Below are 72,089 nucleotides of genomic sequence, written 5' to 3'. Positions count from 1 at the left end.
ATAAGGAAATAGGGGAAGGAAGAAGAAAGGACAATGAAGAGGGAAGGAAAAAGAAGGGAAGGAAGGAAGGAAGGAAGGAAGGAAGGAAGGAAGGAAGGAAGGAACGAAGGAAGGAAGGAAGGAAGGAAGGAAGGAAGGAAGGAAGGAAAGAAGGAAAGAAGGAAGGAAGGAAGGAAGGAAGGAAGGAAGGAAGGAAGGAAGGAAGGAAGGAAGGAAGGAAGGAAGGAAGGAGATTATAATGAGAGGGAGGTAGGGTGTTAGGGAAATCTTGCCTTAGCATTTGGCCACCACAGGTGCCCCGACACAAGTCCCATGTCATGCCCACCATGGCCACACCCCCGGCCACACACCACACACACACCACACCACCCAGTCCTCCATGGTCAAACACAACCCTGATGCGGCTCTCAATGAAATTGAGTTTCACACCCCTGGTATAGGATCTTTTGTTTTGAGCAGGGGGCTGGAGGAAAAGACCTCCAAAGTCCTTTTCAGTTCTATTCTGGTACTGATTTTAAAGACCTGTGTATGTGTGCAGATTAACTTGGATAGATGACAGCAATTTCCAGGCTTTAATACTAATGCTACATTCATATCTCATTTATAATGCATCTGTTTCCACTCATGACAAATTAGCATATCATGCTTCAACCCCTGGCCACACAGATCACAGAAATACCAAGCAATGGCAGGGAATAGTTTAACTTCAAACTGCAAATTAATATCACACTGAATTGTAAAAGCTAAAAATAAGCCAGCAGACAAACAAATCCTGACTGAGATTCAAAGGACAGAGAACAAGAATTAAATAAAATCTAAGGATGATCATGTGCAAGATAGAGAAAAAAAATATCTTATTAAAATGCAAATATTATTCAGACCAGAGCATTAATTTGAACCTGGGCCACAGAATGAAAAAAGGTAAGATGTCCAGGCATCTGCAATTAGGCTCCATATTTCAAAAATAATTCATCTAAAAAGAAAAGCACGCTCATTCAAAAACTGATAATGTGAATGATTAAAATTGTTTTTTCTTGAAAACAAATCAGTCTAGTCAGCGACTAGCAGCTATTGTTTACAGATTACAGATTAACAGAGTTGGAAGGGACCTTGTAGGTCATCTAGTCCAACACCCCACCCAAGCAGGAGACCCTATCCCATGTCTGACAAATGGCAGTCCAGTCTCTTCTTGAATGCCTCCAGTGATGAGGCTTCCACAACTTCTGAAGGCAGGCTGTTCCGTTGATTGATTGTTCTTACTGTCTGAAAATTTCTCCTTATTCCTAGGTTGAATCTCTCCTAAGAAATGTTATCCACTAAGCAATTTTATGATAGGGGTGAGAAGAAGTATCAGCTGCCTCTGCACAGATTCAAAATCAAGAGCAGCAAACAAAGCCAAGGGTTCACAGTCACATATGTTGCCCAAGTAAGGCAGGAGTCAAGACTCAGGAGATAGAAATCAGGCAAAAGGAAAAGGAATATAAGCTGCAGAATTCTTTCTTAGGTTGAGAAGCAGGTTCTAAAACTAACAATGTTAAGTCTGCTGTAAATACAGGTTGGTCTTTTCATGTCCAGGACCAAAATTCTGGAAATTTTACTATCATCCTGAAATCAAAAGGGGAATTCCCTGCAGAACTTCACAGACTTCTGAGATGACAAAATTTGAGATAGCTTTCTAGACAGGGTGGAATTGACCACAATGTAAAGATTCTGTCTTGACTGACCATGCTGGGTAGGCTTCCTTTAAGAGGACTCTAGAGCCAGCCTTATGAGGTAGACCAGGCAGGAAACATTAGCAGATGAGCTAATTCTACTTTATTGTAAAGCTACATTAAGAAAGCTTGCAAGAATGAAAGTACATCTTTCTATCACTCCCTGCCCGAAGTCTCATTTACATCCTCCAAAACTAGAGAGTTCTGGGCCTCTTGCCTTGTCCACATTCTTGCTATGGGCTCAGTTGCCTTTTATCTAATTATTACCTTGGTTGCATCTCTTTGCTATCTCTCCCAAGGTCATTCCCACATACCATTACATCTAACTTGAGATTTTTCCTTATCACAAAGTATTTTACATTGTAGGAGATAAAATCTTATTCATTCTCTACATTGTAATACAGGAGCCCGCAACATCCATCCCTGTGGATACTTCTGGATCAGAGCTTTCAGGCATCCTATGCAATAATTCTAATGGTGAGAGATGCTGGAAGTTGAAATTCAGCAACATCTAAAAGGTCACATGCAGTACCCCTTCTGCTCTTGCTGGTGTGGAAAACAATGTTCCTCCAAGTTTCTGTGGCTCACAGAGTTTTAGTTATACCAAAATTTGTCATTTTGATTCCCACATTACACAAGCTTCCAGTATGCTTCCAGGTGCAATTCAAGGTCCTGGTTATCACCTTTTAAGCTGCAGATGTCACAGGGCTAGGTGGCTTGCAGAACCATCTATTTCCAAGAGTCTCTTCCAAGTCCACCAGATCCAACAGGGTCAGCATATTCAAGGTCTCCTCTATCAAACAGTATCATCTTGTGGGACTTAAGAGATACACCTTCCCGTTGTACCATCTGCCCCATTAAAGATTTGGACAGGTCAATCCTTTTGGCTTTCTTCCCAGATATTAGGACCAGGTGACTACAGGAACTGAATATACATGCGTTTGTGCTATGAATTTCTTATGTGTGATGCCTTGCTTTTTGTATTGGTTTATTTTGTATTGGTTTATGTTTAACTTCATTTTTGTGGGGTCTTGTTTATATATTGCTTCTTGACTTGCTAGCTGAACTGAGTTGTTTTAATATAGATAGCCTTACAAATCTTCTGAATAAACAAACAGATGTAAACAGTTGTACAATAATCAAGTTTGAACTTACACTTTGCATGACCACTGTTCTCAATAGTATAATGTTTAAATTGGCATGCAGGATTTATTACTAAAGTAAAGAATGCCACGCTTTTTGACCTAGCACCATGTAATGTTGGCAACACTTAAGTAAGAAATTATGGATAAAGACAGCATGGAATGAATGTTGGGTCTTAAGGCATGCTTGAGGTAAATTGTCTCTGCAAGCATTAGCGTTTCTTGTGCTATCTTCACTCAGACTGAGCATCACTCGCATTAACCTGCAAAGAGCTGACAATGCATGTTTTAATCCAGCTGGACACAAGTGTGAAAAATGCAATGGCCGTGGTCCATGGATATTTGTGAATAATCCATCATCACCTATAATGTGCATCTAGATGAAATCTGCATCCCTTCCAAATATAAGAAATGAAAGTGTCCAGCTAGTTCAGTCAGGTCTGGGTGTATATTGTAATGTGATGCACAACTAAATTTTCATCAGTTCTATGTCCAGAACTGAACAACATGCTGACGATATAAACCCTGCCTCCAAGAATAATTTTTAAACCAACTAGAGAAGAAAGGCAATGTGTCCATGGCTCCATCCATTCTTTCTAACATCTGTTCTCACAATGACTTCCTGGAGTTTTAAAAGAAAGAATTGCATTTTTCTAGAAGAAAAGATACCAGCTTGGTCTGGGCAGGTGAAAGTTCTCCTGCCTCCCCCACGTGTTCTCTGAGCATAAATGGTTTTATAATTTGTATTTATATTTTCTCCTCACCAGTAATTCAGTTGCAGAGGCTATATGCATAAGGCTAATAAAATTATCACACCGAGTATATTTAAAAGCCTTTCAAATGACCCATTATCATACTGTATAAGCTTCTGTCAGAATAAATGGGTAGTGATGATGAACTGGGCCTCGCTTCTGGCTTGGGTGGGTGGGAGAGAGAGAGAAAAGCAAAGCAACAGCAGCAGACTTTTCTCATTTTACCAAAGGCAGAGCTGATGAAATGCCTCTCTGTACCTGCCCATGAAAGGCTTCCAGTCCAAATATCATTCCATTCGTTTTCATTACTGAGATGGCTGGGCCTACAAAACCAATCGTACCAATTGAAATGCAGCAGTAAATCCAGTTAGACAGGAGAGCTAGATTCTGCTTCCTCTTTGCTAGGCAACCTTAAAGGTGGCGTAATAGAACTCAAAGTAGTTATTCCAGATTTACAACCGAGCTAAGCAGGGTCAGCATTTTGAAGAGTGATAGCCATACACAATGCTTTATAGGCACACTTGTTGCAATGATGCAGTGGAAAACCAGAATCAAGTCCAGGTCCTGTCGAGCAGGGCTCATGCTCATTTCCTGTTTAGTCCAACATAAGGAAGTCCCACCTACTGTTTCTGATAATATGAATGCACAGTGTCAACCCATCCTGTTCTCTCTTTTCTTGCTCTTCATCAAAACTAGTTTATTCCAACCCGTATTGCCCCAAGTTGTGTAATCTGTCACTCTTCACTTCATTGTAGCCAAAGCTTCCATGCCAATGTATGTTCTGTGGTGGATAAGTCCTTTCTTTTTTGGGCTCTGATTACTCCCTCCCCAGATCTTTTGTGGGCTGCTAGATAGTGAAATTTGAACCTTTTGTTTCTTGGTTTGTTGTTTTATCAACCCACTAGTTAACTGATGGAGTGGTGGCTCTTTTAATGTAAATGTAACCTATGTATATTTAATCTCGCTACATAAAAGCGAAATACCACTCACACACCATCACAAAATCTCCAGAACCGTAAAGCCTACAAACTTGAAATTTGTCACATATGTTCCTCTTGGCTTCTAGGTCCTCATTAAGAAAGGATTTTTCAAAATGACCACAAGAACATTAGTATTTCATATATTATTATTAACACGCTCTGATGCTAAGGAGTTCTACTCCCCCTCCCCCCTGAAAAGAAATCTGTTCCTGTTATGAACAAATAAAAACTATTTAATAAAGCTTGACCACCTTGCTAGAAAAGCAGGCTCGTAATCCTGCACTTTTGATTAGCCCATGAATAGCGAGCTGTGATTGGTCCTTAACGGAGCAACCTGATTGGCTATTAGCTGAACATCGCTCATTGGGTGTAATTCAAACATCTTAACGCAAGTCATTGGTTAACGGGTCAGCAGTCAACTCTATAAAAGAGCTGCTGCTGCCCAGGGTTTTTGCTCTGTTCCTGATCGTTAATAAAGAGTTGAAGTTCACTGTTCACTGCCTCGTCTCCGTTCCTTGCGCCCATGCTCAGAACATAACACTGGCGACGGGGATGGGATGCGGAGACATCAGAGCTGACTGAACACTTACAGAGCAACGAACAGAGCATGTGGCTGAAGAAGCACCTACAACGGCAAGATGTCCAGCGGTGCCGTACCACCCGCTCCATTTGACCCGGCTAACGAAGACTGGGACTCGTATATGGACAGGTTCCAGATGTTTCTGGAGACCAATAACGTAAAGGACGCTACGACCAGAAAAAAGCGAGCAGTATTCCTGACCCATTGCGGGCCTGCCGTCTTTAAGATGGCAAAATCACTTGCAAAACCGGCTGAGGTGAAAACGATGGATTGAGACACCCTCGCGCCCCTTCTACAGGCCCACTATGCACCCGCAGTACCAACGCTTGTCCGAAGACACGAGTTTTACCAGAGGGACCAACGGAAAAGCGAAAGTCTTGCAGACTTCATCGCTGACCTCCGGAACTTGGGTGGCCTCTGTGGGTTTTCAAACCTTGAAGAAGCCTTGCGAGACCGCATAGTTCTGGGACTAGATGACCACACGGTACAGAGCAAGATCATGGCCAAAGGGGACATCGATCTTGCAGATGCCATCGCAGATGCTACTGCAGCAGAAGCAACCAGGAAGTCGGCCGCTCGAATGCGCCACGCCAACGCACCGCTCCATCAACTCGCAAATGATACCTCGCCTTGCCCAGAGAGGCACTCAACAACAGCGCACCATGAGGACTTGGAGTCCCCATCAGAAAGTGATGAGGAAGAGGTCAACCGACTCCGGTCTGAACGAGACCAACGAAACCAACGATTCCCACGTCAATGCGCGGGTTGTGGGGCAAACCACCCACGATCTGATTGCAAATTCCTCGACGCACTCTGCCGTTCATGTGGAAAGAGGGGCCACATCGCAAAGGTCTGTAGAAGCAAGCAAGGTTCCAGCCCAAATCATAGGGAGAATAACTATCGCCAGCCTACAGGAAATCCTCCTGTGAATCGAGATCGCCAGAACCACCAATGGAACAACCACTCCTACAGAAATAAAGCACTTGCCACTTCAACTAGACGTGAAGACACACACCAAACTATTACCATCGGCCACGCATCATCCCTTGACACAAGAAAGATCCGAGTAAGGGTCGCCATTGAGAACCAACCTTGCATAATGGAAGTCGACTCAGGGTTGTCTCTCTCAATGGTATCCTGGAAGACCCTCCAACAACTGATCCCGGGCATCCGTCGTCAGGATCTCAGCCCCCAAAGGATCATACTCAAAGATTACCAGGGCAACAGAACCCCAGTCGTCGGTTCCAGCCAAGTCCAAGTCGCCTTCAAAAATCGTACCGCATCACTACCGCTGACTGTCGTCGATTGTGACCGGCCTAGCTTATTAGGCCTACAATGGTTCGCCCTGCTCGGGATCGAGGTAGCCGGCGTCCACCGAGCTGAGAGCAACGACTGGGAGGAGTCTCTCATCCAAGAATTCCAGGATGTTTTCTCAGAAGAGCTAGGCAAGTACAAGGGGACCCCAATATCGTTTAACCTTAATCCTGAAGTAGCTCCCATCCACCTTAAGCCTCGTCGGGTGCCTTTTGCACTCAAACCAAAGATTGACGAGCAACTCGATAAATTAATAGCCCAAGGTGTTTTAGAACCAACCGACCACGCCCGTTGGGAAACCCCAATTGTAACACCCATTAAACCGGATGGATCATTAAGGATTTGTGGGGATTATCGGGCCACCCTGAACCATGCACTTCAGCAGAGTGCTTACCTGGTGCCGGTGGTTCAACACCTTCTCCACTCCCTGGGTGGCAGGAAGATATTCGCAAAATTGGATTTAGCACGAGCGTACCAACAGTTACCCGTAGATGCGGAAACTGCGGAAGCACAAACTATCGTTACGCACAGAGGGGCTTTTAAGTGCAATAGACTCCAATTCGGAGTGAGCGTAGCTCCGGGAATTTTTCAAAGTTTGATGGAGAGACTTTTACAAGGCATAAAAGGGGTCGTGCCATATTTTGATGATGTTTTAATTATCTGCTGCAACATCGTCCGGGAAAAGCCATTCCCCACGCTGATGCTTTAAGCCATTCCCCACTTCCGGAAGCCGTCGACGACCCAGCTCCAACCCTCACGACGCTCCAAATTGAAACGCTGCACTCGCCGCCGCTAACAGCTAGAGACATCGCCATTGAGACAAAACGGGATCCTGTCCTGGCACGAGTTCTCAGCTGGGTCGAACGAGGGTGGCCAACCGACCAACTCCACAACGACTTCGCACCGTTCAAAACCGGCAAACAGAACTTTTCTCCCAAAAAGGTTGCGTTCTCTGGGGAGATAGAGTCGTCGTCCCAGAGAGGCTACAACAGACAGTTTTAAACGTATTGCACGATGGACATCCGGGCATCGTGCGCATGAAGGCGCTCGCTCGAAGCTACGCATGGTGGCCGGGCATTGACAAGCAGATCGAAGCCTGGGTAACCACGTGTCGGAAATGTCAAGACGTTAGCAACGCCCCATCGAGAGCGACGCCAACCGAGTGGGAAACCCCTCGGGGTCCGTGGTCCCGCATCCACATCGATTTTGCGGGACCCACCAAAGGACACACGTTTCTACTAACAGTGGATGCCTATTCCAACTGGCTAGAAATCCACAAGATGAAGAAAACCACAACGGAGTCAGTCATTAAGAAACTGAATAAATTATTCGCAACGCATGGGTTACCAGACATTTTAGTTTCTGATAACGGACCCCAGTTCACTGCCCTGGCATTTGAACAGTACCTAGCGGACCGGGGCATCCGCCATGCGCTAACCTCGCCGGCGGACCCTGCGGCCAACGGAAGGGCGGAACGAATGGTCCAATTCGTCAAAAAAAAACCTACAAAAAATGGATTATGGGGACATTGATGACAAGCTGAACCGAATACTCCTTCTTCAACACATCACCCCACACAGCATCACGAATAAGACTCCTGCCGAATTGTTGATGGGATGGAGACTTCGCTCCCACCTCGACCGCTTACACCCTTCCTACTCGCCAGAGAAACCTTTCGGATCTAGTGGGAAGTGCCGCGAATTCAAGGTAGGCGATTTGGTGTTTGCTAAAAACTTTTCCGGCGACCCTTTATGGGTCCCTGCTACCATTACCCAACCCACCGGCCCCAGATCCTACCGCCTACAGACTAATGACGGGAGAGCATGGAAACGCCATATCGATCAGCTTCGATCCAGATTGCCATCTAATTCCCGCGACTCCCCTAATTCACAAACTGAGGGGGGAGGGGATATCGAGGGGGCCGAAAACGAAATAGATGATGACGTAATCAGGGGAACCCAGCAACCAACCCAAAGAAACGCGCCAACTGAAGAAGAATCAGGAAGTGGGGTGGCCTCACCGCGAAGAAATACCACGAGGGAGGCAAGCCCGCAGGACCCGGAAATAAACCTAGGAGACTGGGATAACAACAACGACAGCCGCGCCGAGTCATCTCGCACAGAAACGGAACTAGCCACACCAGAAAACCTTGAAAGTGCTCCACCGGAATCGGATTGCAAACAGAAACCGGTGGAACAGCGCAAATCAAACAGGCAGGTAAAACGACCTGCATATCTACGCGAATATATCACCACACCCCTCAAACGGAACCTAGGGGGGAGGGGTGTTATGACCACCTTGCTAGAAAAGCAGGCTCGTAATCCTGCACTTTTGATTGGCCCATGAATAGCGAGCTGTGATTGGTCCTTAACGGAGCAATCTGATTGGCTATTAGCTGAACATCGCTCATTGGGTGTAATTCAAACATCTTAACGCAAGTCATTGGTTAACGGGTCAGCAGTCAACTCTATAAAAGAGCTGCTGCTGCCCAGGGTTTTTGCTCTGTTTCTGATCTCTCACACACTGACAGGGCGCTAGCCAGATGAATACCAATGGATGCTGGTAGGCAGAGGCAGAATTCCCCCCACCCTTATTTCCCCCAAAAACTGAGCCCGACCACACAGTTTCATAGTGAAGCACAGGTATCGAGCTAGTGTAAATATAATTTACGTATAATATTTCCACCAGTGAATTGGTAGACCTTTTCTTTTCCCTTTCCTTTTATACCAGTCCCACTGAAATTACCAGAGTCTCATAAAAAACAACCAGGGAAATAGCAGAGAGAAAGAGTTGAAGTTCACTGTTCACTGCCTCGTCTCCGTTCCTTGCGCCCATGCTCAGAACATAACAGTTCCAAATGCAAAACACAAGCAGAGGAGAGGACTTTCAGTTTCAGTTTCATAGCAGCAAACAGCTTTAGTACAGAACAGTTGACCTAAGCCATACCTAGACTCCTTGATGTTCTGCTCACACAGAAAATACTGTTTCAGCCCTCAACTCTCTCACACACTGACAGGACGCTAGCCAGATGAATACCAATGGATGCTGGTAGGCAGAGGCAGAATTCCCCCCACCCCTTATTTCCCCCCCAAAAAAACTGAGCCCGACCACACAGTTTCATAGTGAAGCACAGGTATCGAGCTAGTGTAAATATAATTTACGTATAATATTTCCACCAGTGAATTGGTAGACCTTTTCTTTTCCCTTTCCTTTTTATACCAGTCCCACTGAAATTACCAGAGTCTCATAAAAAAAAAACCCAGGGAAATAGCAGAGAGAAAGGAGCCTGGAAGTGGCTGAGAGAAGGGAAGAAAATGTTGTATCATGGAAAAAGGATGCAGGAAGGAAGTTCTTGTCCGTCTATCAATGAGCTCATGTTGTGAGCATAGCAAGAAAGCAAGCAAAGGCCTAACATGGGTCACTGGATAGAGAGAATACCTGGCAAACAGAATTGGACTCATCCAATAACATAAGTGTCTTCAGAGTTCTGTTTATCCCCAGATGTAGGTTATCTAGAAAAATAAAACCTTCTATTAATTTGTTTTTAAAATATCCTTAGCAAATGTGTTTTTCCCTTCTTTTTTTCAATCCTATTGCTATAACCAGACATTCTGGTTAACCAGGTTTCTGTATAAGATTGCTTTTTAAAGCAAGCTGTTTAATAAAAACTGTGGCGGTTTAACTATAAAGTTGGTTTTTCCCCATACTGCTTTTTCCCCTCCATATTTGTTTTGGTATTCATGATATTAATGTTCACTGCAGATTCCCTTTGCATAGTGTGAGGAATAGTGTGTACTTTGCTTTTTGGGCATGCCTTTTAGGTAGAATTAGTATGAATTTAGAATTTAATATTTCCAATACTATTTTCTCTTCAGTTCTATTGACTGTTTAAGAGCCGTGGTTAGAATGCAGTACTGCAGGCTTAATCACTGCTTACTCCAGGAGTTCAATTCCAAACAGCTCAAGGTTGACTCAGCCTTCCATACTTCCGAGATCAGTAAAATGAGGACCCAGGTTGTAAACTGCTTAGAGAGGGCTGTAAAGCACTATGAAGCGGTATAGAAGTCTGAGTGCTAGTGCCATTTCCCCATTGTGGCAATCCATGAGTTCAGCATTTTTTGATAGTTTTTGAATGTTTCTGATTGTTTTAATGTTTGTTTTTATTGGCTACAGCCCCATTGTGAAACTCCATAAGTGTTCTAATGCATGAATCTGGATTTTTTTTTTTTTCATGATCAGGAATATTGCCCTACTTAGGTTACATATTAACTGAATACAGTTAGTTATTCATATCAACCCTTCTTTTCAGTGCACTGAGTAGATCTTTCTACCTAAAAGATGAGATGATGTCTTCTTAAAAGAAATGATCCATTAGGTCATCAGAAATCCTGTTATTACATCAAATTACTGAATCAGTATGTGATATAAACCTAGCCCAAGAGAGAGAGAGAAAAAACTAAATGCTAATTTATCTTGAGTTCCTTAGTAGAGGTTGCGAACAGAGCAGTAACATACCAAATATATCTTTTGCCTATTTGCCAATAATGTTCTTGAATTTAATGAAAAAGTATTTTCAACATGTCTCTGAAAAGGCAAAGACAATGACAATGAAATCTCCATGACTAGACTGCATTGCTTTAGATATGAAATAGCTAAGGACTTGTCTTTTACCTAGAATAATCTCTTAACTGTCTGATTTCCTATACTAACTAGGGCAATTTATAGAAAGGCTGTGAAACTGTCTGATTTCCTATACTAACTAGGGCAATTTATAGAAAGGCTGTGAAAGTAACTACTTTTATCATCTTGCAACAATAAAGTAAACCCAGAAACAGCACTGAAAGATGTTCACCTTCAGAGCTATTGAAAGCATAAGATTTTTTTTTAAAGAAAAGTATTTTCTCGGGAGAGAAAGCTTTAGATAAGAGATATATTGACCTCTCTTAACATAGTCCAAATTAACCATTTTCAAAGAATGTTGCCTGATAATTGAGTTGAATAAATCAAGATCAGGATATAACAGCCCATAATTAGCCAATATTAACTGTCTTTGATGAACTATGATGAACTTGGTTTAAAATTATTCTTGGGTCCTGAGTCTATTTTGCTCCTGAATCAAATAATATTTTCTAAATTTTTAAATTTATGAATAAAAATAACAACAGAGTGCAGTTCTATTAACTTCTTTGTTTCTTATTTCTTATTCGATCATTATACTCAGGGTACATTCTAGGGTAAAAGCATAACTCAGTAGCAGAAGCAGTGATTTGCATATGCAGAAGATCCCAGTTCCAAACCTGGATGAAAATAATTCAGAACGTTGTTTGGAAAGAAATGCAGATACCTCCAAGTCAACCTTGATTCTTGTTAACTGCATCCATGGATCCATGTAGCACATCTTTATCATCAGTATGAAAGTAGTTTACCACTGCCTTTTGAATTCGTAATCTATTTCTCACCTGGCTTTATAGCAATAAAATGTTATAGGTCTCTAACCATTCTTAAACAACATAAATGATTGGTGAAATCTACTGCTTTAATTCCAAGTGTCTACGTCTACCCTTAAAAAGTGAAAAGAAAGCGTAAAAATAAAGAAAGGACTTTATATCATCTAAGGTGGACATTTGATAAAGCAGAAAAAATTTGGATATGATTCACACTCTAATACAGAAAATCCTGAAAATAGAGATAGAAAATGAAACCAGAATTTTTCCTTCTGGGACTAATGGAAAAAGAACTGGAGAAAAAAATTTGGAACTTAGTTACTATATATGTTGACAGCAGCAAGACTATTGTATGCACAAAAATGGAAGGACACTTCAATTCCTACCATGGAAGAATGGTGGCAGAAGTTGATAGAATTGGCTGAAATGGCAAAACTGACTCCTCTGATTAAAGAAAAGACTGTAAGTACTTTTGTTTCCATGTTTCTGAATTTCGTGCTTGATATGGAAAAGAATGTAACTTTGATTTGGGTTTTACAGATTAGATTGATAGATCTTTATAGAAATAACTTGTTCATATTAAAACAAAAAGCTGTGATTTGATGTGAATGCCTTATTCTACTACAACTATCTTTCCTCACTTCTCTTTCCCCTCCCTCCTCAATGCTCTTTCATGTACTTCTGTATTTTATAATACTTAATAACTTAATAAAATGTTTTTTTTAAGTGAAAAGTAAGTATTATAGGCTAGTGAAAATGTCAGGGAAGGGAGCAGAGGGAATCGCAGGTACTATCCTTGAAAATTAGTTTCTGGTAGTAGGTTATGCTGCTCCTGATACCCATGGTCTAAGTGAGTAACCTTTCCCATCAGTCATTTTACAGGAAAATGGCAAATACACTCTCTACATTCCTATTATGGTTCACACTCTCAAAGATTGGAGACTTCTAGTCAGTCAATTGTAGGCTGGATGAACAAATAGTCTGAGTTGGAACAAAGCAGCTTCCTGCCAAGAGGTGGAAAACCAATTGAAATGTCACTTTTGCAGCAATGTGAGTGAAGCTAGATGTGCGAATAAGGATGACAGATGTACATAATTGGCTTTCTACAACAGAAGAGCTCCCCGGAATGATTGTGTGAAGAATTCCTAAGGTAAGAGAGTTGGAAGCAAATGATAAGGCCAGGGAGAGGCATGTGAACAGCAGCTGCTGATGTAGACTATCAAAATCAGAAAACAAAGCCAAATACAATAACTGTATTCAATAGCAAGTCAAGCAAGGCTGGATCATTATGTGTTCAAGCAGTGGAAAAAAAAGGTGCTTCTGTAAAGGATCACGGTGTCCTTTATTTGACCTAATTTGGTTTTAGCATAACTGGATTTCTTTCCAGATGCCATTCATAGCTATTCATGGTGGCTGTTGCAGTCAGAGGCACACTAAGACTGCATTTAGAGGCACTCGTGGCAGCATGCCTCATTGATTCACAAGCAGTTGCCATTAGTCTCTTGCCAAAACTACAGCTCTTCAGTTACAAGACTTTTTAAAATACATATTAAAAAACAAACAAAGTTAAATCTCACCTTTCTTATTTCCCCTTGGCTTCAGTCTCATCTCCTTCAAACAATCTTTTCATGAGATGAAAACTTCAAACGGTGTTGGTGATACAAAAAAGAAGAAGAAGAAGAAAAAAGAGCAATTTTGGAGAAGTATGAAGAGAAGCACTGTTGCCAAAGTCATTTCAGCTGGCAGGAACATTGGCGTCTCCATTTCAATGTATTTCAACCCTCCCTGAAGATTTTCACTGACTGATCACCTACATCTGTCCACTATTCCACTGCCATTTTTCTGTGTATTTGAGGAGCAGACAGGTGGTAGCCTTGAGGCAAGCTTTAGCTGAATGAAAATTGGGTCTTTTTCCCTTTTTGAAATTCTGGACTGGATCCAACAATTTAAGTGAAACAAAGCCCTTGTATTTTACCTTTAGGGTTAGAAGACTAACAAAAAGCAAGCAAGTACACAAATATGCTGAAAGTCCTAATGGAGACAACAGATTGCAGCCACCCCCACCTCTTTCAAATCATAGATTAGCAGTCAGCATTCTAAATCTTGAATGACTTGAATCTGACTTAATAAATACAACTAATAAACCATGTATTAAGTTCGAACTTCTTTTTATTTTTTGCTTGCTTGTTTTGTTTAATTCTGCCAACTATTATAGATGTTCAAACTTCATTGTAATAGGCAAGTTACCAGTATATCACTAGTAAATCAACCTGATTCATTGGGGCTATGGCAGAGGTGTCAAACTCGATTTTGTTGAGGGCTGCATCAGGGTTGTGTTTGACCTCAGGGGCTGGGGTGGGCATTCCCAGAGTGGGCATGGCCAGGTCAATGTCACTCATGTCGGGAGTGCCTGTGGTGGACTTAGCCAGAAAAAATAGGCTCCCGAGCTCTGTTTCAGCTGCGACGGCCTCCTGCAACCCTCTGCCAGCAAAAATGGAGCCCTCCCGAGCTCCATTTTTGCTGGCAGAGGCACTGCGAGTTAGTCTTTCACTGTTTCCAGGGCAGCCCCATGAGTCAGATCTACGCATCCTGGGGGCTGTATCTGGCCCTTCTGGGCCTTGAGTTTGACACCCCCTGGGCTATGGGTTCAGAGCCTTCAACAGTGACTTTTGCTTCTACTACAAACTAAGCAGTATATCCATGCTGGAAGTTCAGTCATCATCTGGACATAAGAAGACTTGTACTAGATCACTGGCCTGCTACAGGGACTTCTGTACCTTCCCTGTCAATTTCAAGGAAATGTGGATCCTATAGATCCCGTTTTTCCTTCTCTCTCGACAGTTGCAATGCTTTCTGCATCGGGCTGCCCTTGAAAAGTATCCAGAAACTTCAATTAGTTCAAAACGCAGCAGCATGTGTTGTTTTGTGCAAGTTTAGATTTGCACATGTCATGTGGTGCATTGGCTGCCAATTTGCTTCTGGTTCCAATTCAAGGTGCTGGTTGACACCTTTAAAGCCCTATATGGCCTGGGACCAGATTGTTTGAAGGACTGTCTTTTCTCAGTTACATCTATCTGACCCACCAGATGCTATGGCTATAAGTAATTTGGGTGACCATATATATTAATCAATAAACAAACAAATGAATAAATAGTGCAAAACATAGAAAATGCCTGATTGTGATTCCAACCAACATCTCATCTTCTTCAGGGACCAATCTATGCTAAGATACATGTTGTTATGCCCTAACAACTAGAATTCAGAAGTCTGCTATCTGAAGGCAGCATGTCGTCTCTGTAAATAATCATTATTGAATAGACTAACACAAAGTTCATTTTCTTTTTTGCCTTCAATTTGTCTTAACTTCCTGCTGTGGATACATTATATTTTAGGTGACCCAGTTGTTTTAATGATGTAATTGATCTATAGCTCTTATCTTATTGTTTTCTTGTACTTTGTATTTTAAAACAAAATTTGGGAGTCTAAAGGACAATGAAATGCAGTAAATAAAACAAAGTATGTGAGTTAAGGGGATGTGTAGCTTATAATGGAAATAGTACATGTGCAGTTTAGGGAAAACAGAGTCTACATATACTAATTATAATTGTTTTACATATTACAAAAGGGATAGTTGGAAATGCTTCAGCTTGTGGCTCAGCCCCAAGCCTCAGTATCTGACTTCATTCAGCGCACAAAGCCAGAGTGGATAACCTGTTCTCCCCAAGGCTACATGGAGACCCCAAATGTCTTTTGTGTATAGCGCTTTGGTTCCATCTAAGCTACAATTTTCAAAAATTACCAAGATTCCAATAAAAGCTTCCTAACATTTCAAGGTGAGGAAGTAACAAAAACAATAAGTGTGAATATGAAAAGTGAAACTTCAACAATACGTCCCCATTCCCCGAAAGAAGAGGAAACTCCCTGAAAATGTTAACATGTGAAACTATGTAAGTAAGGATCTCACTACTTACTGTACCAAAAAAGCCCCCAAAAGTTTGGCTGTTTCTTAACTAACTTATCTCTGTCTCTGTCTCTGTCTCTTTTTGTCTGGAAATCCTAAGGAGACTGAGATTGCCCACTTAGAATGCCTAAGTGAGTCTGGTTCAATTTTGACTGGAAATTTTAACTTAAGCCTTTCCACTTCTAGATTAGTGTCCTAATCACTAATATTCTCTATGCAAAACTAGGAAAAACTCCCATCCCTCCCTTTTAAAAACTGTGTAGCCATTTTCTCCTGCCAAAGTTAATGTAAAAAGAAAGAAATACTTGCCAGGAATAAATTAGTTAACATTTGTTACTCTGGCAAGAAACTTGTATGTAAATTGATATTAGCTCATAGATCGCTTTTCTAACTGTGAAATATTTAAATGTTATCTATGTCACAAATGGGATCATACTGTACGTGTGTGCAAGATGCAACAAGCAAAGAAGATCTGGTATTTAGTATCCTGGGCTGCTATTGGTGGAGTCAGATGCTTTTAAGGGGGAGTGCAATCAGGAGTCGTCACTGCACACACACACACACACACACACACACACACACACATCAGGGGGGGTCTGTTTGTGCCCAGGTGTTTGCCTGGCTAGTGGTGTGGATCCCCCCTGATACCTCCAGCTCAAACACACCCCAACCAGGGACCCAGATGAAACCTAGCTTCCTAACAAATAATAGCCGTCCATTTACTTGGAGCCAAGCTGCACTAAAAGCCTCCAATACAGGAACACAATGTTGCCAGCCAATCAAGACACAAAAAAGCCACAAAACAGACAGAAGATATTAGAAACACCAATCAAGCAGAACACAGCAAACTCCAAGACCAGTAAACACAGACCAAGACTCCCAACCAATCAGGATGAAGAAAAAACCATTCTGGCACAGCAAAGATCCACATACAAATACCCGCGAAAACCTCAGAATGAATATATATATATATATATATATATATATATATATATATATATATATATATATATATATATATTTTCTTAAGTTTTCGCGGGTACTTACATGTATGGTGTTCGGCTTGGTTCGGGTATTTTCCCACGTCATTGTAGTTGTTCTTTTAAAGTTGTAGCAACGTTTCAGCAGAATCTCATCTGCCATCATCAGGCTTCTGTATTGTGTCTGTCTGTGAGTCAGACTTTTACAGTGGTTTCAGATTTGAATTTGGGGCAGCCTATTGCTGTGCCAGAATGGTTTTTTCTTCATCCTGATTGGTTGGGAGTCTTGGTCTGTGTTTATTGGTCTCGGAGTTTGCTGTGTTCTGCTTGATTGGTGTCTCTAATATCTTCTGTCTGTTTTTTGGCTCTTTTGTATCTTGATTGGCTGGCAGCATTGTGTTGCTTTAATGGAGGCCTTTAGTGCAGCTTGGCTTCGGGTAAATGGACGGCTATCATTAGTTAGGAAGCTGGGTTTCATCTGGGTGCCTGGTTGGGGTGTGTTTGAGCTGGAGGTATCAGGGGGGATCTGTTTGTGCCCAGGTGTTTGCCTGGCTTGTGGTGTGGAGATTTTTTTTGTTTGTGAGTGCAGGCTTCCAAATGATTGACAGCCTGGTGGAATCATCTCTTCTATTCATGCTTTCTGGTCTTTTTTCAATCTCTATGGCTTCTCTGATGATTCTGTGATTAGGGTTTTCTATAGTGGCCAGGGTTTATATATATATTTGGAAGTATCTTGGCAATGTTTCGATGAAATCTCATTCGTCATCTTCAGGCTTGTGTCTTCAGCTTTGTGCTTCTCAGAGTAATGTGAGCTTGCAGCTGCTTCTTCCTTTTAACTGCTAGTGGGGGTGTGACTTGATTGGTTGGGGGTTTGGCTGTGTTCTGATTGGCTGGGGGTGTGTTCTGTTCAGGTGGGGGCTTGGTTGTGCTCAGGTTAGTCTTAGTTGCCGGGGGATTTGAACTGGTGAGCTGTGATCCTGTTGTTTGGCTTCGTGTTCGTGGTCTTGCCACATCTTCATGGTGGGCGTCCGTTCGCTTCATGTATGGGTCGGAAGGGTTTGAAACGGATAGTGATGCAGCTGCGGTACGGCTTCTGGTCCATGGTCGTACTGCAGCTGCATCACTACCCGCTTCAAACCTCCCCTTCAAACCCCATGCTATGACCTGTGACTTTCATATGTTGGACTAGTGAGGAAGTGTGTTCAAGCTTTTTTACTGTATTCTTGTATTATTCAAGGAGGGTACTTATCCTTCTATTGATTTGTCCTATGTATGTGGCAGGGCATGATGCGCAGGGTACTTCATATATGCCTTGATTTTCTAGGTCAATTTTATCTTTGGGGTTTCTTAGGATGGCTGCTATTTTTTTGTCCCTTTTGAAGGCAGTCTTGACGTGATGCCTGTGTAGTATCTTGCTGACAACAGACAAAATCTCTCTCTCTCTCTCTCTCTCTCTCTCTCACACACACACACACACACACATTGTTTAAAATTTTTAAAAATGGCATCACTGATTGAAGAGCAGTGCAATCATAATATCAGGAAGAAGCAGAAGGGAGGATCACAGAAGGGAGAATCAGATAGAAAAGGGAATAAAAAGGGGAGGGAGAAGAAGAGAGGGAAAAGGGAAAGGAAAAGAAGCTACAAAGGACAGAAACAAGATATAAAGGTACAGGAAAAGCATATAAGAATTAAAGGTATAAACCTATTTAAAAGACACAGAGACAATGGTTAAAATTTAACTTAAGGAGAGGATTCTGCAAGGGTGCATGGGATAGCATTGTTATATTAGAAATAGAAAAGGGTTAGAAAATATGTTTAGATGATTAAAGTGATAGAAAAAAATTGTATTGATGTGTAATGGAATATTCGTTTGTAAAGAGAATAAGGCTCTCAATGATTTAAAAAGAAAGTTAAAAAACTGAAAAGAAACATGGAAGATTTTTATCAATTGACAAGATGAATTTGAATAAGAATAATAATTTTATGGACTACTGCTAATAACTATTGTTTTGTTTTTTATTTAAAAACAATAATAAGTAAAATATGAAATATAGATGATTAAAGTGAAAGACAACCGATATTACTAGGTAATTTGTTAAAAGAAATAGAAATGTAGAAGATTGTTATTAATATTAATGGTAGAACTGTACTTGAATAGAATAATTATTCCATTTACTATTGTTATCCATATATACACAGATATATATACATATATACTTTTTTCTTTTAAGAATTTAGTGTGTATTTTTAAGGGAATATACCAAGCAGAATTCGATTGAAAATAGGTATGTGTTATAAAATAGAGGTTAAAAAATGAATGTTATAACTGTAAAGGTGTAACTTAAATTTTTAAACAAGATTTGAAAAAAGATACAAAGGTATTACACTCCAGTCTAGTAATTACAGGGGAAAATTTGTTTTATGAGAAAAGATAATATGAAATTGTAAACAGGACAGACGAAAGTATAAAAACATTGATTAGAAAGATTTTAAAAAGTAGAAAAAGATATGTAATTGAATTAAGAAAGGAATGAGATAATTTAAAATAAGGCTATAGGAAGTAAAGAAAGGGAAAAGCTATTGAAAAAATTTGAAAATAGTTATAAGATATGGATTAGAATGTATAAGATAAATATGTATTGAGTTTATGTCTGTATGGAGAAGTAATAAGTCACGCTGTTCTCAAAAAAAGATATTTTATTTGCATTTATATGTTTTGTGAAAACTTAAATAAAATTTTTATATAAAAAAAAGATGGGATGGATCTCAAAGTGATGATGATTCTCAATCTGGGTTTCTTCTGAGACTCATAGAATGGCAATTTAGTGGTGCAGTGATGTAAAACAGGACCACAAGGCTGAAAACAAGGTCCTCTCATGGTTTTGTTTTGAGGGGCTTCAACAGTTCTTAAGGTCAATATGTGCATGTTACATGGAAGTTTTACTCACTTAATTTTCACCTTAAACATTGAGAAAAAAACTTTCCAATTTGCAGTGAAAATTTGACTGCAGCATTTTGAGGTTCTCAGGTCTATTTCCATATTCTTGTGTTAAAGCAATTGCACTTTTGAGGCAAAGGCATGCTTAGATGAATCTGCAAATGATCTTCCATGTCTTATCTGATAATAAAAGCTAACCAAATCTAATTTTCTATCATGCCATTCTTCTTTTTACATAGAGGAGTGTGAAGAGAAGGGAATGTCATATATGACATTTGCTTCCATGTTTTTTTTTCTTGATCAAAGCTTGTTGCTTTTGTAGCCAAACAGAACATTAATTCTGATCAAAAGGTTTCATAAAGCACTTGAGACTAAAAGCACTTTCCACTAAGAATGTTCGTGTTTCTTGTGTCTCATATGCATGTTTTTAATGATCTGAAAGACAAACTGCATTTTGCCAGATTTAAAAATAGAAAATAAAATGTTTACTTCCTCTTCTCTTCTATAATTGTATTTTGCAGTCATAGTCTAGCAGTTTATTCTAACTGATGTTCCTGGGAGTTTTGCCAAGCCACCATGGAATAAAAATCAATTTAACAACTGCGTGGTGTCAGATAGTAATCAAAATCCATTTTGTTTCATTAGAAAAAAAAGATGCCACTATTTTAAGACACTGTCATTTAAAATGCGATAACTTAAAATATCATCTTTGTTTCAGATTCATGCAGAATCTTGAAAAATGGGCTATTTTAATTATGTGCATTTTCCAAATCATTTTCCAAGTGCCTACAGCTTTAGTATTTAATAAAATATATAGCTTATCCTTAAGATTCTTTCTTCATTTTTCCATTTTTCCCTGTCTCAAATTAACAAAAATAAGATCGAGTTGCACATTACAAAAACAGTGTATCTCAAATATATTTGTTATTTATTCCTTTATGCTTCTTAATAAGCAGAGGTTAGGATCTTGGGAAATACATCGTAACTGGAAAGAGATGAAAGGTAGATGAGATTACAGTGAGCAATCAGAAGAGAAAATGGGAAAAATTATTTACTTAAGTGTAAAATTCTGAGTTGGGGGCATTAAATTCTTTTCCTCATAGCATAGCACCCCATGGAAAATAGCCAAAGACTTCTCAAATAAAAATTAGGAGAAGTTTAAAAGATTCTTGAAAGGACAAAGTTTCCATAGTTCCATGTTTTACAGATAATCACATTCCTGATTATTTGGCATTCCTCATCTGTGTATGAGGGTCCAAATAGACAAAATGGACTATTGTGAAGCAAGGCCTGCTCCTTTTCGATGTATGCAAAAGCTTAGCACTTGCATTGTTTCATCTGCCCACTTTGTCTACTTATCCCCCTCCCCCCCATCTGTAGATATTGTTCATCTCTGATTGTCATTTTAGGGCTTCCACCTCTGGGCTGCACAAATCTGCTCAATCATTAAATGGCAGGAAAAAAATCTAGGGTTTTTTCTGTAAATCTTTGCCTTTATCTAGTGGTTGACTAAATGTAAAGTCCTAATCCATGTTATGCATTGTTCAAAGAAATATTGGTTTAGGAGAAAAACATATTTGATATCTTAAAGAATGTAAAAGAATTATAGTTTTCTTAAAAGATAACAAAGAAGAACCAGCTTGGGGTAGTGGTTAAAGCGCCAGACTAGAACGTGGCAGTTATTGTAGAAAAGCAGGCAAGCTGGTGGGCAGACTTAAGCATATCATCAGCTTAGAATCACTGCACTCCAACAAATGCTTTAAATCCAACTCCTTCTGAATTCGATTGACTGGTGCAAGTTTACTGTTGAACTTTAGTTGAACAGATTCTTGTCTATAGGCTTGAAGAAATTTTCTATGCTGTAAACTTATGAATGGTTCTGATTCTTTGTGCCTGACATTAATCATACACTTCACTCCATCCCCAGCTCTGCCTGCTGTTCTCCTACAGTTATTATACCTTAGGCACAAAACCAACTGAATGACCTTGGGTTAGTCATTCTTTCACAGCCCTAGGGAGAAAAATGCTTCTGAAAATCTGCTGAGACTTCTCAAGGGAGCCATCAGAAGTCAACACCGACTTAAAGACATAAAATATAATAATTGTATATTTTCTTTTTCTTGATTAGAGTAAACTAAGTCTTAGCACTAGGAACAGTTTAAAAGCTATAGCCCAAGATCACAAAAACATTTTAGGGTGCTTTCCTTTTATTAAGAAATGATCATGAAGAAGCCCACCTGATAGGAATTAAAGGAAGTTCATTACTTGAGGCAGTAGTGATCAATGATGGTTCTTTTTTTTCATCTTGCAAAGTAAACTGTGCTTCCAACTCTTATTAATTTCTTTTTCCCATTTATTTCTGCTTAAATGTAGGCATTGAATCATGTGTTATGAACAACAACAAGGGCTATGGCTTAGCTGAATATTAATGAGAAATGACTCTAGGAGATCAACATTTAAATAGAAGAAGTGCTGAGACTACAGAAGACTTAAATCCTAACCCTTGTAGTACACTTATTGAAAAAAAAAACTATTGGCAAAGAAAATATATATATAATCAGTGGACTGCTGATTCAGGACTAGATTCAGCAGTCCATCTGCATTTAAAAGACACAGGCCACTCTTTTGAAGCTAACAAAGTCCATATTTTGGACAGAGAGGCTTTAAAGAGCCCATCTATGTCAAAACTGAACAGCCCTCTCAACAGAGGGAGAGGGATATGACATCATCTATCTCCAGTCCCACTCACAGTCCTTTCAAGAGTTCCAAGAAGGCTCCACATCCATTTGCACCACTAGGTGACACAGATGACACAGATAAACCTCCAGGTGGCTTTAACAACCTGCTAAAAGGATGCAAATGACCAGCTGTCTGCAAGGAGTATAAATCCTTCCACTCCCCACCATCCAGTCAGAGCTGAAGAATCTTCTTGGATGAAAAGAGAAATGTCTTCAAAGAAAAAAACAAAAACAAAGTCCAGTTGCCTCTTGAAAAAACACCTTTGGGACATAGGTCATATAGATCAGTGTTTTTTGGTAAGTTTGAGAGGATGGATGTGCTGAGTGGAAAATTCTAAGAATTAAAATCTATCCATCTGGATTTATCTGATTGGGAAATAATGACTTAGTGGATTAACTCATGAACCGATTCACCATCACCCAAGACTAGGCACGTACGCCCCTAACTACCTCAATTCCAACTACTGCTGGCCTTAAATGCAAACTACTCAATGCAAGAAGCCTCGCGAATAAAATACCTGAATTTTTCCTCCTACTAAATATGGCTAAATTCGACATTATATTTGTCTGTGAAACATGGCTCAATGCATCTCTCCCTGACTCCATTACCACAGTAAGAGACTATCATGTTTACCGATCAGATCGTGAAATTCGTAGAGGAGGTGGTGTTGCTATCTTCTATAAAAAGTCCTTACATCTAAAAAATATCCAAGTTACCCAGGAGCTTGCTCTTCCTGAGACCATCATCTGTGAACTATCCTTAAATATCACAATTCGATTCTTACTATGTTACAGAGCACCTGATTATGACATCGAACATGTAAACAAGCTAAATACATTACTAACATGGGCTGCATCCTGCCCATACCCTTTTATCTTCCTTGGTGATTTCAATCTACCTCATATTGACTGGACCCTAAATGAATGTACAACTGAAACTGTTAAGTTTGAAGAATAAGAAGACCAGACATCTGACCAGTGACTTCAACTCTTTAATAATAACAGGAATAGGAATAAAACAGAGCAAACTCTATGGGCAGCAGTAACCCTTTTATAGGGTTGGCTGCTACTCTATTAACCAATAACCTTTATGATAAGTTCAAATAATAACCAATAAGGATTGGCCTCATCCTGACCAATCCCTGTTCGTTGTTTGAGGACCAATCAGTTGTGCAGGCCTTCAAACCCTACTTTGCATTTTATGCTAGTTACTTTATTGATTCATAACAGAAACCATACACGCAACCTTCTACAATGCTATTACAAATCTAGGACTGGAACAACTAGTAACCAACAACACTAGACTAAACAACTGCCTCGATCTCATCTTCTGCAATAGTTTGAATTTAATTTACGGAATACAAACTAAAGAACCCTTTTCCAGCAGTGACCACAATATGATTGACTTTTGTCTCAACATACGCCCACACAAAAATCACCACAATGATGTAATCCCCAATTGTAACTTCAAAAAAGGCAACTATGATCTTATAGACAACGATCTCTCATCCCTTGATTGGCAATCTCTATTCACTGGATGCAATACTGTTGAAGACCATTACAACATATTTTTACTTGAAGTCAAAAGAGTCATCAAACTATATGTACCAACAACTCCCAAAACAAAACAAAAAAGCAGATTACCCATAACAATAAGGAAACTTCAATCCAAAAAGAGATCACTCTGGCGGAAAAACAAATCTGGTCACGTTGCCAATTTCAAAAGCTGATACAAAAATTTATGCCACCAGATAAAGACCGAATGCACCAATTATCACATTAAACAAGAGGAAAACCTTCTAAGCACCAATTCCACCCGTGCTTTCTACAATTTTGTAAACAACAAACTAAAAGACTCAAGGTCCATCCCACCCCTGATAGGACCTGATGGTAAAGACTGCAACGATGACACCATTAAAGCCAACATCTTTAACACATTCTTTGGCTCAGTATTTGTAAACAGCAATGGATCATGCCCAGTATTTCCTAGCTGTACCACAGATAACCACAATGATCTAATACATATCGATTTTACAGAAGACAATGTTGAAAAAGCACTACGCAATCTAAAACCATCTCTATCTATTGGACCGGATGGAATATGTGCCTACTTCTTTAAAAAGCTATCCACTGCCATAGCCAAACCTCTAAGCATAATCTTTGAAAAATCTTTCAGGACCAGCTCCTTGCCTAACCTATGGTCACAAGCCACAGTCATCCCCATCTTCAAAAAGGGAGACCCAAGCCTAGTTGAAAATTACAGACCAATCTCCTTATGCTGCGTCACCTGTAAAGTCATGGAATCAATTATTAACCAATCCATCATCCTCCACTTAGAGACAAACAACCTACTCTCCAATAAACAATTTGGTTTCAGAAAAAAACTATCCTGTAATCTGCAACTCTTACACTGCAAAAACGTATGGACGACACAACTCGACCAGGGCAAAACAATAGACGCAATCTACATAGACTTCTGTAAAGCCTTTGATTCAGTGGTACACGACAAACTACTCCTAAAAATAAAATCCTATGGTATCTCTGGACAACTGCATAACTGGATAGAAGCATTCCTGTCAAACAGACAACAAATGGTCAAAATTGGGAGCGTCCTATCAAATTCTGTACCTGTCAATAGTGGTGTCCCCCAAGGCAGTGTTCTAGGACCAACTCTCTTCATACTCTACATAAATGACCTCTGTGATCATATTAAGAGCAATTGCATTCTTTTCGCTGATGATGTAAAGCTGTTCAATACCACAGACAATACTGCTACCCTACAAAAAGATCTTGACTATGTATCAGAATGGTCAAACAAATGGCAACTTCAAATCTCAACAAATAAATGCTCTGTCTTACATATTGGCAAAAAAAATCAGAAAATAAAATACAAGCTGAATAGTCAAGATCTCGTTGATGACCCAAGCTCTGTAAAGGACCTTGGAATACTCACCTCTAATGATCTAAGTGCTAGAGCCCACTGCAACTACATAGCCAAAAAGGCATTAAGAGTTGTTAACCTAATCCTACGTAGCTTTTTCTCTGGTAATATCACACTACTAACTAGAGCATACAAAACATTTGCTAGACCAATACTTGAATACAGTTCATCAGTCTGGAACCCACATTACATATCTGATATTAGCACAATTGAGAAAGTCCAGAAATATTTCACAAGAAGAGTTCTCCACTCCTCTACTCGTTGTAGAATACCTTATGCCACCAGACTTGAAATTCTAGAACTAGAAAACCTTGAATTACGCCGTCTTCGGTCTGATTTAAGCATGGTATATAAAATCATACATTGCAATCTCCTACCTGTCAATGAATACTTCAGCTTCAACCATAACAACACAAGAGCACACAATAGATACAAACTCAAAGTTAACCGCACCAAACTTGATTGCAGGAAATACGACTTCAGCAACAGAGTGGTCAATGTCTGGAATACTCTACCCGACTCTGTAGTTTCTTCCCCAAACCCCAAAAACTTTAACCTTAGACTGTCTGCTACTGACCTCACCCCTTTCCTAAGAGGTCTGTAGGGGGCGTGCATAAGCACACCAACGTGCCTACCGTCCCTGTCCTATTGTTTCTCTTATTCTTCTTTTATTTTTCTTATATGTACCCATTTCATGTATTCACAACTATGTATACACTTATACTTATTATCTTGTAAACAATTGGCAAATCAAATAAATAAATAAATGAAGGTTAACTTTCTATTCACCTTGGATAATTTTGGATAAGTCTTTGAATACTAGGATTCTAAATTATGAAAAGTACATACACTTCCCTATACTGCTCTCTATAAGATTTGTAAATATTAAAATTAAAAGATAGTAGGTTAGGAAGGAAATTCAGCTTTTAGAATTTGATTCATTCTATTATAACTAATTTCCTAAAATTCTTAATATTTAAAGCAATATATACCTAAACAGCAAGCATTGTGACATTTTATGTGCAAACCTCTATCATCTTGTGTTGCTCTTTTTTTCTTTATAAAAGTTGATCTGTATTGAAATGGTTAGATTAGAAAGAAGGCTTGTAGGTGGAAAGGGCATGGCTGAAAATTCATTGCTTTGATAAATGTGACAATTAAGGGAAGTGAAGCTGTGCTGGAGTGTTGAGCTTCATCACACTGTCATGAACTCAGAGTAAATTTGATAATGACTTTCCTGGAATTATTCAAGATTTATAAGAATGTGAACAACCAATAATCTGCCCTGTATAACTCACAATGCAAGCAAGTGCAACTAGAAGTCATATTTTTGAACATCATCCCTTTCCACTACCAATCACCTTGGATTTCCAATATTGAGAGAGAAAAAATAATAGCATGTCTATACAACCTGACAGAAAAGCAAAGCTCTGTTGGCAGCTTACAGTGAAAAAATATCAAAGCACAACCCAAATTGAAGATACAAGCTGTAGTATGAAATCTCAGCAGCAAGAAGGAAATTTTATATCAGAAGATACTCTCTAAGTTCTTTAAATTTCGACTACAATATCTTGGTCTCTGATAGGGCATCATAGGGATTATAGGATTTTGGTTTTTTTTTTCATGTTTGTGTCCAAAGACTCAATTTTGGTGGACGAAATCCAGTTACAGAGCTTTTTTTTTTATTCTACTCATATAAAAATGCAAAGGTGTTAGTTTTCAACACAGAAACCTTGGTATCAGAACAGATACAGGCCTTCTGGGAATGTCTAGGGGATGACCTGTGAAAAGCTGGAGATGCTCCTTTTCTTCTCCCCTCCCAACAGGAGATAAGCAGACATCAAGATCTTTGGGCTCCAAGGGCTTTCAAAGAAGCTCCCTACTGAGATGGAAATTTGAAACAACTGGCAGTGAACAAAGCTGCTTATCAACATGCAGAAAAATAATGTAATAAGATTAAATTGTTCACAGTTTTTGAAGTGTGTCCAGTTCCGAACACTTTTATTACTAGACTTAGAGGGGGGTATGAAGTTGGCTGGTAGCACACATAAAATAAACTCAATTAATATAATTTAGCCTGGAGAAGAAAACCAAGGGAGCACATGATTTGTTGTTCCTCTTTTATTCAGTGGCTGCTGACTTTTTGTGATCTAATGGACACCATTTTGCCAGGGATGTTTTGTCAATAACTGCTTTTCAGAGTTCTTGTAAGCTCGTGCTGGTATCCTCAGTAATAGCATCTCTTCTTTTAGCCAAGCATCAGGATCTTCTCAATTCATTCTTTCTTTGTCTTGAGTGTCAAAAATGTTTAAACTTTAGCTTTCTTATCAGTGCTTCCAGTGAGTAGTTTGCTTTTACCTCATCTAGTACTAAATAATGTCTTATTCTCATGGTCTAAGCAATTCTCAACAATCTGCTACAGCACCATAATTCCAAAACATCATTTTTTTCTTCATTTAGCCTATCTGATGGGTCCAGATTTCACAGCCATATATTACAACTGAGAAAAAAAATCATGGTTTTGACTATATGTAATCTTTACTAGCAGTGTTGTGATCCTGCACTTTATATTTTGTCAAGGGCGGTCATAATCTTTGTAATCATCCCTGTGAATATTTGAACTTAGAAAGAAAAAAAATGATTTACTGCTTTAACGTCTTCTCCGCTTATTTGCATGAGTTGAGATAATCTTCGTTATTTTAATCCTGAGCAGCAGATTAGCTCACCTTCAACAAGAGGTTAAGCTTTTTCATTTTCAAGCAATCAAAATGGTATCATTCCATAAATGTAAACAACAACAAAAAAATTTCCTGTGCACCATGGGTAAGAAATATTAACTATCTCATTAAAATGTTATTATGTCGTCACAGTATAATTCCTTGCCAATTTAAGATCTGGTGGTTAAATCCAGTTATTAATCAGAACAAAAATTCTTTTTTAAAGAATTAAAAGCAGCTGCATTATATCGAAGATTATCTTATCCAGCCAAAGTCTTAGGACTGAGTGGTTTATTATACCTAGGAACATAAATAAATCAAGAAGCTATCTTTTGTTACTCAGGCCCCTCATTTTAATAAGAGGTATGCTATTAAGTCACATGATGATTGTATATAATTCTTACAGATATCAATCACTGGTAAACTGATCATTTGCTTACTGATGAAGAAGGCATTTAAAGTAATATAAGAGGGAACCAGAAATGTCACAGATAACAGTAAATTTATTCTGAAACAGTCACCTTAGAGTGAATAAAGCATGTTTCAGATTCATATTTCACCAGCTTAATTAATTATTTGTCTAGAATTATATGCTCCCTCAATCCTTCTCTGACCCACTGTGATCTCTATTTATTTTAATAGGTGGTCTAATCAATGTTTTTTCACCATTCATTTCTGTATTTCCATATGAGGCTTCATATGAGGCTTCAACACAGAAAATATTATTTTCTATGTGACAAACAAAAACCATAAAAAATAAATAAAATGGATCCTTCTCTTGGTTCCCATAAGGTCTTTTCACTGTCTTGCCCATTTTGTCAGGGGAATTTTTGTAGAAAGGGAAAACAGGTTGTATATGTGTGTGTGTTTGTGTGTGGGAGTGGGTGGGTGGGTAGGTGGGTGGATGAGTGGAAGTGGTGGGTGGGTGAGAACAACAAAGGGCCTATGATGAACTGATCCATTTGGAAATAGGTTGTATCTGGAGTGCTGTTAAAAGCTTTTCAAATGAGAGTCCCCAAATGATCGGATTTTCAAGCTGCTGACACTGCTCTCCAGATTAAAAGCTGTTGCCTTCTATCGAAATAAAAAAAAAATTGAACCTGCTTTGTGCCACATACATCAAGAGCAAAAATATTTTTCAGGAAAAATATGACTTGACTTATAAAAGCAGATAACAAATGATATCTTTTCGATCCCTTTCTCTTCTATTTTTTTGGAAGGAATGGGGTACAATATCCTACTACATTTTTTTATAATAATAATAATACACCGCATATAGAATATTGGTGTGTATTTATGTATGCCCATGATTATAAGAAATATTATTGTAGGGTTTTTATTATTTTTCCCCCTAAAGGATTTTAGTTTGTGTTTCAATTGAATTGTACAGCTTATACGTTACATTCAAGATGGAAAACATCTATCTATCTATCTATCTATCTATCTATCTATCTATCTATCTATCTATCTATCTATCTATCTATCTATCTATCTATCTATCATCTATCTATCATCTATCTATCATGCCTTAGGTCGTCCATTGCTTCCCAAACCTGCTTCCACAATGCAAAAAGAGAAAGGCTGTGTTAAATTTTTCATTATTTTATTCCATTTCAAATCCAATTAGATGAGGGTGCTCCATCATTTTCACAAGCATATTTGCTACAACATCAGCTGCTACAGATTAATCAACCCTTCACTCCCTCCTTCTACTCAGCAGACACTGGTGTTAAATCATATGGTTTCCCCAAAAGGGGATGAAAAAGTGATACAAGAAATGGATGCAAATGAATACCAAGGGAACTCCCTTTTGGAAGATTACAGTAGGAGATTATTAGAGTGGGTGGTTTCCAATCTATTCCTCTGCCCCAAAGGCTTGGAAATGCATCAAGTGACTGTCACACATCTGTCTTCATTGCCTAACTGAAGGAGACAAGACTATAGGCCTCCTGCTGCTTTAATGTGCTGTTGCCACTTTACATCACTGAGTCAGCAGCTTCAAATTCTGGCTTTGGGCACCGGCATCCTTGTGTTGAACTTTCAAAACTTAATAGGGTAGTAGATTGTGAAACGGCTGCTTGATCATCTCAGTCTGCCTTTCTAGAACTGAAAGCTGGTGTCCCGTTTCTCTGACTTTTTGGGGAGTCTAAATAAAATGAGATCATAAAGGGTGGAGATATTGTATCTAAAGGGATGTGATATATGAGGAATGTCCGTGAGAATGCTACGGTTCCCATTGTTGAAAGAGCTGCCAGTTGGCATTAAGCAGCATGTTTCTTGCTTCACTCTTGTCTGTGATTTCTATTTAAAGCTGTTCTAACCACATTAAGCTCAGTCTCCTGATGTTTTTGTCATCATATGTAGATAAACAAAGGAATAGCACTTAGATTTATGTACCACTTCAAAATGCTTTACAGACCTCTCTAAGCAGTTTACAGAGTCAGCATATTGCCCCCAACAATCTGGGTCCTTATTTTACTGACCTCAGAAGGATGAAAGGCTGAGTCAACCTTGAGCCTAATGAGATTTGAACTGCCAAATTGCAGCAGCCGGGAGGTAGCAGAAGTAGCCTGCAGTACTGCATTCTAACCACTGCACCACTGTGGCTCATGATGCTTATAATGAACAAGTTTTGCCAAGTTTATGTTGTAATGTACTCAAATTCTAAGGATGCATGGTTTTGATTTCTAATAAATAGACAGTTCCAGTGACAGTGGGTTGAATCAGGAAGAGGAGTAAATCATTTCCTATTCACTATTAAGGAAGTACCATTCAGGGTTATTGCCTCATTTTCTGAAATATCTTTCTGACTGAGGCATTAATTCAGCCCAATTGTTAAAATTGCATAGTCCAGTATTTTATTTTCAGGAACCAGAATGTGGAGATACTTCTGAAAAACATCTGGGTATTTTTACCTCTGGATCAACTGTCTGTACCAGTAACTTATCTAGGAATTCTTAACAAAACAAGGTTTAGTAAGCCAGGTTGGAGAACTCTACCTTGCTTTTTTCCCTCACTTTTCAGAGCAAAACATTGAGAATACATATTAGACCATTACTGAACAGTTGATCATCATCAGAGTTATAAGGGACTTTGGAGGACATTTAGTCCAACCCTCTGCTCAAAAAGGAGACTCTATTCCATTTCAGACAAATGGGTGTCCAGTCTCTTCTTAAAAGCCTCCAGTGATGGAGCACCCACACCTTCTGAAGGCAAGCCATTCATTCCATTGGTTGATTGTTCTCACTGTCAGAAAATTTATCTTTAATTGTCGGTTGCTTCTCTCCTTGTTATTTCCATCCATTGTTTCTTGTTTTGCCTTCTGCTGCTTTGGAAAATGGCAATAACAAAAGCACTTAGATTTATATACTGCTCCACAGTGCTTTACAACCCTCTCTAAGTGGTTTACAGAGTCAGCATATTGCCCCCAACAATCTGGTTCCTCATTTTACCCACCTCGGAAGGATGGAAGGCTGAGTCAACCTTGAGCCTGGTGAGATTTGAACTGCCAAATTGCAGGCAGCTGGCAGTCAGCAGAAGTAGCCTTCTGCAGTACTGCATTCTAACCACTGCACTACCACAGCTCTTATAAGTTGACCCCCTGTTCTTTGTGGCAGCGCCTCGAATATTGGAACACTGCCATCATGTCATCCCTAGTCCTTCTTTTCACTAGACTAGATAGACCCAATTTCTGCAACCATTCTTCATATATTTTAGCCTCTATCCCTCAAATCATCTTAGAGAAACAGTAAGTAGCTCAAAGTCATACTGCGAATTTCTGTGGCTAAGAGGGGTATAAATCTTATTCTTCCCAAATTTAGTTCAAGATCCTAATCATTTTATCACACTGTTAGATTTGAAGCCAGTGCTCAGTGAAATAAATATATATTGCTCATTAGTAAATGGAAAAATATTCAGTTGAAACAACTTAAGATAAAATATGTCTCCCCATCTTTCTTAATAACTGCCAAATTCTAGATATTATGCTTTTTTAATATGTGCTCTGGCATATCCATGATAACATTAGAAGTTTGAATTTGATTATTTGCTGAAATGTACATTTTCTAGAAATGGAAGACATTAAAGTATGCTTAAAATTGTATGAGGAGGAAAGCAAAATTAAAATTTGTTTAGCCACTGTCTAGAATTTGCAAATTTACCCAGGAGGGGATTCAAATTTCTAAACAACCAGTTCTGTGGGCATGGCCTAATTTGTGGGCATGGCCTGGTGGTCATGTGACTGGGTAGCATGGCTTGCTGACTGGGCATAGCTTGATGGTCACGTGACTGGATGGGCATGGCTTGGTAGTTACATGACAGTAGTGTAACAAAAAAAAATCATGTATGTATTTATTTATGTTTTTAGTATTTGTTCTGTTTTTATGATTAATAAAAACAAAACCTATATTAAAAAAATATTTAAAAACTTCATGAACGGCAGCCAGGGGAGGCAAGCAGCCCGGGTGAGGCAGGCAGGCCTGAGGAGGCAGGCTGGGCAGGTGAGGCCGGGCGGGTGAGGGCAGCTGGTGGTGGTGGCAACCAGGGCTTGCAGAGCCCTCACTCACCTAGGTAAGGAAGGGTGGTGGAAGGCAGGCAGCAGTGGCTGGCTGGCTGGCTGGCTGCTGCTGCTGCTGCAAGCCAGTGATGGTGGCAGGAGGGAAAAGATGGGAAGCGATAGGGACTGACTGGGTGGGGCAGAGCAGTGCGGGTGGGGGGAGAATGCCATCAGCGATTGTCATGCATGCATGTGATGTCATGCATGTGTGATAAGGACTGAATGGGCAGGGAACAGGGGAGCGGGCGGAAAGGAGTGGGGCTAGCCAGGGGCCTGTTTATCGGTTCTCTGAACTACTGGGAATCGTAACAACTGGTTCTACCAAACTGGTGCGAACCGGTAGAATCCCACCCCTGAATTTAGCTCATAAAAATAAAGGTGTAACTTTGCATATTCAAAAAATTATTGCCCCTCTTTTTCATTTAAACTTTAAAGGCTTCATGGCAAGCAAGCAGGAACAGGAGATAAGAATACATATTAAAGTTGCCTAATGTAGATCAGTTAGAATTTTGCTTGGTTTTATTTATTTTTTAAATAGATTTTTTTTATTTTTACTATATAAAGAAAGAGCAACAGTTTCAGTGTCTATATAAACAGTAGATTGTCTGATTACAGTTAATTTGAGCAATAATGATGATGATGATGATGAAGATGAGGATGTTCATTGACAGTGATCATATAATAACAATATTTTCACCAGTGGTGGGATTCAAATAATTTAACTGGTTCTCTGCCCTAATTATTTCTTCCAACAACCAGTTCACCAAACTGCTCAGAAAGTTAACAACCAGTTCTCCCGAAGTGGTGCGAACTGGCTGAATCCCATTACCGATTTTCACCACATAATATTAATACTTAATTGTTATTACTAAATCATATTGATAATAAAAATATCATGAACCCACATGGTAAAATTAATCCTCTTATAATTTTAAATGTTCTAACTTCTATTTCTGTTAGTTAACCATAGATAAACCAATCCCATATTTCAAAATATTCCATATCTCTTTAATTTCAAGTGTTAATCTATCAATTTCTGCACATTCTAGTATTATTTTTATTATCTTCTCTTCTGTAGGAATCTACGTGCCTTTCCAATGTGCAAATACAATTCTGGCCACTGTTAACATATGTAAAATTTTGCTTGGGTTTATTTTTATAGGTTTTGTAAAATTTTCTGTGCTGGCGAAAGAGAATTATTCGAAGATAATTATGGTACTGAACATGACTTGAAAAGGTGGACATTTCTCTTATTCTCACAACATGCTTAACTGGTAAAGGAAAGAATTTGTATGTTGTAGAAACATTTAAAATATTCCTTTGACTCAGTTAGATTTATGGATTATATTTATCTCCAGAGAGGTCTCTTCTTTTCACAGAGGTCAAAATGGAGTTCTTCATTCAAAGTAGATTTATAGGCCAAGCATTGTGCTTGCATTGATTGTGTAGCTGTTTGGAAAATGACAGTTTACTTGATGTGGTGATGTCTCTCTGTAGCCTGAAAAAGAATCCATGCAGACCGAAAGAAAGACAAGTACTCGATAAATGCTAAGGAAAAGGATAACACTGTGTTTCTAATTCTCTTTTACACTTTTAAATTATATATGATAGAAGCCAATAAGTCATGCTCCAGCAAGTGTCTTAAATACTATGATTTTCCGAAAAGAATTATTACACTGTGTGAATTCTTATTTCTAGAAAGGTAAATGTTTTCATGGTGGCTGCAGTGCAGTGTTCTATGATACCAAAATCAGATATTAAAAATGCAAATATCTTTGTAAATAAGCAGGCTTGTGATAAATAAATACCTGTTCTCAGAGAACAGATTAACTGAGCTGAAGGATAAATTTCCATCTACTAATGTGGTGTAACTTTGTGTGAAAAGAAAGGTAAGTGGTAGATGACACCATGGTGTTCAGGAAACAACAACAACAAAAGCCGGAAGGCCACCTGCTGAAGAAGTACCGTGGTTAATATAATCCTGTCTTGTCAATCAAGTGCAATTTTTGTAATACCTTATTAATAGATCATAATTGGCAGCTCATTTGAAAATTCAGCAACTGGGACGAATGGTCCAGTCATGATAGCAATGTAAAATATGTTGCTGCTATATCTCTGCTATAGCTAGTAATTTAACCTTAGGTAAAGGTAAAGGTCCCCTTACACATACGTGCTAGTTGTTTCCGGCTCTAGAGGGTGGTGCTCATCTCCGTTACAAAGCCAAAGAGCCAGCGCTGTTCGAAGATGTCTCCGTGGTCATGTGGCCGGCATGACTAAACGCTGAAGGCACACAGAACGTTGTTATCTTCCCACCAAAGTGGTCCCTATTTTTCTACTTGCATTTTTACATGCTTTCGAACTGTTAGATTGGCAGAAGCTGAGACAAGTGACAGGAGCTCACTCCATTATGTGGTGCTAGGGATTCAAACCACCAAACTGCTGACCTTTCTGATTGAGAAGTTCAGTGACTTAGCCACTGAGCCACCATTTCCCTCCTTAAATTAAATCCATTAATTTAACTTTTAATGGATCACTATTCTATGTTGGTCAATGTCTGAAATAAAGCTTTTAAACTTAAATCAGTATTTAACATAACATCTTGTACAAAGTTTGAAAAAGTTATCTATATCTCTATCCCTTGATAGGATGGTGCAGGAAAACTTATGAATTATGAATTCCTTCAAAAACTGATTCCCCATATAGCTCACCTGTGGCTGTCATCTGGCTGTTGTGCTTTGACAGACAGGAATATTTTTTTTAGAAGAAAAATTATACCACAGAAAGCATCAATAAATATATATGATCAGCATCTTTAGCTAGGTTTTGTTGATAAAATTAAAACAGCGGAAAGAAACAATGCAGCTTCCATCAGTAGCCAGCATAAAGTGGTTAGGAATAGTGATGATGACTATCAATGAGATTTGTGGGAGGAAGGACTTGGATATTTCAGTCTATAAGAATATTTATCACAGGTGTCAAACTTGTCACATCACATTGCTGTCACATGATGTTTGACAATATTTTTCCCATTCGCAAAGCTGGGGTGGGTGTGGCCTGTGTGTGATGCATCCGGCCCATGGGTCATCAGTTTGACACCCCTGATATACATGGAAATATCAGAGATTAACTAGCTGCTGTGATAAAAAAAGATTTTGGTCTAATGCTTTATACCAGTGATCCCCAACCTTTTTTATGCCGCGGCCCGGTACCGGCATCAGCTGGGCGCCGCGGCCCGGTACCGGCATCAGCTGGGCGCCGCGGCCCGGTACCGGCATCAGCTGGGCGCCGCCATCTTTTTGATGAAAAAGTGCTTCCGGTTACCTCACGGAAGCACTTTTCATCAAAAGATGGCGGCGCCACGCTCGTGAGCTTTTCCGGGTAGAAATGGCTTTCTACCCGGAAAAGCTCACTGGAAGCGCTGGCGCCGCCATCTTTTTGATGAAAAAGTGCTTCCGGTGAGCTTTCTACCCGGAAAAGCTCACCGGAAGTGCTGGCGCCGCCATCTTTTTGATGAAAAAGTGCTTCCGGTTACCTCACGGAAGCACTTTTCATCAAAGATGGCGGCGCCAGCGCTCGTGAGCTTTCCGGTAGAAATGGCTTTCTACCCGGAAAAGCTCACTGGAAGCGCTGGCGCCGCCATCTTTTTGATGAAAAGTGCTTCCGGTGAGCTTTCTACCCGGAAAAGCTCACCGGGCGCTAGCGCCGCCATCTTTTTGATGAAAAAGTGCTTCCGGTGAGCTTTCTACCCGAAAAAGCTCACCGGAAGCACTTTTTCATCAAAAAAAGATGGCGGCGCTCAGCAACCAGCGGCCCGGTAGGACTTGTTCCGCGGACCGGTACCGGTCCATGGACCGGTGGTTGGGGACCCCTGCTTTATACCGTTTAAAATGAAAAGAAGGACTTGGGGTAACATGATAGAAGTGTTCCAATATCTCAGGAGCTGCCACAAAGAAGAAGGAGTCAAGCTATTCTCCAAAGAACCTAAGGGCAGAACAAGAAGAAATGTGTGGAAACTAATCAAGGACAGAAGCAACCTAGAACTAAGGAGAAATTTCCTGACAGTTAGAACAATTAATGAGTGAACTAGAAGACTTCCAAGGCTCCTTCCAATTCTGTTATTCTGTTATTCCCATGTTCAATCTTTGGATTTCCAATGAATTATCACAAATAGCAAATCTTGGAAAAGCTTCAGCTCAATGCACTACAGAGTGCAACTACTGTCCTCCAAGAGAGGCAAGTTGCAATAAACTAAGTTGCCCCATGAAAAGAGAATAAGCTTTAGGTGTTAGTTGACTAAACAAATATACTTTAGTGTAGGTCTATATTTGAAACAGCATATACTGAAATCTTTGTAAAAGTCATGATTGTGGGATTTATGCAGCTGCAATTCCACTGGATGTGGTAGAATATTTGCACAAAATGTTTAAGGAAGGCTTATTTACACAAAATTTATTTTCTCCCACCTCAGTTCATGCAATTATGAACTCTGAACTGCTAATAAATAATTTAGTCACCTCTTATTTGTCTTGATTTCTGAAGGGTCTGTATGAGATGGAGAGCCAGCAGGAGACACAGAAAACATTCTAGTTTAAAATTAGTTGTAAGAAAAATGAACAAACAATTGTCAGAAAACTATACAGATGAATTGGAAGAATGAAAGACATGGGAACTTGTTCACCAACTATAATGTGGAGGCACAGATTCAGGATTCTAGATTTCCATGAAAGGAGAAACTTTATTTCCATGGACAGCACCCTGTTCTTTGTAGGAGACAATGAATATTTTGCTTGTATATAAATACCTCTAAATTATGAGATGATATCATTTTTAGAGGCAGTCTCTTCCTCTCTTGAACTACTTGTTCCTTTAATGCTGAATTTAAAAAAATATTTTGTTGGCCATCTACAGACATGACTTTTAACAAGAGCAACAGATAATAAATCTGTTTTGTCTTTTGTGTGGCAGCCCTTCGATGTTTTATCTTGCCTTTTCAAGGCTAATTTGGCTTTTTTTCTTTTCCAAATTAATTGTTTTTATTATGTAATATAAAAGAAATACATTATATACAAATAATATAAAATTAATAATAGTGTTTATACAATAGAAACTCAAAGTTGTGAACATTGTGATTATTAACGTGAAGTAATGTCTTCATTATAGAAAATTTATATCAATGTTAAATATGAGAACTTCATTTTTCAATTGTTCTTTCTTAGATTTCCTCCCTTTAAATACCATCAGTTCTCATTTTGAGCATTCTTATTCTACAATGTATTCCAATTTTGTAGCATCCTACTTTTTATGTTCTAGTTCTAATCAGAAAATATCAAAAATAAATCCTGAAATTGGATTATGTCTCATTTGCCATGGCTGTCATTATGTATTTACATCTGGGATTTTTGAAAACATCATCTTGCTAGGAAATACAGAAACTGAAAGATACCTGAAGCAATGCCTCTTCATTGTCTCAATGTTTTTCTTAAGATTCAATTTGTATTTGTGAGAGTTTTATCATTTCAGGAGACAAAAGAAATATTTTGCTCTATTTCTAATATTGCTCATTTTCTATTCTGCTATTTTTGCTATTCTGATTAATACATTATTATTTCCATTGTTTGTTTTGACTTTCAGAAATTTAGATGTTCAAATTATCTAACAACAAAACAGAATGATAAGTGTGGGATATTCCCCTGAAGGGAAACACTTTAAATCTTTTTTTTTTTAATAAACTGTTGCTCATTATGCATTTCTTTGAGATCTTGGTCTTCTAGTCACTAGGAGAACATCAACTTTATGTATGGAGAGTTTTCTCATTTCTATGAGCATCTACCTGCAAGTGCAAAATGGCTCCCTCACCACAAGCTGGCCTTCCACCTGTCTTTAGACAACATTTTATTTCTAGAAGAGGCATATAAAGTAATTATTTAATAAGTTGCTTTAGTGGTGGCCCAAAATAGCCAGCAGATTTGATGAAATGTAGTGGTAAGACACTGGAATAATAGTTGAGATGAACACAAAATCTCTTAGAATAGAAACAGATGATAGGAAAAAAATAATATTAGAACAAAATATATATTCCCCCTCCAATCCTCCATATGTGACAAGCAAAGCAGAATTTTCTGGTTCTTGCTTGCTTTCCAGAATGTGTTCCTTTCGCTGTTTTGCAGTATGATGAACGTTTGCCTTTTTTTAAAATCCCAACTAACAACAGTAGAATTTGCCTTCTTCTCATGCTATTACTAGAACTAATGGTAGTACCATTGATAAATGTAGTTGAGTATTGTCAATAACTGGCAATGGATGACACTGGCAGTGGGAAGGTCTCCAATTTGGAAATTCTGGGGTTGGAAACTGGTTCAAGCCAGGATTCTATCATTAGAGCTGTGGTGCCGTGGTGGTTATAATGGAGTACTGCAGGCTACTTCTGCTGTCTACCAGCTTCCTGCATTTTGGCAGTTTGAATTTCACCAGCCTCACGGTTGACTCAATCTTCCATCCTTCCAAGGTAGGTAAAATGAGGACCCAGATTGTTGGGGGCAATATGCTGTCTCTGTAAACTGCTTAGAGAGTCCTGTAAAGCCCTGTGAAGTGGTATATAAGTCTAAGTGCTATTGGTATTGGGAATGCCCCCTAAAACTAATATACCAGTAGTAGTTTGACTTAATTATTGAAATAGGAAAACCACATAAATTTCTTGTTCAGCACAGCACCTTTTATGAATTGCAATAATGAAAAAAGCCTCTGTGATAGAATTTACTTGTCTTCCTTTCTTTCTTTTTTTGAATAATAACTTTGAAAAACAACATTTATGCCAACAATCCAAAACTTGAAATATCTGTGCATGCTGAATAATTTAAGGAAAATAAATAACAAATGAGGACCACTGTGATACACATAGACACACAGATAAACAGAGAGAGAGAGAGAGAGACAGACAGACAGACAGACAGACAGACAGAACTAAATAAAGGACAGATTATATTTTCATCAACACCATAATCAGGAGTGGGATTCTACCAGTTCGCACCTATTCACTAGAATCAGTTCTTAACATTCTAAGCAGTTTGGAGAACTGGTTGTTAGAAGAAATTACTGGCCTAATCCTGTAAGGAAGGCAGGAAGGAAACATTCTGGTGTTGCTTACAGAAACTGCCTCTCCGTTAACCCTTATTACATTCTTGGCAGGACTAGACTTCCTGTCTCTGGAACTTCTGGAGTTTTTTTCCCCTCCTTTGCTGGTACTTTGCTTGTGTGGAATGACCATTCAAAGTTACAATGGCACTGAAAAAAGTGACTTATGACCCTTTTTCACACTTATGACTGTTGCAGCATCCCCACAGTCATGAGAGGCCAGGCGAGGAGATGCGTGCCTCGATGTGAGTGATATTGAGTTGGCCATGCCCAGCCAGTAACATGACCACCAAGCCATGTCCACCCAGCCACATGACCACCAAGCCACGCCCATCACCTAAGCCACACCCACAGAACTGGTTGTTAAAAATTTGAATCCCAACCCTGACCATAACTGAGAAATGGAGAGGACGCTGACAAAAATATTGAATAGACATGATTGGGGTAAGACATATTAATACAGTAGATACTGGGAAAACTGACAAGGTTCAATGTATCCTGTAATATCAGCCTGTGGTGAAATTTAAACCAGCAAACTGAAAACCTGAAGCAGACTGAAGTTCTCTGCTGAAATTTATTCAGGAAACAGCAGGGAGAGCCCAGGACTTTTTAACTGAAATGCTTCCACTGGAGCTTTATGTGTTTGTCTGAATAATCAATTGATGCTCTGTAAGAGAGAAATCATTAGCTGCTTTTCAATCTTCATGAGTGGGTATGTGCCATGGATTACAATAGACCATCATTTCATTTATCTGAATTTCACTAAGTGGGTTGAAACAATGCCATTCTTCCCATTATGAAGTCCATGAATGCTATTGGTTTCCAATGATACCTGGCAAGTAGAACACTTATAGAAGATGTGATGGTTTGTAGAGAAGTTGCTTCTGGAAAAACAGACAAATACCAAAAAGCAAGTCTATGCTTTTACTACTTTAACAGATGCCAATTTTAAGCTGCTACACAGTTTAGGCTGCTTTCCTAAACATGAATGAATAAGACTATATTTTGTTATTATTTTTGATTCAATGGGCATTGAATTGGGCTTCAAGCAAGCAATAAAAGCTGTATAATGTTTCATGTCCCATCTAAGTAGAAAACATTTTTTCAACTTGAAATATATAGATAGAAGCACAGTTCTCCGAAGCAACAAATTTGTGCTTTTATAAGGAACTACCAAAATTTGCTGAATATCATTTGATCTAATCACGAATGAAAGTTACATTTTACTAGGTGTTCATAAACTAAGACTGGAGTATTTTTACTTTTTTGCTTACAGCTTTAATTGTAAAGACGGTTCTTTTTGCATACTGATTTTACACCTTAAAAAAAAATTCATTCTTTGCAAGCTGTGGTTAGTTTAAATTTAGCAGTTAAAGTTGAATCGATGAATTATAGGAACTACAAAATAATTCTATAGACAGATTTATAAATGTTGGGTATTCTTTAAATAATTTTGCTCTTTCAGACACTGAATCATTTTGATATATCATTTCTTCATCTCTAATACAATAATAATAGAAAATGTGTACATGAAAGCTGAGAAGAGGCTTCTCCTGCAAAAAGAACAACTTGTCTCCAGAAGGTGTGGGGGCTCCAACTCTGAAGGTTTTAAGAAGAGATTGGATAATCATTTGTCTGAAATGATATAGAGTTTCCTGCTTGAACAGGGGGTTGGGCTAGAAGATCTCCAAGGTCCCTTCCAACTCTGTTATTCTGAGTTGTCTTCCAGACCAAATAATCTGGTGTGTGTTGTGAATAGCTATTTATCTGACCAGTGCCTGAGAGAGATGACTGCAGTTCGCACCTATTCGCTAGAACCAGTTGTTAACATTCTAAGCAGTTCGGAGAACCGGTTGTTAGAAGAAATTACTGGCCTAAACCTGTCAGGAAGGCAGGAAGGAAACATTCTGGTGTTGCTTACAGAAACTGCCTCTCTGTTAACCCTTATTACATTCTTGGCAGGACTAGACTTCCTGTCTTAGGAACTTCTCTGGAGTTTTTTCCCCCTCCTTTGCTGGTACTTTGCTTGTGTGGAGTGACCATTCAAAGTTACAATGGCACTGAAAAAAGTGACTTATGACCCTTTTTCCACACTTATGACTGTTGCAGCATCCCCACAGTCACAAGAGGCCATGCAAGGAGATGTGTGCCTCGATGTGAGTGATGTTGAGTTGGCCATGCCCAGCCAGTAACATGACCACCAAGCCATGTCCACCCAGTCACATGACCACCAAGCCACGCCCATCAACTAAGCCACGCCCACAGAACCGGTTTTTAAAAAATTTGAATCCCACCCCTGGATGACTGGTATAACTAGTATGACTGGTGTGAGACTACTGGGTTGTTCCTACCTCTTTCCATTGTCCTAACTTTTCAAAGACCCACAGTGAGGACCTGCAGTGGGAAAGGGCCAAATCACTTCTTCCAATCGTGAGGAAAAGCTGAGATAAACCATCACCTTCAGCTTTGACTACCATACTGCTTTGGTTTATACTCAATGTAGAATCTTCTCAGCACATATTGATGGACTTTCAGGCAGGTTGACTTCAGCAAAGCTACAGGTCAATTTGACGCCACTTAAGCTGGAAACCTTTGGACCAATAACGGTTTTTTTTTCCCCTCAGAGTTTCTTTTTCTTCATTTTCTGGCCGAAAGTAATTTGAGGTTACACAGTTTACTACACTGAATCAAACTGAATATTTTTTCCAGTGAAATGAATGATGTTGCCATCATGGCCCGAATAGGTTTGTTAAAGCAAATCTGTGCGAACTTCAAACTGGCCTATTTTGCATGCTTGATTTGCCAGGTTAACTCCTGTCATTTTTGACTAAAAGAATCACCTTGAAGGTAATGGTAAATGAGAAACCTCTGCTTAAATCCCTTTGCACATATAAATTTGTCTTCCATAATTTTCCATCACAAGGAGAATTAAACTTAGTGACAGTGCACATTTTTTGCAATATGGTCCTGGGAGTTGCTGGCACAGTTGATGAAGTTCCAGATTGGGGAGGGAGGAAGGAAGAGGAATTTGAACTCCCTTCTTTCTCTTTCTAAAAAAAAAAACAAAAAGGAAGGAAAGCTACAGTGCCCAACTTACATGTAAAACTCGGATGATTATTCACTCCGCAGCTAACACCAAGAAAAGGCTAGCAGTTAAAATCAGAGAGATGCTGGGGAAAGTACGCAAGCAACATCCCTTTTAGACATGTGTGCAATGCAGGTGGAAAAGGGTATAGTTCACAATGCTCCATTGCCAGTGTGCTGATTTGATGCCTCCCCATGCAAATACTGTTGAAAAAAAACATAACAAGTTTATGTGTTTAGAAAAAAGGATATGCATTGGAATAACGGACAAGGGCCACTAGCAGTGGTGGGATTCAAATAGTTTTACCACCAGTTTGTTGGGCGTGGCTTGGTGGGCATGCTTTGCCTAACACAGGTGCAGCTGAGACTGAGGCACCAATCAGCTGAGAGTGTTCCATACTAGCAGGCTTGTGGGCCTGCATTCCTATCGGTCCGGAAAAGCCGGGCTGTGATTGGACAAAACTAAGCATTCTGATTGGTTCTTATTCGGCTGCCGCGATTGGGTAAAACCAAGCGTGGCAAGCTCAAATGCATGTCATAGGCTGCCTAGCCGCAGCCAGCTCTATAAAAGGAGCTGCCTCGGCTGGGAGTCTTGTCTCAGTATCTGGTTTCCTAATAAAGAGCTGTTGTCACTACTTGAGTCTCGTCTCTCCTTGGGACCCACCACCCAGACTTAACAGAGAGGATAAAGAGAATAGTGCAGGGGCAGGTGGGAGGGCCAATCTTGTGCTTTTCTCTTCTTTTTCTTCTCAGCTGATTGTGGAAGGATTTTTGTCCTCCTTTCAGCTGATCGTTGGAGGCTTTTTTTTTACTACTGGTTCAGCTGAACTGGTCCAAACCGGTAGGATGCCACCACTGGCCACTAGTAATCAGTTAGAAAACCAAACAAAAATTCAGAATCTGCTTGCTTTATCATCAAACAAGGACAATAGAAAAGGGACCCACAATATGTTCTCGGTTCTCTTCATTCGGTTTGATGGAGTAGATGTGCAGTTGTACAGGTAGTCCTCAACTTACAACAGTTCATTTAGTGACTGCTCAAAGTTACAATGGCACTGAAAAAAATGACTTATGACCATTTTCCACACTTATGACCATTGCAGTATCCCCGTGGTCATGGGATCAACATTCAGATGCTTGGCAACTGGCTCATATTTATGATGGCTGCAGTGCCTTGGGGGTCATATGATCAGCTTCTGACAAGCAAAGTCAATGAGAAAACCATATTCACTTAACAACTGTGTTACTATCCTAACTGAACAACTATGGCAAGAAAGATCACAAAATAGAGTAAAACTGACTTAACAAATGTTTCACTTAGCAACAGAAATTTTGGTTTCAATTGTGGTCGTAAGTTGATGATTACCTGATGAGTATTACACTCCCATTTCAGGTAAAAAAAAATTCCACTTGAAATTAAAACTACACAGAATTTGTGCTCTTCCTGATTAAACTAAAACCCTTGATTCCTAGAATTTTTAATCTTCCTTGACATGAATAATATGCCTACCTATTGCAATGACCCAATAGATCTTTGACAAGTGTAATGGCTCTAGGAGATATTTGAGAAGTACCAAAGGTGATTCTTTTAAAATGTCACTTCAAGCTAAGGACTACATTTATAGCCCACAATAAATATTTGTAATTTTAATGTGTTGATTTCCAGGAAAATTTATTTCATGACTTCCTGTATTTGAAGAGGTGTTTCTTTGAAAACACTGTTTCCTTCACAGAACAAGTTGTAGACGTTGTGGCATTGCTCTGGCAAAATGATTTCCATAAAGAAAGCAGAATGCAACAAAAGGGAATGTATATAAAGATTTAATGCATCCAACGTTTGAGTGTACAGTGAATAACTGCCATTCTGGAGAGTTATTGGAAAGAAAATCTCTGTAAAGAAAAAACAACAACAAATTTAGACTACCTGTTCAGTACGGGTAATTTGCTTTCCTGTGAGTTTTTTTTTTTCAAATGTAGCTATATAACCATTTTTCCTAGCCTTATTGATTTCGTGTGTCATTTTGTACAATGATATAATGCAGCTGAGTACATGGGCTCACACACATACATGCGCAGAAGGGTGCAAATGCTGGCATCATTTGTCATCCTGAAGCACGGTGCCTGCTTTTAGTGTGCGGGATTTCAAGGGGAGTGATATTTTCAATCTAAATGCCAAGCATGACGGCAATAGAAAGAGACAGATCAGGGGGAGAGAAAGGTATTTGCTCCAAATACCAAAGGTTTAAGTTGTAAAAGTGGGGTACGACCTTCACTTCCTTGCATTGTTCACTTCCACAACTATAATGGACTATAAATAACAAATAGTTTAAGTAAAGTTATAATTCTTGATTGGTCTAATGAACAGATTGGCTTGTTTTTGTTCTGAATGGTCAAAGCTACACACAGGGACCATTTTCAGATGAAGTAAAGCTGTCCTTTGTTTAACCCTTTAGTAGGTAACAAGGAAGCAGGAAGAAAAGTGATGAGGACAATTGGAAATAAGATGGATGTCCAATCACACTTGGCCAATAAAGAATTCTATTCTCTTCTCTTCTCTTCTCTTCTCTTCTCTTCTCTTCTCTTCTATTCTATTCTATTCTATTCTATTCTATTCTATTCTATTCTATTCTATTCTATTCTATTCAAATGTGATGGATACACAATTGGAAGGCCTGAAAGACCAGGTCAGGGATAGAGTTTCATGGAGAAAATCACTAGGAGTAAAAAATGACTTGATGGAACATGCTCAAGAGAAGCTGAGTAGAAAGGGTGGATCCTTTGAGACCTATTTTAATGATGCTCTTTGCTCAAAAGGTAACATCTCCCTTGAGAAGAAGTTGATTTCTAGTGATAAGTTACATCTATGTAGCTTTTGTGTTAACAGTATTAAATTATTGTTATTTTTTTCTGGGATTTTTTATTCTGCAGAGTAACCTGAGATTTCTTGTTTGCTTCTTATCCAGCTAATAGCTTAACATTGTTTAAGCATTATCCTGTTTAGTATTTCTGAGCATGGATGAAATGGGCTGGGTGCTACAATTTGCTTAAAATCAATTGAACTATTAGTTGATTATTGGTAGAAGGGGATTAAATGAGTGGGATTAAACAGATAGACTTTTAATTTATTTTAATTTTTTTTATATTATTGGTTCTGTTGATTAATATAACTAACAGGATGATTACACTAATATTGTATTACATATTTTAAGTAGCATGAAATAAAGTATTTCTTGTTTGTTATCAAAGGGCAATTTGAAGTAACATCAGCAATCTGTCAGTGCCTTCTTGCAAGTTTTTATTATGACAAAAAGACTTTTCCATTCTCTTAAAATGGCCAATATGTTGATTTATTTTTATGTGAGTTGCCAGAGTCTTGTGCATCAGTTATGAAAGATGTTTTTTAAAAAATAATAATAATTATTACTACAATTACATGATATTTTTTTTATTCTGAATTGGTTCCCTAGATTTGTAATTTGCTGTGCTTGGAATGGTGACCTTTTTTGACAAAAAATGAGGGAAAAAAGGATAGCATAAGGTATATAATTAAATAATGTGAAATCATTTTTGTTTATAAATTAGGGTTCATTTTTTTTTAAAAAAAGCAACTTCTTTAAATGATTAATTCTGCATTTGTTTGATGCTGCTGGTATTTTGTTCCACATTAATAATTATGATGTCTCTTTTCATTTGTAGTATACTTCTTTTGTTGACATAATTCGCTGCCTAATTTTATATACTTATTTCTCTATATGATAATTTTTCTGTGTGAAAAACTGTCCTAAATAATAACCACAATATAGAAAAGCAACAGACCATATCCCAAAAAGTCATTAAATTGGGCAAGAAAATAACTGTAATCCCTTTACACTTGTGACAAAATGAAACTTTAAGTAAATCTGATCTGGACTTAAACAATTGCCATTGTATGCATCCTACTAGACTTTTGATTTTGTCTCCTAACCCAATAGTTATATATTTAATTGTGCTGTTTTAATTAATCATTTTAATATGAATTATAATGATGATAACAGAATAGCAGAGTTGGAAGGAACCTTGGAGAACTTCTAATCCAATCCCCTGCTCAGGCAGGAGAACTTATAGCATTTCAGACATTTGATTGTCCAATCTCTTCTTAAAAGCCTCCAGTGTTGGAGCACCCACAGATTCTGGAGGCCAGTCATACCACTGATTAATTGTTCTAACTGTCAGGAAATTTCTCCTTAATTCCAGGTTGCTTCTCTCCTTGATTTGTTTCCATCCATTGCTTCTTGTCCTGCCTTCAAGTGCTTTGGAGAATAATATTATTATTTATTTATTTATTTGTCAATTGCTTACAAGATAATAGGTATAAGTAAAAACATAGTTATGAATACATGGATACATATAAGAAAAATAAAAAATATATAAAAGAAACAATAGGACAGGGACGGTAGGCACGTTGGTGCGCTTATGCACGCCCCCTACAGACCTCTTAGGAAAGGGGTGAGTCAATAGTAGACAGTCTAAGGTTAAAGTTTTTGGGGTTTGGGGAAAAAACTACAGAGTCAGGTAGAGTATTCAAGACATTGACCACTCTATTGCTGAAGTCGTATTTCCTGCAATCAAGTTTGGTGCGGTTAACCATGAGTTTGTATCTATTCCTTGCTCTTGTGTTGTTATGGTTGAAGCTGAAGTATTCATTGACAGGTAGGACATTGCAATGTATGATTTTATATACCATACTTAGATCGGACTGAAGGTGGCGTAGTTCTAGGTTTTCTAGGTCTAGAATTTTGAGTCTGGTGGCATAAGGTATTCTACAACAAGTAGAGAAGTGGAGAACTCTTCTTGTGAAATATTTCTGGACTTTCTCAACTGTGTTAATATCAGATACATAATGTGGGTTCCAGACTGATGAGCTGTATTTGAGTATTGGTCTTGCAAATGTTTTGTATGCTCTAGTTATTAGTGTAATATTACAAGAGAAAAAGCTACGTAAGATTAGGTTAACAACTCTTAATGCCTTTTTGGCTATGTAGTTACAGTGGGCTCTAGCACTTAGGTCATTTGAGATGAGTACTCCAAGATCCTTGACAGAGTTTGACCACCTCTTCTTTATGGCAACCCCTTAGATATTGGAACACTGCTATCATGTCACCCCAGTCCGTTTCATTTAAACTAGACATACACAATGTCAGCAACTGTTCTTTATATGTTTTAGTCACCAGTCCTCTAATTATCTTTGTTGCTCTTCTCTGTACTCCTTCTAGAGTCTCAATATCTTTTTTTACATTATGGTGATCAAAACCGGGTGCAGTATTCCAAGTGTGGTCTTCCCAATGATGATGAAGGGTGGTCATTTCTGAATATTTACTATAATTTCATAAAAATAACAACACATTATCATCAACTAAAGACCAACAGGTGACCTATGTGTTTACTTCATCTGCTGCCCAAGCATTAATGTGCAACTTCAAAACCACAGTGTTACCTTTTATGATTTTTGGCTTGGACAGGCCTTTAAATTAGAGACACAATCAAATAAAATACTGTCTGCTGTAAAACAGGACACACGCCCACATATTCAGGGATAAATATTCTGATGGAGACCTGGGAGTTTAAATGGAATGAGATAAATGGAACATAAGCTTGTGAAACTATAGAAGTGGCTTTGTAAGAAAAGTGATACAGGATTAGTGATGGCATTATCTGCTTTAAAAGTCTGTTTGCTGCCTTCTGTGCCTTTTTATCTATTTTCAAATAACTTGTAATATTGCAAAGGCCAGGTTTTTCATTATAGGGAAATAGACCTATAAAAATGCTACTTCTTTTGAGGGAAAAGGTGAATATCTCTCTCTCTTTTGGATAATAATGCTGTAGATTTATAAAAACATAGTGACCAGCCAGTTTTGATAAGTTTAAAAGGATTAGTTGGAAATTAAATTGTCTATGAAATACAACTTCGTGTTTTGAATCAATCAATTTTCTAAAGTGTTTAGGAAATGAGGATTTTGTACATGTCACAACCCAAAACAAAAAGGTGTGGAAGAAGATCCTATGTGAGACTGAAATTCATTGCTGTCATCCTGAGCATAAAAAAATGGAACATTTATTACAAATAAACAATGATTATTGTTAATCATTGATAAGAGCTGTGATGGCACAGTGGTTAGAATGCAGTACTGCAGGCTAATTCTGCTGATCACTGGTTGCCAGCAGATTGGCAGTTTGGGTCTCACCAGCACAAGATTGACTCAGCCTTTCATCCTTCCGAGGTGGATAAAATGAGGACCCAGATTGCTGGGAGCAATAGGCCATCTCTGTAAAACCGCTTAGAGAGGGCTGTAAAGCATTATGAAGCGGTATAGCTGCTTCAATAGCCTAAGTGCTATTGCTATTATATTTAATTGTATGGTAAAATTCGGATAAGGGTGGAGTTTCATTCTCTAGGTGTGTGGGTTGGTTTCCAAACTTCCAAACCAGACTAGCTAACATCTTCAGTGGAGTTTAGGGGATTCCCCTAAACTCCACTGAGAATGTTTTCTGGCATGGTAATGAAACATTCAGAAACCAACCCACAAGCTCAGAGAACAAATATCCACCCTCATCTTACACCCAAACTACGAATATTCTTCATCATTGCAAAACTCAGATACTTGAAATTCACTATTGGAATAGTCAGATTTTCTTAACAATTCACCTTTCTTTTACAATTCATTCTTTGACCCCAGCACAAGTTTTCTCCCCTGATTAAGTGCCATGAAATGGTGTCACTACTTGGATACATTTGGAGGTCATTTAGATAGTGACTTCTTGGATATATTATCTCCTGAATCATCTATTCAGAATGACCTATTTTCACCTTGGCTTAGTTATGTGGAACAGGAATGAAACTTTCAATATATATAAATATATAAATACATAAATAAATAATCTGTATGTTCTAAAATTCCTACCTTCAACTTAGAACGGAAACAAACAAATATATATATATATATATATATATATATATATATATATATATATATATATATGAAAATATATCCCTTAAATAATTCAAGGAGCTGTATCAAGGTATCTTAAAAAATGCAACCTAAAAGTATTTCAGAAAAGCAGAAGTGAACTTTTTAGATTGAAAACCAAGATTTTTATTTATTTTAATGCTTTAATTTTTCCCTAGGAGCCATTATAAATATACCTCAGATATGCAGTCACATCAAAATGAAATTAAATTCAATTAAAACATCTTTGGCAAGTAGGAACATTAAATTATCAGACCCCTGCAGTTTAAAGCTAAATAACAAGAGCTTTTGTGGCATCAAAGATATCTTCTGCTATGAACTTTGCTAAGTGTCTGTGAATAGGAATTACACAAAAATTGCCCTTTTGCTAGTGCATTCAGGTGATTCAAAGGAGAGGACAATAAACTTTGGTGCAGTGCAATTATGGTTTCATTTGATGCCATAGCACTGTTCACATCCATAAATTCAAAACTAGCAAATTAATCAGTTGCACCATTACTATACAACACATAACACAACCATCTTAACCAAAAACAGTAAGATTGAAATACTCAGAATCATGACCCTCATCAATCTTTGCCTCACTGCCTATTTTCAGTTTGATGGACAAGTACCCCCAAAATATAGCTCCCTCCCCTCCCAAAACCAGGAGAATATTCATGGGATCACAACTCTCAGGATTCACAATAGAGACCATGGTACAATATCTAGAACCTATTGGACTATCAGATATACAACCAAAAGTATGGATCCATTATGTAATTGACACCTTAATGATAATTAAAAAAGGAGCAACTAGAAAAGACACATGATACAATAAAAACATCTTTGAGAGAATACAATTCACAAGGGAAGAAAAAAAAACCCCAATGACAACTATCCTCCTTGAATAACCTTCTCAGCAGAGAAAACAATGACAAATCAGAAAACTAAGTCTATCTGAAAACAACTCATACTAACTAACTGATCTACTACCAAAGTAACAAAACAACTCCTTCAAGAGAAGCTGTGTTCATGTATGGTTCAGAACATTAGTCAGATGAGCTGCAGTGCGGCTTCTGGTCTGTGGTGGGTGTCTCATCTTCTGTGTGGGTGTGAGTCTGATTTTTACGTGGAAGTGTGGTGGTGGCATCTTGTGTGGCCCTCATGGGTGTGGGTCTGGTGTCATTTATCATGTTGGGTACTCGTCTGTTCATGAGGCGGGTTTCCAAATGGCTGGTAAGCGGGAGGTGTCATCTCTTTTATTCATGCTGTGTGGGCGTTTTTCTATCTCTATGGCTTCTCTGATTATTCTGCTGCTGTGGTGTTCAGTTTTGGCGATAGTTCTGGTATTTTTAAAGTCAATCTCATGTCCTGTGGCTTTGAGGTGTTGGACCAGGGAAGAGGTTGGTTCTTCTTTTTTGATTGAGTTCTTATGTTCTTCAACGCGTGCACTTATTCTTCTGTTAGTTTGTCCAATGTATGTGGTGAGGCAGGCAGTGCAGGGGATTTCATATACTCCTTGGTTTTCTAACTCGATTTTGTCTTTAGGGTTTCTTAGGATGGTGGATATTTTTCTGTTTGTGCAGAATGCTGTTTTAATGTTGTGTTTTTGGAGGATCTTGCTGATTTGTCTGTAGTGCCTTTTATATATGGGAGGAGGGCTTTGCCGTTCTCTTGTTCTCTGTCTTGGATTTTGGTTGGGGTTTCTTTTTGGATTAGGTGGGAGATCTTCTTTCTTTGAAATCCATTGGCTGTTAGTACGTTGGTGAGAGTGTTTAGTTCGGTTTTTAGGTGTTGTTCATCAGCTAAGCATTTTGTTCTGGAGATGAGTGTCTCAGCTACGGAATTGATCTGTGCTGGGTGGTGGTGTGAGAGTGCGTGTAGATAGCGGTTTGTATGTGTTTTCTTTTGGTAGATGGTGTGTCCTAGGGAGCCATTGGGTTTTTGTATACCAAGACATCTAGGAAGGGAAGTTGATTGTTAGCTTCTGTTTCCATGGTGAATTGTATTTTGGGGTGTAGGCTGTTGAGGTGTGTGAGGAAGTTGTTCAGTTTTTCTTTCCCGTGTGGCCAGATTATGAAGGTGTCATCTACGTATCTGAGCCAGAGTTTGGGTTTGTGATCATATTTTTCTAGAGCTTGTGTTTCAAAGTGTTCCATGTAGAGGTTTGCGATGACAGGTGAGAGGGGTGATCCCATGGGTGCTCCTTCTATTTGTTTGTATTTTTTGTCCATTGTAGGTGAAGTATGTATTGGATAGACAGTGGTTGGTCAGATCTAGGATGTGCTTGGGGGGGTTGTATTTGTTTTGGATGGCTGTCAAGGCTTCTTTTATTGGCACTTGGGTGAAGAGGGATATGACATCGAAGCTAACTAGTAGGTCGCTGGGTTGTAAGTTTTGTTATATCCACCATCCTAAGAAACCCTAAAGACAAAATCGAGTTAGAAAACCAAGGAGTATATGAAATCCCCTGCACTGCCTGCCTCACCACATACATTGGACAAACTAACAGAAGAATAAGTGCACGCGTTGAAGAACATAAGAACTCAATCAAAAAGAAGAACCAACCTCTTCCCTGGTCCAACACCTCAAAGCCACAGGACATGAGATTGACTTTAAAAATACCAGAACTATCGCCAAAACTGAACACCACAGCAGCAGAATAATCAGAGAAGCCATAGAGATAGAAAACGCCCACACAGCATGAATAAAAGAGATGACACCTCCCGCTTACCAGCCATTTGGAAACCCGCCCTCATGAACAGACGCAGTACCCAACATGATAAATGACACCAGACCCACACCCATGAGGGCCACACAAGATGCCACCACCACACTTCCACGTAAAAATCAGACTCACACCCACACAGAAGATGAGACACGACCACAGACCAGAAGCCGCACTGCAGCTGCATCACTACCCACTTCAAACTCCTCTGAACCATACATGAGCGAACTGACCCCACCATGAAGATGTGGCACGACCACGAACTCGAAGCCAAAACGAACACAGACCCAGACCCCAAACTCAAAGCCATATTAAAAACCCAAAATGCTACATCACAGCCACCCGCTCAGGACATCACATCAGAAAACTCAAGAAATTACACCTCAAGAACTCAAGAAGTCACAACACAGCAAATGACCCAGGATATCACAGCACAAGACCAAGGATACCACAGCAATAAATCTCACAAGGTCATCACACAACCCATTACCCAAGCTGTTACTACACAGGAGGCTAATGGAAAAGAGATCAAAACACAAACGACCCAGGAGATAGCAAAGACCCAGGATACCACAACAAAAGAACTCACAAGCCCATACACAACCCATTACCCAAGCCATTAAAACACAAGAGGCTAACGACCCAGGAGATATATATATATATATATATATATATATATATATATATGAAAATATATCCCTTAAATAATTCAAGGAGCTGTATCAAGGTATCTCAAAAAATGCAACCTAAAAGTATTTCAGAAAAGCAGAAGTGAACTTTTTAGATTGAAAACCAAGATTTTTATTTATTTTAATGCTTTAATTTTTCCCTAGGAGCCATTATAAATATACCTCAGATATGCAGTCACATCAAAATGAAATTAAATTCAATTAAAACATCTTTGGCAAGTAGGAACATTAAATTATCAGACCCCTGCAGTTTAAAGCTAAATAACAAGAGCTTTTGTGGTATCAAAGATATCTTCTGCTATGAACTTTGCTAAGTGTCTGTGAAGAGGAATTACACAAAAATTGCCCTTTTGCTAGTGCATTCAGGTGATTCAAAGGAGAGGACAATAAACTTTGGTGCAGTGCAATTATGGTTTCATTTGATGCCATAGCACTGTTCACATCCATAAATTCAAAACTAGCAAATTAATCAGTTGCACCATTACTATACAACACATAACACAACCATCTTAACCAAAAACAGTAAGATTGAAATACTCAGAATCATGACCCTCATCAATCTTTGCCTCACTGCCTATTTTCAGTTTGATGGACAAGTACCCCCAAAATATAGCTCCCTCCCCTCCCAAAACCAGGAGAATATTCATGGGATCACAACTCTCAGGATTCACAATAGAGACCATGGTACAATATCTAGAACCTATTGGACTATCAGATATACAACCAAAAGTATGGATCCATTATGTAATTGACACCTTAATGATAATTTAAAAAGGAGCAACTAGAAAAGACACATGATACAATAAAAACATCTTTGAGAGAATACAATTCACAAGGGAAGAAAAAAAAACCCCAATGACAACTATCCTCCTTGAATAACCTTCTCAGCAGAGAAAACAATGACAAATCAGAAAACTAAGTCTATCTGAAAACAACTCATACTAACTAACTGATCTACTACCAAAGTAACAAAACAACTCCTTCAAGAGAAGCTGTGTAAGAACATTAGTCAGATGAGCAGAAACAGATTGTTGTAACCTGGAATGTCAGAAAGAGGAAACAGTTCATATTCTATACAGCTTCTTCCAACATTCCAAAATGGATATACAGACAACTTTAATATGAAGTGCCTGATCACACTACTTGCTATAGCACAACCAATATAAGTTATGAAATGGATAACACTCCCAACATACAAAACATATCAGAACCCCCCCCCCCCAACAGACTATTGAAACCACACAGTATTACCACAGAACCACAAACCAAGTAAAGCCTTCTAAAACATCTTCAGTAAATCAAAAGACCCAGTAGACCAAGAAGAAAAAACAGGAGTTATCTACAACATATGCATGCATACAATCACTATGCATTTTGGCCCCAGACTAGCAAAGTACATTCATAAATACCAGCTACCAAAAGAACATGATAAAAAATCTCCAATCTCTCAATAAAATCCTTAATCTCTCAATAAAATACTTAAACTCTCAACATGGACAAGGTTAACCACAGTTTCGACTGGGAAATTAGCATCATAGATCAAGCCAAACCTAAACCTGTTAGGGAATTCCAGCAATCTTGACAATCAGGGAGATCAGCCATCAATAGTCACATAGAGATAAATCCACCATTCAAAAGATACAATGAAAAAAAATGTGGAAAGGAAATACAGATTTTAAGATAAGGGGATTGCTGAAGCTATAACTTGAGACTCAGATCCCTGTTTCTAGTTGCCAAATCCTGCTTTGCAGATAGGGTTGCCAAGATCCCAAATTCCCTTACTGTTCTGCTTATTACTCTTTGGACATTTATTGTTACATAAAAACTATGCTGGCTATATTTTACATCAATACTCTCTCTCTAAGCGGTTTACAAAGTCACGTTGCCTCTGGGCCCTCATTTTACTGACCTTGGAAGGATAGAAAGCTGAGTCAACCTTGAGCTGGTAAGAATCGAACTGCTAGCAGTGAGCTGAATTAACTTGCATTACTGCATTCTAACCACTGTGACACCATGGCTCTTATAAGTGTTTCATTGTGTTCTTTTCTTTCCCATTTAGTGATATACTTCAGTATGTCTGAAGATGGCTAAAGCAGAAGTAAATTTAGCAGAAATCATCTTACAGCTCTCAAGAAAGTTTCCGCGGCTGCCATTTTAGCTTTACTCATGGAAGCCTGATGAAATAGCATGGCTTTGCAAAGGAAAGGAGTGATTACTATACATGAACATATAAGTAGCTGTCAACATCTAGTTCAAGAATCCAAATAAAACTTCAGGTTTTTTTCCATTTCCAAAAATCCTACTGTTTATTGAATACGCTAATTCTGACATTCCCAGACACCATTTTATAGACGTAAACAATAATTTCCCCAGCCAAACCCTAACTTCTCACGTAGTCTATGTAGACAAATTTACTTGGTTATAAGGAACCATCTGCTTTAACTCCACACTTCCTATGGTGTCCTTGAAAAAGTTTCAGGCTCTCACAGTCTTCAGTGGAATCGTTGAAGTTTCGTTTCTCCATCTAACCCATTCTAAAGCAACCCCTCCTTCTCCTAACTTTAATGGCAAGTTGAAAAGAAGAGGCACATAGTTACCAAAGTTTCATACTTGATAGTAGCTTCATGAAGTACACTAGTTCATACTAAAACATTAGTAGGTTTCCAGATGTTGTAAAATACCTTGGTGCCTCCTTCGGCTTGTTTTCATCTATTTCAGCCTTTGATGGCAGAAATTTTTTTTTAATAATAAGTTTTTTATTTTTTATATTTTAAAAACATTTCTTTTGCTGAACAATGTGGTTCCAGGTTTTTACATTTCAATACAAACGTGGCCTTGATTACATATTCTTTTGTCAGAATCAATTTCATATCATTTATATTCATCACAATTATATTCATTTCCAATTTGTATCATAGCTTATTTCATTTTTCTTTAAACATTTTCATATCTTATTTTAAAATGTTATCTAAAATTCTTGTTTCATGTCTATATTCATTATGCTTATATACTTTTATCTGTCACATTTGCATTATTATCACATACTTTTATTTCATTCACTATTCAATTAATTTCATCATAGTTCTAATAATTCAAGAAAAAATTTACCCCCTTTAATTATCAATTCGAGTGTGTCACCCTAATGGCAGGAAATATTTATGTAACTTTCAGTTGCTGATATTTAGTCCTATAAAAACATGACAGTTCTCTTATGTTAGGTTTTCTAACATTCAGACATGTTCAGGGCATTTTCAATTAATGTCAATGTTACACTTGCAAATCTTCTCTTCAGGAATGGTGGCTTTGGAGCTGCCTGGTCATATCAAGGTCAATGTTTTACTCCTTTTCTAGACTAATTCTCATTTCAGAATTCTTCACAAAGCCACATCTGGAACCTGACCAATATGAGCAGGTTTTTTTTTTTTTAACTGAACAGTGGATGAGACAGAGCTGGTTCAAATCGTAGGCTTGATTCTCTAAATACTAAGATTTTTTTTATAGACAGACAAGATGTGTTTTTGTTTTTGAAATCCTTTGAGGGACATCAACCAGATATAATTAAGCAGCTGAAAATCTATTTTTAATTTTTCACTGAGTAGTATGCTTATCTCAGGGAAAAAACAACAACAATGGTCCTAATTCCCATTAGGATTTCTTATGAATGTTAATATATTGTGCTATCATCTGCTATGATTAGACATGAAGCAGAATCTTTATCCAGTATCTAAGTAAGAAAAATAGCATTTGAATATGTAATTCATGTTAAGAAGTGAATAAACCATGGAAATAAGCATTTCTAAAAATTTCTTTTATTTCAGTCCTAATTCTTGTCACATTTCACTGTTTACATTTCCCTAGTTACTGCCTGTCCTAGTTGTAGCTAATTAACTATTCTATTGAATTAATTAAAACTTACTTTTCAACAATGACAATTAGAACCGAAACCTTAAATTAATATGCTTTAAACACTCAACTGACATCTTGCAACCTTTATTGTTCCTCATATTCACACTGGCGTTCTTGTCAGTACTTATTTTTCAAAGCTCCTTTTTATTCATTTGTCCCTTGCTTGCAAATAAGTTTTACATAAAGTGTGTCTATCTTTCCTATAAAAAAACATAAAAACTGATCTCTGTCCCTCCCTTCCTCCATCCCTCCCTCCCTCCCTCCCTCCCTCCCTCCCTTCCTTCCTTCCTTCCTCCCTCCCTCTCTAACTGAATACATAAATCCAAATTGAAAAAATTCTACCCATGTTCTTATATAACACATTTAATATTAACCTGTTATTAGTACTTAGGATTATTCCAAATATCCTTTCTTGACTCTGTTTTGGATCTGCTTTTATTAAGATCTTTCAGAATATTCAGATTTTCATCTTCAGCTCCACCTGTTCAGATGAAGCTCCAATTGCAACACATTTTTACATTTTTCTAATACTTCATTGATCTATAATTTGGACATGTTATGTAAATATTTCTGGAGAAGGTTCTAATGCTCTAAAGTTGAAGGAAAGGAATTTGTCTTGGTGCATATGCTCTCAGTGCTTTGTTTAGCAGAGTGATGGCAATCGGGGAAAAACTGTCTTTGTGTCTAGTTGTTCTGGTGTGCAGTGCTCTACAGTGTCATTTTGAAGGTAGGAGTTGAAGCAGTTTATGTCCAGGATGTGAGGGGTCTGTAAATATTTTCGCAGCCCTCTTTTTGACTTGTGCAGTATACAGGTCCTCAGTGGAAGGCAGGTTGGTAGTAATTGTTTTAAATATGCAATTAGAGTTATAGCTATCATGCTAACATTTTTTTTCCTTTGCAGTACGGATGAAGTTTTTAGTGACTTTTCCTTATAGGGAGCCTTGAACTTCATATTTCTTCAAAAAGCATGTTTTAAAACAAACCATAATTTACATTTCCTTCTTCTTGAAAAATTTGACAGGCCTTCTTAGGCTGCAATTTGAGAGGGTCTGTTTCCAGTACATTAACTTAAGTCATTTCAAAGTACAATGTGACAGAAGTCAAATTAATTCAATTTGTGCCAAAAGAAAGGACCCATTATACATGAGAACTTAATATACAAAAATGGGTGTATTTTCTTATATAATATTAATCTTTACTATGTCTGTTCATTCGCTGACATATTCAGTGCAAAACAATGATGGTGCAAAATAGGATCATTGCTCTATGTCAATACATCTTCCAGTAGACTAAGCAAAACTAACTGACCATTTTGCAGGATCCAATCTGGGTCAGACATTTAGTGTCTGAGATTTCAATCTCATTCTGGAGTCTATCCTCAGGGAACTTCTCTCTAGCAGAGTGTGCTGGAGAGAAGTTGCCTGAGGACGGGCTCCAGCATGAGTCCAAAAGCTCAGAAGACTAAACCTATGATCCCTGTCACCAACCCAGATTGGATCCTGTAAAATTATCCTGGGACATATATATTTGCCTTCATTCCTGGTCATTTTATTAAATCGTCACTGTTACTATTCAATACTTCCATCAATCAAAACCCCGTTCCTAAGAGGCCTGTAAGGGGCGTGCATCAGCACACAATTGTGCCTACCGTTCCTGTCCTATTGTCCCCAATTATTTGTACCTATTTCATGTATTTATACTTATGTTTATTCTTATTTCTATTATATTGTAAGTGTTTGACAAATCAAATCAAATAAATAAATAAATAAATAAATAAATAAATAAATAAATAAATGACATTTTACCATGAACTCATACAACTGCAATCAACAACAAATAAAGAAAAGTTATACAGCTGTTTACAAAAAAAGAATTGGGCAAAACACACTTTTTACATCTGACAATGCTCATTTTCCTTTTAATATGGATAGTGGCAGATTAAGGCTCACTGGTGCCCTAAGCACTGACAAATCTTGGTGCGGGGGGCCTATGTACAATTTTTTTTTACAAATCTTCATTTTTTTTTTCTTTCTCAACTTTGTGGTGCCCCTTTTGGGCCTGGTGCCCTAAGCACATGCTTAGTCTGCTTAATGGTTAATGCACCACTGACTATGGAGTCGCAACTACATTTCTAGAAACATGGTTACTTATAATGAGTCACTTTGCTTACAGTATGTTCATATTCCTGTGCTTTCTTAAACAACTTTCCAGAATCAGATTCACTATGGTATATGTGCTTTTGTTTTGTTTCATATTTATCTTTCATCTTCATGGTTCCCAACCGTTTCTCAGATTAAATGCAAGCTTCCGAACAAAAAAGGGTTGCCCATTCCTGGTCCTGCTTCTTTTTAAAGGATATTTATGTACATATTTATATATATATGCGTTTTTACACTCATGATTTCATCCTAACTGATGTGCTTTGGATATTAAAAAAAAAAAAAAGGTAAAGGAGTCCCTGTGGATTTTACTCTGCTAGTCATTGCTGGTTATAGGGGGTGGTGCTCATTTCCATTTCAAGATCATTTAGGCAGCTCTGTCTGAAGATATTTCCTTGGCCGTGTGGTCAGCACGATACCACAAAATGCACTTACCTTCCCACTTTAGTGGTACCTATTTATCTACTCACATTTGCATGCTTTCAAACTGCTAGGTTGGCAGCAGCAGGGGGGAGGACAGGAGCTCACTCCGTCATGTGGCGCTTGGTTCTCGAGCCAGGCTGCCACTTTCCAGTTGATAACCATTGAGCCACCACACCACCTCTATGGATATAGTCTGTATCTTAAAAAACCTGTCCTTCTAGACTTATTAAGAAACCAAGCCCTGGAAGCGTTCATGACTCTACAAGCTTTATTGCAAATCAAAATTAAAACAAATTCCTCTGACATCAACTCTGCTTAGATGCCAAAATGAAATATTTGAAGAGAAAAAGAAATGACTGAATGTGAAATGACCTGTTCACAAGAGGATTATGATGACACTAGAGTGTAGGTGGTTGCAAATAAATTGCTTTTAATCCCTAGAAACTTTCTTTGTTTAATCTTCCTCATATTTTCATGAATATTTGGTATCTAGGAGAATGGGAGAGAATTGGGGAAAATTATTTGAGTGAAGAATTTATGACAAGTTTAATTAAAATTAAAAGAGATCAAAAATATAAAGGGGATCACAACTGAAACCTGAAGCAACCTCTGAATCATAAACACTACTAAGGATATTAAGAACTGTACTTCCAACTCAACCACCCCGAAGCTGTGAGAGACTTAATACCTCCTTCAGTTACAGTGTTTTATGACTTATACTGAGTGACTTTGGCCAGTCTGGTGCTTACATAGGCACCAAAATGTCTGGGAGCATTCAGGAGAAAACAGTAAGCTAAACATTTCCATCAAGGTCAATGGCTCTAATCATTCCGTCTGCCCAGGAGCTGAGAGTTTGTGGACTGCTCAGCAGAGATGGTTGTTGACTGTAGGCCAACAAAAACTAATCTTGTATCAACAAATGTAATCAGACACCCCATTGTGCTAATGAATCTATCACACTTTTTATTAGTTGAGAACATGGTTTTTTTCTTTTGTTTTTTAGGGGAATAGTTTTCTTTTCTTCCAAAGTTTTAAGCATGTTACTTGATCTGTTGCTAACAATGGTTACCACACAGACTTCCTTCCCTCCCTTGCACTTTCACAACTCCTCAAACTGCCTACTCATATATTTATAAAACACATTGCCTGAAGATTCAGAAAAGGATGTGACATTTCTAAAACATAACATTTTGATAAGACTTTAGGGGCTCTGTGGGGATGGAAAATTGGGAATTTCTTGAAGTAATTGACTCTCAGAATTCTTATTCATAAAATAAAAAAGCAGATTTAGAAATGAGGTGTGAAGCTTAGTGTTCAGTTTGTTAACACTTCCACAGCGATACAATCAGTGTCCAAATGTACATTGCATAGATTGTGTTTTTCAGTTTAATGTTAAAATTAAAGTGAACAAACAAATGAATATTGGTCTGGCTATAGGATTTCTGTAATCGGCATATTGAATTGTATTTCTCTGTTTCCCCCTATGCTGTACCCATGTTCTAAGGAGGGAGATAAGAAGAAAATAATGAATTGACAGAAGTGCCTAACTAAATTATGAGATGGGAAATCCAAATTTGCATCAATGTTATAGTTTTAATTGCAATATTAATTGCCGAACGATGCTTCATGTTGCTGCAATTATCCTGATGTTATTTATCTGAATTAGCTATGCCTTCTTGAATCCAGAAAAATTGGACAGACACATAGTAAAGTTGAAAAAATGATAAACATATTTAAAAGAACTTTCGCACGGACTTGGATGGGTTTAATTAAACCAAGTTTTATCTTAGGTGTGCTGAATTGTTTACTTACTGTGGTTCCAAGCTTAATAAAAAAAACCAGAAACAAACATAAATCTTGCCAAGCTTCATTCCAATCTTGCTCTACATGACTTCCAGGTTACACCTTTTTCGTCACTGTGAAATATTGGATTAGAAGCAGATCATAGTAAGCCAAACTCAATGACCTTTTTTTTTTTTTTTTAGACAATTGGTGGTTTAGTAAAATGAATCAGATGCATTTCCATCATTTCACTTCCTCCAAAACAATTTGTTTTAAAAATGGCAATTCATTTCAGTCAGGTGAGTTTGTTGTTTCCTGATAACCTTTTCACAATCTTCAGAGGGTCCAAAGTCACGTCTCGTTAAAAAGAAGACTTTGTATTTTGTACTTTTAGCTATCTAAATAGAAGGAAAAGAAAAAAAAGAAGAAAAAATGCTATTATCTCACAAAGCCAGTTCAGTTACCAGAAACAGTGGGAATGGCTTATCAATTTTATAAAGATTGTCCAAGGGCTCAAAAATTACATCTTCAATCTATGTGACTGCAAAAGACTAATAAACTTGGGATTTTGTTATGCTTGTAAGACAGATAAGAGGATGTCTACTGATTCATGTCTTTAGAGGTAGTGCCAAATTAAAAACTCTAAAGGGACGGATAAGATGCACAGCCACAGTTCCCCAAAGTCCACTGAGGCCAAGTGTCCAGTTTTAAGCCCAAAGCCCATAAACCTCTTTGCAGCTCCTTGGCTGTTTTGCTCCTTGGACTGATTGAAAAACAAAAGTCTTGGTGTACAGAAGGGATTTCAAAGCCAGATCAGATTTGAGCAAAATCCTTCTTCGTGCATATAGGCTTGAGGACACAGTTTTTTTTAAGGAGCTTAAGGAGATATGCAAACAGCAACATTCTTTGGGAAAGGATAACACTAAATAACAGAGCGGCAATATAATTCATCACACATACACACACACATACACACACGCACACAAATAATTCAACTTGAATCTGATTTTTTAGCATGAACCTTGGTGGTGCAATGGTTAGAGTGTGGTATTGCAGGCTACTTTTGCTGACTGCTGGCTGCCTGCAATCTAGCAGTTCGAATCTCACCAGGCTCAAGATTGACTCAGCCTTCCATCCTTCTGAGGTAGGTAAAATAAGGACCCCAAATTGTTGGGAGCTATATGCTGACTCTGTAAACTACTTAGAGAGGGCTACAAAGCACTGTGAAGTGGTATATATCGTGTTTCTCACAAAAGAGAAGGCTGGGCGTTATTTTTTTTGACCCCCGAAAAGACGGCCTAGCTGTTTTTTGGAGGGGTGTCTTAAATTCCCCCCCACATGCACCCTTGCCTAGGGCGGTCCATGGGCAGCTACACCTCACCACCAGGCCGCTCCTAATGGCTGATCATGGTGGAATGCAGAGAGCTCCCTACCCCTGCCAAGCGCCTTTGCCACAAACCTGGGTATGGTGCTGGCTGCCGGCTGTGTCAGTGGGTGGGCGGGTGGCGGTATGGATGGTGGCGGTGGTGGTAGGGGGCACTTTGCGGCGCAGGACCTTTGTCAGTCGCCGCTTCCTCCGCCGCCCTCACTTTCCCTTCTGCCCTCGCCGCAGCTTGTGCCTCATTTGGAGTGCTACCAGCAGCGTCTGGACAAACCCCGCTGATGATGAGAACCACCTGTCCTTCCACAGGGGCATCACTTTGCTTGACGGCAGCTGCGTCGACAACGTCCTGCAAGTTGATGAGTCATTTTGGGCTTTGGTGGATGGAAGCGGCAGCGGGAGGGTGATGCCATCGTTTCTCTCCCCCTTATGCCCCACTTTGCTTCCCATCCCAGAGCTTCGGGTCACAGTCTCGTCGGAGTCTGTCCCTGCATTCTTCAAGCGGATTCTCTTGGCTCATTCCGCTGTACGATTGGGTGCTCTCCTCTTGCTCCAGCCACCCAAAAAACCCCTTGTGGACCTTTCTCCCCTCTTTAAGCTTTGTTTATTCTCATTCCCTCTGTCAGTTCCCTAAGAATACAGACTGGCAGTGGAGGAGGAAGCTGAATGAATGAATGAATCAGCAGGAGAATCCTCTGGGAAGCTTGGCAGGGAAAGAAGTGGGGGAGGGAGAGAGGGAAGAGTGTCTTTGGGATTTGCCAGGAGAAATCCAGGAGGTGGGTTTCCATTCTATTTCTGTCCTTCAAGGAGATGAAGGCAGGGAGTGCGTTTAAGGGGGTGCTAATGATCTGTAGGATATTCCCTTTCTCTTATGTTTGTATTGGAAGATTCATTCATTCATTCACCCTTAGCACTCCCTTAAATGGAAGAAGTAACCACTCCCCAACTTCATCTCCTTGAAGGACAGACATAGGATGGAAATCCACCTCCTGGATTTCTCCTGGCAAATCCCAAAGACACTCTTCCCTAATGGCAAGTTTGCCCCCCTACCCCCCAGTGCCCCCCGCCCTTCCCCTAAATAGACCCAAATTTTGGCAGTGGGGCTTAATTTCACTCCTGCCAATAAAACAGTGCTGGTCCTTCTTATTGGGGGGGTGTATTGTTGGAGAAACACGGTAAGTCTAAGTGCTATTGCTATTGCTATAAATCAGGTACAAAGCTTTGGAGAACATTTGTATCTTCTCCAAAGCAATAATTTATGCAATAATATCCAAACTCTCATTGAATTTAATATATTTAGATGTTAGCATGTAAATCAGGGCATTTTTTTTTATTATCACCATCCACTTCTATTGGACAAGTTCTATTTTAAATTTATATTTATTATTTTGCTATCCTCTGAACTGGAAGTGTGAGAAACTAGATTTCGATTTCCTGGACCTCCCTCACATTTAGGCTGATGGCACTTAGAATCGCCAGCTGTCATGGTCAGTGATGATTTTCAACAAACTAAATTTGCAAATACTTGGTTTGTGAAGAAATGGCTGCTTGGGCCAAGGAGCATAAATCTGAATTTCCCATTCAAGTGACACAGTAAAAAAAAAAAAAAGTACATTTATTTACACATCTTAGTTCGTAGGTGACTGAAACAATATATAGGATTGTAATGATAAGAAAATCAGATTCAAGTTAAAAAATTCTTGATGGTAAGACCAGTTTGACTGTATAACCAATTTTTTTTATTGGGGGTGGACAGCCATCTGTCACAGATGATTTCATTTAGATTTTGGCAGACTAGATGTACTTGCGGGCCCAAACAGGCCCTTCCAACTCTGTTGCTCTTGGATTTTAAGAAGAAAACAAATGACATATATAGCTTACACATGTAACGTGTTTCCATCAATATGCATCCAACTCATGTAAATGCAGCCCCCCAATGCCATGTTTTGGCTGGCAGGGTGCTGCAGGAGTTGTCTGTCCCGTCTTTCCCCCCGGCTGGCCCGTGGAGGAGAACTACAATGCTGATCTGGCCCTCGAAGAAATCCAATTTGACACCCTGCCTTACATTATAATAATTGCAACAAAATTTTTCTCATGCATATTTTAAAGGTAAAGATATGTATGATCTAATAAGTACATGGTAAGCTCACAAATGTTTACAGAAAATCACTAAGTGAATAACCATTAATACAGATGTGGTTAAAAAAATGAGACTCTATGGAAAAAAATCAATCTGCCATTCATTTAATCAAAGATATATGAGTACCAAAGGGCAGGAATTCTACATAGAACCTTTTTGATAATAACTCTGCTGGTTGACCTTTTTCTTGTTCTACTTTTAATGAGCAGGAACAATTGCTTTGTATCATCAAAATTTCCACAGTGCGTATTTTGTCATTCACTTCTGTGAATCACGAATTCATGATTTTTGGTCCTATGTTTTAGGAGATCTTTTATAACACATGTTTGTGTATTTAGCAAAGAATGTTATCAATAACCAATCAGCAATATAATAATTTGAATAAGAGAATTTGAGGGAAGGTTAGCCAGAAATCATATTTGATGAGGCCCCTACAGAAGAAATTTTTTTAAATACAAGTGACTCCACAGATCATTAAGAAAAACTTATTATAGTTATTAGTACTGTATGACATATATGTATGCCATGGTGGCACAGTGGTTAGAGTGCAGTACTGCAGGCTACTTCTGCTGCCTGCCAGCTACCTGTAATTTGGCAATTCAAAACTCACTAGGCTCAAGGTTGACTCAGCTTTCCATCCTTCCGAGGTGGGTAAAATGAGGACCCAAAATTGTTGGGGGCAATATGCTGATTCTGTAAACCACTTAGAGAGGACTATAAAGTACTATAAAGCAGTATATAAGTCTAAGTGCTATTGCTATATTTGTTGTATCTTGTATCTTTGATCCTTTTGGAAAGAGATTTATGTTTTTTTTTAAATCACTCTATGAACTTCATATGAAATTCATTTGAATTTTTGTTGGGAAAGTTGAGTTTATTTTATTTTTGGATATAGTAAAAATATCTTGTTTCAACAATGGAAAACTAAGTGGTAATGATGACGGAATGAGGAGATGGAATGAGGAGATGAAAAGATTAACTATTTTAATTAAAGAAATAATTTATCTAGTTTTGTTTCTACTTCTGGACTTTTTGCTCAAAACTGGAAAAAAATGAAATGATTTTAGGTTTTGATGATTAGAATGATTTTGAAATTATAGAAATAGCCTGAAAGGTTATGAAATGTCAAGCAAAAAGTTGTGATTGCCATTTTTTAAAAACTATTTCACTGAAGAAAGTCAGAAGTCTTTACTTTTTAAAATCTCTTTATATTTTTTGCTTTTTCAATTTTTCTAACTTTTGTTTCTTCTATATTTTTACCTTAGTATGCTATACAATACAATTATTATATTAAAAAAGATACCTTGTGATGTTCTATTATCCATTTTTTCATCATTCTGAAACCTTTCTGAGTGCTCATATTTCCCATATGAAAAAAAGACTAATGGGAGAAGTTCCTTCATAAAGTCTTCCTTTAGAATTTAATTAAAGAACAGGAAGTCAAGGAGGTTGCAGTTCCCTGGAAAGATTGTTGTTCAGCGAAAAGCAGCTTCTGGCTTATTTATTTATTTTTTCTGAAATGGAAATCATTCATGAGAATATCACCCAAGTGTGATTCTTTCCAAAAGACATTTCAAAAACAAGCCATCTTTCATTCAAATGAACTTCTAGAAAAAGGACAAAAATGCTGATTTTATATATGTTTGCATGTGTCCGCCTGCATTATATCAGTTATTATATGCCATGAGGATAATAACTCTGGACAATTCCATTGCTTCATAAATTTTCTGACCTTTGATTGAAATATTTTTTAAATTTGATTTGACTTTTTTTTTAGAGTGGTGCAGTGGCCTAGAGAGGGAGCTCTCGCCTCACAATCAGGAGGCTGTGAGTTCCATCCTAGGTAGTGGCAGATATTTCTCTCTCTGAACACAATGAATAAATATCTGCTGCGAACTCTGCATTGGCGACAGGAAGGGCATCCGGCCAGTAAACACTCAGATCCATTCAGTTGCCCTGACTTCATCCTGATGCAAGGGATTAAGGGGTCATTAAAAAACACACACACACAAAATTAATTTGACTTTTTTGAATTGCATCATAACAGAAGTACATTAAATCTCAAAGAATCCATTCAGTCATGCATGTACAACACAAATATATGTTTTGTCATTATATTGCATTGCAACATAGACTACACTTTATTATGTTTGTCTTAGTTATCCTTAAATCCTAACTTTATTGTACAAGTTTCTGTCTACAGTACACACTGGCCATAGTAAGATTATTATAGTGAACAATATATAGAAAATAAATACATAAATACATATTTGTATATCACCTCATCATAATAATGCTGGGCTCTATACAACAAACCCATAAAATCCCAGAGCATCTCAAAAAGTCTAAAAAGAACAAAGCAATACTAGTAATTGATGGATGTTAATTAATTAGCACAGTATGAGATCTGAAGGTCTATTAGAAAAAAAGAATGGTTTTAAGAGCCTATTTAATGAGGATAGAGACTAATCAAACTTCTGGAGGTAATATGTTTCATGTTGTAAAGGCTACTACTGAAAAATCTGCCTTTTGATCCAGTCTTCCCTGTGGAACCACTTGTGAAGGTAGGACTTTTGATGTTTGGGCTGGATGGGCAGAATCATTATTGGTAATGATGGCTTGTGGCATATTTAGTCCCACACCACAGAGGACTTTTTCGGCAATAACCAGGACAATAAATTGGGCCTGGAAGTCTTCACCCTGCCACAACAGACATTACTTTGTTCTAGCTGATTCCTTTTGTAAAATCGGACCTCTTTGTAGAAACCTGTTTGTATAGCTTACAATAACTTTTCTTCCAAATATATTTGAAAATTCATATGTACGCGAGAGAACAGCAAGTATTCAAATACAGATTTGCTGCTACAAAATTTATGATGCATTGCAGATGGGAACAAAATATGGATGTGTCAGAACATTGTCATGATTTTTGCTTCTGGAAAAAAAAATAGAGTGTAGTGAACGATCCACCCATTTAATAAAATTTCATTAAATCTTTTGGTCGGCCAAAAGCTATTTTTTAAAACAACTTTTTTTCTGTTCTGAAGAGGACAGCAAGAATTAAAACTACAAGTTTCAACCTCTGTGAAGAAGTAGCATTCTAGACTCTTAAAGAGCTTCCATCTGATTTTGTAGCCTCAGGCATTTATAAAATGGGTAGAGTGGTAGTTAGAGCTTCATCTCTAGAATCAGAGAATGGATAAGGTTGTGCTCTCTGGATGGGAAGACCAGGAATGATAGAATGAAATGCTTTTTCTATTAGGAATTAGTATCAGAATTTTATGCTACATGTTAAAAAAACTTCAGGATCTTGACAGACCTTACTTTGGCATCTCAAGTTGGAGTACGAGTGGTGTGGTGGCCTAGAGGTGATGCTCTCACCTCACAATCAGGAGGCTGTGAGTTTGATCCTAGGTAGAGGCAGATATTTCTTTCTCTGGGCACAATGATAATATATCTGCTAAACAAAACTCCGCATTGGCGACAGGAAAGGCACCTGGCCAGTAAACACTCAGCTCCATTCAGTTGCCCAGACTCCACTCCACAAGGGATTATGGGGTCATTAAAAGGAGATGATGTTCTCAAGTTGGAGTATATGCATTGAGCTAAATGATATCAAGAATCTTGTTCATGGTCTCAAGCTTACTTGAGACAGAGCTATACAATCGGCCCATTTTATTTGGATTATTTTATTTTATTTTATTCATATTTATTATATATTTTATTTATATTTATTCATTTTATTTTCTTGGAAGAAGCATGAAGGTTCTGCATTCTATCAAATCCATTATAAATGAGGGGGAAAAACCCAAGCTTTCTGTCTTGTCAACAAAATAGTACACTGCTTTGTTTGCAAGTGAAGCTCCCATAATTTCTAGCTTTCTAGGGAAACCTGCAAATCTAAATTCAAATATGGTGAGGCACATCCTATTATTGTGCATTGGCACAAATTTACACATTGATGATTTGAGCCAAATTAAAAATGAAACCTGGTGACTGAACCTTTTGTGACACATGCACAAACTTTATTCCTGTTGTCCTGCAGAAACTGTATGGATATCAGCAATTTTAAATAAGAAGACAAAGATTTTACATTTTCCTGTCCTTTAAACTTGGCAGATTAAAGTCATCTCTATGATTTAACATAGAGGAAATTTATCCCCAATTCTCTTCCAGGAGCCATAAGAATTTAGAGAAGTAATTAAACAAGTTGTCTCATGCTGCTTAAAGCGCCTGTGGAGAGATCAAACCCCATTCTATTTTATATCTCAGGCAATTACAGAGCAACAGGTTGAAACTTTAGAAATATAGATAGATGAATTTTTTTTAAATTGCATTGTTGTTGAAATTGAGTGGTTTTCAATGCTCCTACCCATGCTATTCTTTTATCCCAGTAATAGCATAGATTCAGTATGGTTAATATTGAGAATGGAATGAGATGGGATGGGATGGGATGGGATGGGATGGGGAAGGACAGGGCGGGATGGGACAGGAATTTGTGACTGGTGCAGAAGCTCTCAATGTACCGTATTTGCCGGCGTATAAGACGACTTTTTTGCCCTGAAAAACATGCCTCCAATTGGGGGGGTCGTCTTATACGCCGGGTCATCTTATACGCCGGCAAATAGTAATTGGGAAGCACTGCGGCTGCCCGCGGCTGAGGCACTTTTGCGCACCGTGGAAACGAATCCCGTGAAGCCGAAAGGAGCAGCCAGCCTTCTCCCAGCTCCCAAGGAAACGAGGCTCGCACCGCCCGAGCTCCGCTGAGGTATCCGGCTGGGGCTGTCAGGAGTTGTTACCGCTGGCGCGGCTCCGCGCAGCTCCAGTCCCGCATTGCCTCGGGAAGGGAAAGGCAAAACCAGGAGCCGCTGCTGCCATTGCAAAGCGCCGCCGCGGCTCTTCCATTTTGCCTTTCCTTCCCGAGGCAACGCGGGACTGGAGCCGCGCGGGAGCTGCGCCAGCGGTAACAACTCCTGACAGCCCCAGCCGGATACCTCAGCGAAGCTCGGCGGTGCGAGCCTGCTTCCTTAGGAGCTGGGAGAAGGCTGGCTGCTCCTTTCGGCTTCACGGGATTCGCTTCCACGGTGCACAAAAGTGCCTCAAAAAAAAAAAAGTGCAAAAGTGGAAGGCGTGCGGAAGAGGGGCGAGTATATAACAAACTATATTTTGAGTGGAAATGTTGGGGGGTCGTCTTATACGCCGGGTCGCCTTATACGACGGCATATACGGTACATGCAAAGCAACAGAGTAATAATGATCACAATATGATCACAACAAGAGGGAGTAATAGTGAATATGAAAAAGATGAAAATAATACTACAGCCATAAAACATGGATAAATATACTTAGACATAAAACAATACTATGAGGATTAGATGTTTAGCAGTGATGGCACAAGGGAAACAATTGTGTCTTGTTGTTTTGGCATGCAATGCCCTATAGAGGTATCCAGAGAGGAGGAATTGAAACAGTTTAGGTCCAGGATGTGAGAGACCTATAGATATTTCCTCAGCCCTCTTTCTGACCCATGAAATATAGAGGTATTCTATGGAAGGCAAGCTGGTTGAAATGTTTTTTTTTCTGCTATTCCAATTATCCATTGGAGTCTGTACCTGTCCTCTTTCGTTGCTGTATCATACGAATATGAATGAAGTGGCACACCACCATTTAAATGGCTAAAAGAATCACCATTAGAACAGGTAAAATAGACAGGATATTGGACATGTTAAAGGTGCCAAACAGTTCCAAATGTTAAAAAAACAAATATATCCCTATATCTCTCTGGTTTCTATAGAACTTTTGAAAAATCAGTATCAGGTGTACATCCACATATTACAAGATTTATTTATCCCCTTTGTTAAGTTTGGGGAATAATGGAGACCAGAAATCTGACCAGTGACTTCAACTCTTTAATAATCGTAAATAGAACAGAACAGAGCAAGGCTATGGGCAACAGCAACCCTTTTATAGGGTTATCTGCTACCTTATTAACCAATGACATGTGCAACAAGTTCAAACTTATAACCAATGAGAAGTGTCAAAATAGTGGCCAATCAGGGACTACTTATGGACCAATCCCTAGTTGTTGTATAAGGGCCAATCAGGTGTGCAGGTTTCCAAACCCTGATTTGCATTTATGCTAGTAACTTTTATTGATTCACAACACCCTTTATTGTGTTCTTTCTTGGTTTATAAAATACTTTTATGTTTATTTTCATTAGATGACAGGAAATTCCAAATATCAACTATGAATTAATTTTCAAAATTTTGTTGAAACTGTTTAAACTGCAAGAGCTGATGCCTCTTTTGTACAACTGAAACACATGGTAGTTTATGCAAATACCATTGAATTTTTCTTCAATTTTACTTTCCTGGGAATTATATCAATCCATTGCCATGAGAGTAAATAACAATACACAACATTTTTATGTTTCACAATACTTCATAAACAACTTTGGAGAAAGATTAGGTTAAAAAAACTATTGCCAATGAGCTACTTTTTAATTGTGTATGTGTGTGTTTATTAAAGTTTTTTTTAGTAAAGTTTAAATCTAAGAATCCCTTTCATATAGTTTATTTAACATTAGTTCATTCTTATTGTAAGAGATTTAAAATATTGATGAAATGAATATATTTTGAAGTATAGATTTTAAGTGAGAAAATTCAGCAAGTGTGTAAGTGGCACAGAGTTTATTGTTATAAATTCTGAATAAGAGATAAGTTTACTCTCTAGCTGTTTCAACAGTTCACAGCTTAACTAAGGCTAAAAATCTATATAGTTAGAGGTGATGATATAATTTAAGACAAGAAGCTAAATCCACTCCAGTCCTGGAAGTGAAACAATATGACCTCCCTGCTACCCTTTATTGATCTCATGAAATCATAACTGGTCCTTGCAAATACAAACCATTTTGAAATATCTC

The sequence above is a fragment of the Notechis scutatus genome, chromosome 4 (genome assembly GCF_049901735.1).
Source record: "Notechis scutatus isolate UNSWTSFEM ecotype Mainland chromosome 4, rNotScu1.2, whole genome shotgun sequence".
NCBI classification, from domain to species: domain Eukaryota; kingdom Metazoa; phylum Chordata; class Lepidosauria; order Squamata; family Elapidae; genus Notechis; species Notechis scutatus.
The sequence above is the reverse complement of the archived record's forward strand: the minus strand, read 5'-3'. Positions refer to the sequence as shown.